A 71244-nucleotide genomic window follows, 5' to 3' on the forward strand; every position below is an offset into this window, starting at 1 on the left:
TGTTAGGGCATGTTAGTGTTTTGTTTGTTAGGGCATGTTAGAGTGTTTTGTTTGTTAGGGCATGTTAGTGTTTTGTTTGTTAGGGCATGTTAGTGTTTTGTTTGTTAGGGTATGTTAGTGTTTTGTTTGTTAGGGCATGTTAGAGTGTTTTGTTTGTTAGGGCATGTTAGAGTGTTTTGTTTGTTAGGGCATGTTAGTGTTTTGTTTGTTAGGGCATGTTAGTGTTTTGTTTGTTAGGGCATGTTTGAGTGTTTCGTTTGTTAGGGCATGTTAGTGTTTTGTTTGTTAGGGCATGTTAGTGTTTTGTTTGTTAGGGCATGTTAGAGTGTTTTGTTTGTTAGGGCATGTTAGTGTTTTGTTTGTTAGGGCATGTTAGAGTGTTTTGTTTGTTAGGGCATGTTAGAGTGTTTTGTTTGTTAGGGCATGTTAGAGTGTTTTGTTTGTTAGGGCATGTTAGAGTGTTTTGTTTGTTAGGGCATGTTAGTGTTTTGTTTGTTAGGGCATGTTAGAGTGTTTTGTTTGTTAGGGCATGTTAGAGTGTTTTGTTTGTTAGGGCATGTTAGAGTGTTTTGTTTGTTAGGGCATGTTAGAGTGTTTTGTTTGTTAGGGCATGTTAGTGTTTTGTTTGTTAGGGCATGTTAGAGTGTTTTGTTTGTTAGGGCATGTTAGTGTTTTGTTTGTTAGGGCATGTTAGTGTTTTGTTTGTTAGGGCATGTTAGTGTTTTGTTTGTTAGGGCATGTTAGAGTGTTTTGTTTGTTAGGGCATGTTAGAGTGTTTTGTTTGTTAGGGCATGTTAGTGTTTTGTTTGTTAGGGCATGTTAGTGTTTTGTTTGTTAGGGTATGTTAGAGTGTTTTGTACAGATATCATGCTTGCAAACAAATTCTAGAGTTCAAAAACCATATTAATACTAGATTGCTTTTTATGAATATTGTTTTGTTATATTTAACTGCCGAAAATGCTGTTATCAAGGTTATTTCCTTAGTAGGTGATGTCAGAGGTCAGCATGTGGGGGAAGTGGGGGCTCAGGATGATAGACGAGTTTCCCACTAGTAATTACCAGGATTTCCCCTCCAGTCCTATGTGGTAAATTCCCACTTCCCAAACGGAAGCAAACAGGACGGAACGGGGAGTGACCTCTGTGATTTTGTCCAATAGAAACTAATTGTCGTTGCAAGACGTGCACTAATGGATACACCCCAGGTTAGTCCCTCCCCATTTAGTTCGTAGTGAATACCACCCACTTGTAGCCCACAGGGCAACAGTTTGTCCATTCCTCTAATGGTATTTCTATGGTTGTAGCCCACAGGGCAACAGTTTGTCCAGTCCTCTAATGGTATTTCTATGGTTGTAGCCCACAGGGCAACAGTTTGTCCAGTCCTCTAATGGTATTTCTATGGTTGTAGCCCACAGGGCAACAGTTTGTCCATTCCCCTAATGGTAGGTTAAAGCAGGGTTTCCCAAAGTCAGTTCTGGGGCCCTCCCTGGGTGCACGTTTTGGTTTTTGCCCTAGCACTTCACAGCTGATTCAAATAATCAACTCATCATCCAGCTTTGATTATTTGAATCAGCTGTGTAGTGCTAGGGCAAAAACCAGAACGTGCACCCAGGACTGAGTTTAGGTGCATTCAGGCATCAGATTGCTATATCATATGATGTGATTTGCTGATATAAATACCTAACCAGACATTGTAAGATCTGGCATGCAATATAGTGAGGCAGGAACTCGACCAATGGCCTGGTAATCTGAGCCTAGATCTGTGGTTAAGGTCAACCCTTTACTGTAGGCTCATGTTGCGTAAGGTAAAAGGTGCACTGGGTGGTTGACGTTTGAACTTGGGGACTATTTTTTGGCGTCCTAACCCGCCCGCATGGAGAGAGCTGGACGATCAATATCGAGTGCCACTGAAAACATGGAGCTCCGTGGTGGGGGTTTAGAATCAGCTCTCTTAGGGGTGTTACGGTAATGACAACTCCGTGACTATGTCATCGTTAGATGAGAGCCAGTTGGTCACGCACATCGAGACTCGCACTGAAACGAAGCGAGAAACGAACCCACCTTCACTGCTGTCGTGTACTTTACATTTCCTATCTATTCCAAAAAAAGCATTTAGTTGTGAGAAAAGGTTACGAATTGATTGATTCCTATCTCACACTGTGGGGAGTTAGTTTCATCCATTGCCTGCTGCTCGACCTCAAAAGGAAAGTGTTTTTTTCTCCCCAGAAAAGTTCGGAAAAGGTGAGTGGTGACGCAATTCACTTCAAAGCTTTTCACGATTCATATAATGCTTACACCATTCATATCATACGCCTCTTATAAACATTTACACTGTTAGCCTACATTATTGACACAGTTGAATGAAAATCAGTGCAGTCGCTCCATACAATCAAAATAACTGTGTAGTTGGTAATTTTACTATAGATTTGTCATAATTAAGACTAAATCATACGCATTCATGATTGATTAACTGATGGGGATTCAAAACGAAGTGAAGCATATTTTTAATTTAAATATTTGTAGTTTGACGTTGGGGCGGGAGTGGGTTGCGTGGGGCGGGGTAGTTTAGGGGGGCGAATGGGTGGGTTTGTTAAGAGTCAAAGACTGTTGTAAATCCACGTTTTATTCTGTTGAGTGTTGTCAATATGAATGGTTGTAGAAGGCTAGTGTTCTGTTGTCAATAGGGATGGTTGTAGAAGGCTAGTGTTCTGTTGTCAAAAGGGATGGTTGTAGAAGGCTAGTGTTCTGTTGTCAATAGGGATGGTTGTAGAAGGCTAGTGTTCTGTTGTCAATAGGGATGGTTGTAGAAGGCTAGTGTTCTGTTGTCAAAAGGGATGGTTGTAGAAGGCTAGTGTTCTGTTGTCAATAGGGATGGTTGTAGAAGGCTAGTGTTCTGTTGTCAAAAGGGATGGTTGTAGAAGGCTAGTGTTCTGTTGTCAATAGGGATGGTTGTAGAAGGCTAGTGTTCTGTTGTCAAAAGGGATGGTTGTAGAAGGCTAGTGTTCTGTTGTCAAAAGGGATGGTTGTAGAAGGCTAGTGTTCTGTTGTCAATAGGGATGGTTGTAGAAGGCTAGTGTTCTGTTGTCAATAGGGATGGTTGTAGAAGGCTAGTGTTCTGTTGTCAATAGGGATGGTTGTAGAAGGCTAGTGTTCTGTTGTTGTACAACATGATCTGTGCTAATGGTCCCTAGTGGGCAATAATACGATAATAGGAGGGGAGAGAGATGGGGGAGGGAGGTATGGGAGAAGATAACATGAGAGAGAGAGAGAGAGAGGACCTGTAGAAAAGGGAGATGAGAAAAGATAGAGAGGGGTGGGAGTGAGGGGGAAGTTACAGTGAGGTAGGGTGAAGGAGGTAGGGGTGGGAGTGAGGGAGAAGTTACAGTGAGGTAGGGGTGGGAGTGAGGGAGAAGTTACAGTGAGGTAGGGTGAGGGAGAAGTTAGTGAGGTAGGGGTGGGAGTGAGGGAGAAGTTACAGTGAGGTAGGGGTGGGAGTGAGGGAGAAGTTACAGTGAGGTAGGGGTGGGAGTGAGGGAGAAGTTACAGTGAGGTAGGGGTGGGAGTGAGGGAGAAGTTACAGTGAGGTAGGGGTGGGAGTGAGGGAGAAGTATGAAAAAAATGTATGCACTCACTAACTGTAAGTCGCTCTGGATAAGAGCGTCTGCTAAATGACGTAAATGTAAAAAATAAATAATAAGTTACAGTGAGGTAGGGGTGGGAGTCAGGGAGGGAGTAAAAGGTGAAGGAGGTAGGGGTGGGAGGGAGACAGAGAAGAGGGGAAGAGAGTAAGGTTGAATGGGGAAGTAGCTGTGTGTCTCTACCACTCCAAGGTCTGGGAATGGGGAAGTAGCTGTGTCATCATAGAAATTGCTTAACTAGATCCGTACAGTAAATCCTGTGTGTTTCTCAGTGTCCGGGTAAACGTGTACAGTCCTGTTGTTTTGGGCCGCGTCCCAAATAGCACCCTATTCCCTACATAGTGTCCTACTTTAGACCAGATCCCATAGACCTCTGGTCAAAAGTTGTGCACTATGTAGGGAATAGGGTGCCATTTGGGATGTAATCCTGGGAACCTTGCCTTTGTCCTGTAAGTATTATGACCGCTCACTCACACTAAGCGTATGTGTTTATAAAACTGCTGTATTATCATATCATTTCTGCTGTTGGTGAATATGATGTCAGGACCCATAATGTTTAGAAGGATCTTGACAGACAGAGCTGTTTGAATATGATGTCAGGACCCATAATGTTTAGAAGGATCTTGACAGACAGAGCTGTTTGAATATGATGTCAGGACCCATAATGTTTAGAAGGATCTTGACAGACAGAGCTGTTTGAATATGATGTCATGACCCATAATGTTTAGAAGGATCTTGACAGACAGAGCTGTTTGAATATGATGTCATGACCCATAATGTTTAGAAGGATCTTGACAGACAGAGCTGTTTGAATATGATGTCAGGACCCATAATGTTTAGAAGGATCTTGACAGACAGAGCTGTTTGAATATGATGTCAGGACCCATAATTTTTAGAAGGATCTTGACAGACAGAGTATAAGTTTTGTGTTACAATGTGGATGGATGGAAGGGCAGGCAGTCAGACAGAGAGACAGGCGGTCTGGGTGTTGGTGTGTCTGTGATTCCTTAGAGAACACCGTGAGTTGGCTACTTCCTTCCAGACTCCCCTCTGTGTGTTGTTGAACAGGCACAAAGACATGGACACACACCTGCTCCTAGCTATTAGCCGCTAGCCATTAGCTGTTAGCCTCTCGCTCCTGTTAGCCTGACAGTGGTGTTATGAAGCTGTTAGCCGCTAGCTCAGATCAGTCTGACCCACAGCATTGTAACCCACAATATTTCTGAGTCTGTGTCCCTCCATGCTTTTAAATCAAATGTAATTTTTCACATGCTTCGTAAACAACAGGTGTAGACTAACAGTGAAATGCTTAAGGTCCCTTCCCAACAATACAGAGATAAAGACAATAGAGAAATAATAGAAAAGTAAAACATGTAATAATACAAGTCATTATAAATACAATGAGTAACGATAACTTGGCTATATACACGGGGTACCAGTACTGAGTCTATGTGCTGGGGTACGAGGTAATTGAAGTACATATGACCATCTACAGTGCCTTCAAAAAGTATTCATACCCTTTGATTTATTCCACATTTAGTTGTGTTACAGCCTGAATTCAAAATGGATTAAATATATATTTTTCTCACCCATCTACGCACAATACCCCATAATGACAAAGTGAAAACATGTTTTTAGAAATGTTAGCAAATGTATTGAAAATGAAATACATAAATATCTAATTTACATAAGTATTCACACCCCTGAGTCAATACATGTTAGAATCCCCTTTGGCAGCGATTACAGCTGTGAGTCTTTCTGGGTAAGACTCTAAGAGCTTTGCACACCTGGATTGTACAATATTTGCACGTTATTCTTAAAAAAAATCTTTAAGCTCTGTCAAGTTGGTTGTTGATCATTGCTAGACAGACATTTAAGTCTTGCCGAGATTTGAAGTGGTACTCAGTGATGTGTTGTGTTGGATTTTACCCAAACATAATGCTTTGTATTCAGGACAAAAAGTTAATTTCTTTGCCACATTATTTTCAGTTTTACTTTAGTGCCTTATTGCAAACAGGATGCATGTTTTGGAATAGTTTTATGTACAGGCTTCCTTCTTTTCACTCTGTAATTTAGGTTAGTATTGTGGAGTAACTGCAATATTGTTGATCCATCCGCCGTTTTCTCCTATCACAGCTATTAAACTTGAACTGTTTTAAAGTCACCATTGGCTTCATGGAAACCATTGGAAATCCCTGAGCGGTTTCCTTCCTCCCTGGCAACTGAGTTAGGAAGGACGCCTGTATCTTTGTAGTGACTGGGTATATTGATACACCATCCAAAGTTTAATTAATAACTTCACCATGCTCAAAGGGATATTCAATGTCTGCTTAAAAAAAACAAAAAAAAAACAACATCTACCATTAGGTGCCCTTCTTTGCGAGGCATTGGAAAACCTCCCTGGTCTTTGTGGTTGAATCTGTGTTTTGAAATTCACTGCTCGACTGAGGGATAATTGTATGTGTGGGGTACAGAGATGAGGTAGTCATTGAAAAATCATGTTATCCACTATTATTGCACACAGTGAGTCCATGCAACTTATTATGTGACTTGTTAAGCAAATGTTTACTTCTGAATTTATTTAAGCTTGCCATAACAAAGGGGTTGAATACTTATTGAACTCAAGACATTTCAGCTTTTCCCTTTTCATGTCAATCCACGGAGGCAAAAAGGACAATGTCGATGTTTAACTCAATAAGAGAAAAACTGTGAAAGGAGAGTTGAAGATAAAAGAGGAGGGAGGACCAGAAAAGTCATGTTTGGGAAAGATTTGGTGAAGTGGTAAAAGAGGATGATATCAGTGCTATGTTATGTGTGATGATGGTGAGACATCATTCCATTTTGTCATTATGGGGTATTGTGTGTGTGTGTGTGTGTGTGTGTAGGCCAGTGACACACAATCTCAATTTAATCCATTTTGAATTCAGGCTGTAACACAACAAAATGTGAGGAAAGTCAAGGGGTGTGAATACTTTCTGAAGGCACTGTATGGACTGTTCTGAATATATATTGACTGTTCTGTGTGTATGTGTATATATATATATATATATATATATATATATATATATATTTATTTTTATTTTATTTCACCTTTATTTAACCAGGTAAGCCAGTTGAGAACAGGTTCTCATTTACAACTGCGACCTGGCCAAGATAAAGCAAAGTAGTGCAATAAAAACAACACAGAGTTACATATGGGGTAAAAAACATAAAGTCAAAAGATAAGATAAGGCGGGGATTTGCCTAGCAGTGATTTATAAATGGCCTGGAGCCAGTGGGTTTGACGACGAACATGTAGTGAGGACCAGCCAACAAGAGCGTACAGGTCACAGTGGTGGGTAGTGTATGGGGCTTTGGAGACAAAACGGATGGCACTGTGATAGACTACATCCAATTTGCTGAGTAGAGTGTTGGAGGCTATTTTGTAAATGACATCGCCGAAGTCAAGGATCGGTAGGATAGTCAGTTTTACGAGGGCATGTTTGGCAGCATGAGTGAAGGAGGCTTTGTTGCGAAATAGGAAGCCGATTCTAGATTTAACTTTGGATTGGAGATTCTTTATGTGAGTCTGGAAGGAGAGTTTACAGTCTAACCAGACACCTAGGTATTTGTAGTTGTCCACATACTCTAGGTCAGACCCTTCGAGAGTGGTGATTCTAGTCGGGTGGGCGGGTGCCAGCAGCGTTCGATTGAAAAGCATGCATTTAGTTTTACTAGTGTTTAAGAGCAGTTGGAGGCTACTGAAGGATTGTTGTATGGCATTGAAGCTCGTTTGGAGGTTTGTTAACACAGTGTCCAATGAAGGGCCAGATGTATACAAAATGGTGTCGTCTGCGTAGAGGTGGATCTGAGAGTCATCAGCAGCAAGAGCGACATCATTGATATACACGGAGAAAAGTGTCGGCCCAAGAATTGAACCCTGTGGCACCCCCATAGAGACTGCCATAGGTCCAGACAACAGGCCCTCCGATTTGACACACTGAACTCTATCTGAGAAGTAGTTGGTGAACCAGGCGAGGCAGTCATTTTAGAAACCAAGGCTATTTAGTCTGCCAATAAGAATGCGGTGGTTGACAGAGTCGAAAGCCTTGGCCAGGTCGATGAAGACGGCTGCACAGTACTGTCTATTATCAATCGCGGTTATAATATCGTTTAGGACCTTGAGCGTGGCTGAAGTGCACCCGTGACCAGCTCGGAAACCGGATTGCATAGCGGAGAAGGTACGGTGGGATTCGAAATGGTCGGTGATCTGTTTGTTAACTTGGCTTTCAAATACTTTCAAAAGGCAGGGCAGGATGGATATAGGTCTGTAGCAGTTTGGATCTAGAGTGTCACCCCCTTTGAAGAGGGGGATGACCGCGGCAGCTTTCCAATCTCTGGGGATCTCAGACATTATGAAAGAGAGGTTGAACAGACTAGTAATAGGGGTTGCGACAATTTCGGCGGCTAGTTTTAGAAAGAAAGGGTCCAGATTGTCTAGCCCAGCTGATTTGTAGGGGTCCAGATTTTGCAGCGCTTTCAAAACATCAGCTGTCTGAATTTGTGTGAAGGAGAAGCGGGGGGGGCATGGGCAAGTTGCAGCAGAGGGTGCAGAGTTGGTGGCCGGGTTAGTGGTAGCCAGATGGAAAGCATGGCCAGCTGTAGCAAAATGCTTGTTGAAATTCTCGATTATTGTAGATTTATCGGTGGTGATAGTGTTTCCTAGCCTCAGTGCAGTGCAGTGGGCAGCTGGGAGGAAGTGCTCTTATTCTCCATGGACTTTCTGAAGACACTGTAACTAAGAATAAAGTAGCTCGTCAACAGGATTGATAATAAACCGTAACAGCAGCATATGTGATGAGTTAGTGCAAAAAGGATCAATGCACATTAGTCCGGGTAGCTATTGGTTAACTATTTCACTAACTATTTAGCAATCTAATGGCTTGGGGGGTAGAAGCCGTTCAGGGTCCTGTTTGTTCCAGACTTGGTGCATCGGTACCGCTTGCCGTGCAGTAGCAGAGAGAACAATCTAGGACTTTGGTTGCTGGAGTCTTTGACAGGGGTGGAGGGAAGGGAGGGGGGGGGGGGGGAGGGGCGGGAGGGGGGGAATGGGAGGGGCGGGAGGGGCTGAATTGGTGGGGGGGGGGATTGGAGGGGCGGGAGGGGCTGAATTGGGCGGGAGGGGGGGGATGGGAGGGGCGGGAGGGGAGGGGCTGAAGTGGGGGGAGGGGTGGAAGAGAAGGGGGAATGGGAGGGGTGGAAGAGGAGGGGTGGAGAGAGTATATGAAAATACAACATATATTCAAATAAGTGTTTTATATACCCTAAAAAACATGTTTGAATCCAGCGATAGAAAGATGTTTTTGATATTTTTGTTTTAAGCCTATCCCAAACCTTAACCATTTCAGAGTTAATGCCTAAACTTAACCATAAACACAAAATGTGATATTTGGAACAACTTTTAAATGTTACGTTTGAGAAACATGGATGGATGTGTAATTCTGACCTGAGACTGAGAGAGCTGGTAGGACAAACACAGACCAGAAAGAAAGGGAAGGCTTCAGTGTTTCGTGTCACTACTAGAACCAACTGGATCTTCTCCATTATGTCAACCTGTTGTTGTTGTTGTGTGTTGTGTTGCCAGAGCCAGTTATTGTGAAGAAAAGAGGAACATTCTCTCGCTTTGAAGTTCACCAACGTTTCGGCTGCAAGCTTCATCAGGCTTTTAAAAAAACTGAGCTGTAGTGTTTTCTGCAGGTTAGCGGCTACCAGTGGAGCGCAGGTCAGCTGATTGTTCACCCGCCCGACTACTGTATATGTGATGAAGTGTAAATCTGAGGCCTGTACCCAAACCGAACACGCAAATATAGAAAAATGCGCTGCAGGCTACAGTCAAAGATGGCAGAATGATTTTTTGACGGGGTTCAGGATTATTTTCTATTTATAATTTCTGACATTTTGGTAGACTATTTGTTAGTCAACTTGTCTATAATTAGATACATGCAGCTTCTCTTCTGTCATTATATGTTGCCCTGGAAGACTAAATAAACCCTTGCTCAACAGAATGATGTCATAGATCGATAGAATGAATGCTTCAATCTAGTTGACATCAGTAAAGTTTTCTCTGTCATCTTTCACTGAGCGAAGACGTTGGGGGACTGGGGAGACAATACAATAAAAATTAAAAAAATTAAAAATGTGCAAAATGTCCAAATGACATCAATTTGACCGGTTGTAAGGAAAAAGAAAGCTGTGAAAACGACCCAACGTGTTTCTGATAAGATTTCAGTTCTGCTTCGATGCATATTTTATATGTTTGAAATACTATCAGCTTTTATGATGAAGACAGCACCTCTACAGATGGTATCTAACTGAGCATTCCATTCTCTCAGAAAGAATGCAGAAATAAATAAATCATATTTCTCCACCTCTGTTCCCAAGTATACATTTAGCCTGCATTTGGTATATAATTCTGCAGGAGTTTATTATTAAGGCTATGTGAGAGGTTATAGACCTACGCCTCGATCACACCGACAGCTTTATTGGGCAAAATGGTACCCAGCATCATCTAGATAGGTGTGCAACAAAAGTTCAACATTCACCTTCTGCTACCATTTCTGTCAAGCCGTCTACACATACAGTTTGACGCATACGTTCGATAAATCCAACATACGCACCACACAGAACGCACTGCAACTGTCTCTTCAACACGATGCTGCAGGGCAAACGCAGCGTTCCATTGGAAATGAATGTACTTCTGGTGTACCAAAACGCAATGACGCGGTCGGTGTGATCGAGGCGTAGTCCGTGTCCAGATTTCAGTTTCCATTTAACCAATCTCAACAGTAGGCTACAGTTCCCTTGACGTGCCGTAGACCTATTTGAAGTCCCGTGTTGTGACTGTGGAATTTTGTATAGAGCCTCACCATCATCACACATAACATAGCCGGATATCATCCTCTTTTACCACTTCACCAAATCTTTCCCAAACATGACTTTTCTGGTCCTCCCTCCTCTTTTATCTTCAACTCTCCTTTCACAGTTTTTCTCTTATTGAATTAAACATCAACATTGTCCTTTTTGCCTCGTGAACTTTTTCTGCCTGTTCCCAAAAGCATTATTTGGTGATTGGCTGTGCAGGCTATTTGGCGCGTGTCCAGTTAAGTCTTAAAGTTTAGGCTTATGTAGTAATACCAGATAGCCTCAAATAATGAGAGAACAACCTCCATGCAGCCTGTAGATAGAAAATTCATAAATGTATAATTATTGTGCAATTTCTAAGGTATTGTTTTCTCTTTATTCAAACCGCCCGTCTCCCACCTGCCCTTCGTTCTCACAATATTTAATGGCCCCTAAACCCGCCCGCACCGTGGATATAACCGTGGATATAACCGTGGCGACTGCGGGTTATGAGTCAACCCGCGCATCACTAGTGGCTACACGCTATTAAACAGTGATTGACTGGTACTGGACCGTAATTCAGCCACTCAAGTGGATACACTGCATTTAGAATCATGGAGGATAACTTAAAAAAAACGTGTTTCAACTTATTTCCATTGTAGTGTATAAAAAAAAAATATATATATTTATTAGGGGACACACACACACACACACACACACACACACACAATGAAGTCAATGAGGCTGGGGGGTGTGTGGGGGGGGCGGGGGTTAGAGACCTTTTGTATAGAGATCAGCGTTGGTCTCTGGTGGAATATTCCATGGGTCTGATCACTACTGAAACCAGCCAGTGTCAGCAGGTGTGTGTGTGTGTGTGTTGTGTGTAATATCCACACACATGACAACCAGATGAACTCAATGGAACCATCTCCATTGCAGCCAGAGGAAGAGTGTCAGTTTATACAGGGAATGTATCCCAAATGGTACCCTAGTCCCTATATAGAGAGCCCTGTGGCACCCTATTCCCTATGTAGGGAACCATATAGTACCCTATTCCCTATGTAGGGAACCATCTAGTACCCTATTCCCTATGTAGGGAACCATATAGTACCCTATTCCCTATGTAGGGAACCATATAGTACCCTATTCTTATGTAGGGAACCATATAGTACCCTATTCCCTATGTAGGGAACCATATAGTACCCTATTCCCTATGTAGGGAACCATATAGTACCCTATTCACTATGTAGGGAACCATATAGTACCCTATTGGCCCTGGTCAAAAGTAGTGCACTATATGAGTGATTCCTCACGAAAGGCAAAAATAGTTTGGGGATTTTCAGGAAACCCAGACCCCAAAAATAGGGCAGGGTTTTGTTATTCTTTGCAGTCAAATACAGGCCATCTGGTGTGTAGAGGAAGTCCCCTCACTGTTGTGTGAGGTGAGTGTCAACAAAGTTAGTGCTGGTAGGAAAAGACAAGTGCCCGTTTGTTTTGAAGAATAATAATAATATAAGACTGACTGAGATGTCTGATTTAAGATACTCTTTGAAGTGGTTGAAGTTTAACATGTTTTCGGAAGACGGTCAGGGACTCTACATCAGGGGGAAAGTATCACAGAATTCCATCCAGGTCACCAGGAGCAGTATTGGGGGGTGTAACGCGTAACGTAACGAGTAATATATCAGAGTACTGTTCCAATTTGAGTAATAACATTACAGTTACTGATCAAAGATGGTCGTCGCAGCAATGTTCCAACATCTGGGGGATTAGGCCTGGCTCGCAGTCGGCGTTCCAGTTCATCCAAAAGGTGTTCGATGGGGTTGAGATCAGGGCTCTGTGCAGGCCAGTCAAGTTCTTCCACACCGATCTCAACAAACCATTTCTGTATGGACCTCTCTTTGTGCACAGGGCATTGTCATGCTGAAAGAGGAAAGAGCCTTCCCCAAACTGTTGCCACAAAATTGGATGCACAAAATCGTCTAGAATGTAATTGTATGCTGTAGCGTTAAGATTTCCCTTCACTGGAACTAAGGAGCCTGAACCATGAAAAACAGCCCCAGACCATTATTCCTCCTCCACCAAACTTTACAGTTGGCACTATGCATTGGGGCAGGTAGCGTTCTCCTGGTATCCGCCAAACCCAGATTTGTCCATTGGACTGCCAGATGGTGAAGCGTGATTCATCACTCCAGAGAACGCGTTTCCACTACTCCAGAGTTGGCGAGCTTTACACCACTCCAGCCGACACTTGGCATTAAGCATGGTGATCTTAGGCTTGTGTGCGGCTGCTCGGCCATGGAAACTCATTTCATGAAGCTCCCGACGAACAGTTCTTGTGCTGACGTTGCTTCCAGAGGCCAGTTTGGAACTCGGTAGTGAGTGTTGCAACCGAGGACAGATGATTTTTACTCACTTCAGCGGTTCCGTTCTGTGAGCTTGTGTGGCCTACAACTTCACGGCTGAGCCCTTGTTGCTCCTAAACATTTCCACTTCACAATAACAGCACTTACAGTTGACCGGGGCAGCTCTAGCAGGGCAGAAATTTGACTAACTGATTTGTTGGAAAGGTGGCATTACATTTTACATTTACATTTTAGTCATTTAGCAGACGCTCTTATCCAGAGCGACTTACAGTTAGTGAATACATATATTTTTTTATACTGGCCCCCCGTGGGAATCGAACCCACAACCCTGGCGTTGCAAACGCCATGCTCTATCAACTGAGCTACATCCCTGCTGGCCATTCCCTCCCCTACCCTGGACAACGCTGGGCCAATTGTGCGCCGCCCATGAGTCTCCCGGTCGCGGCCAGCTGCGACAGAGCCTGGATTCGAACCAGGATCTAGTGGCACAGTTAGCACTGCGATGCAGCGCCTTAGACCACTGCGCCACTCAGGAGCCATCCTATGACGGTGCCACGTTGAAAGTCACTGAGCTCTTCAGTAAGGCCATTCTACTGCCAATGTTTGTCTATGGAGATTGCATGGCTGTGTGCTCGATTTTATACACCTGTCAGCAACGGGTGTGGCTGAAATAGCCGAATCCACTCATTTGAAAGGGGTGTACATCAATACATTAAAATATACAATAATACTAAATGTAATACAACAATAAAATAAATACTAAATGTGATCCTCTGGAGCTCGGTTGGTAGAGCATAGCGCTTGCAACGCCAGGATATTGGGTTCGATTCCCGGGACCACCCATACGTGAAATGTAGGCACGCATGGCTAAGTTGCTTTGGATAAAAGCGTCTGCTGAATGGCAGATATAAAATGTGTTCTACACGTTGCATTTATATCTGAACGTTCTGTAACGTTAAACCCTCCTGAACAGGCCCCATGGGCTAGAACCTGGCAGCTCTCTGATTGGTGTTGCCATGGTGAAGAGGGTTCTTAGAATGTCCTAGGGAGGGCACTGATTGGACAGCCAGGGTTTGGAGTGGGTGTATGCAGTCAGGCTAGTGCCTACGTAGCTGAGTGACAGTTTTCAGTTTGAGTCTAGGGAAGAAATAGCCTGGTCCCAGATCTACTGATCTATCACAGGAGAGTGGAAATAGCCTGGTCCCAGATCTACTGATCTATCATAGGAGAGTGGAAATAGCCTGGTCCCAGATCTACTGATCTATCATAGGAGAGTGGAAATAGCCTGGTCCCAGATCTACTGATCTATCATAGGAGAGTGGAAATAGCCTGGTCCCAGATCTACTGATCTATCATAGGAGAGTGGAAATAGCCTGGTCCCAGATCTACTGATCTATCATAGGAGAGTGGAAATAGCCTGGTCCCAGATCTACTGATCTATCATAGGAGAGTGGAAATAGCCTGGTCCCAGATCTACTGATCTATCACAGGAGAGTGGAAATAGCCTGGTCCCAGATCTACTGATCTATCATAGGAGAGTGGAAATAGCCTGGTCCCAGATCTACTGATCTATCATAGGAGAGTGGAAATAGCCTGGTCCCAGATCTACTGATCTATCATAGGAGAGTGGAAATAGCCTGGTCACGTCCCAGATCTGTTTGTGTATCATGCTAATACTTCTTGTCATATCAAACAGTGGCATGATGGCACAAACAGACTGGTACCCAGGCTAGAGAAGAAACAGACTGGTACCCAGGCTAGAGAAGAAACAGACTGGTACCCAGGCTAGAGAAGAAACAGACTGGTACCCAGGCTAGAGAAGAAACAGACTGGTACCCAGGCTAGAGAAGAAACAGACTGGTACCCAGGCTAGAGAAGAAACAGACTGGTACCCAGGCTAGAGAAGAAATGACAGACAAAATAAATCTCCTAGACAGTGGAACAGGAAATGAAAGAGATGGATGGGCTAAGAGAGAGAGTTAGGAGGGAAAGACAAAAATGATACAACCCTCCCTCCCTATCTCTTATTATTCTCTGTAGTCACGACATCCACCTCTCCTCTCTCCTGTCTATTGTAAACTGTTTAGAGGGTCCTCTTCTCTCTCCTGTCTATTGTAAACTGTTTAGAGGGTCCTCTTCTCTCTCCTGTCTATTGTAAACTGTTTAGAGGGTCCTCTCCTCTCTCCTGTCTATTGTAAACTGTTTAGAGGGTCCTCTCCTCTCTCCTGTCTATTGTAAACTGTTTAGAGGGTCCTCTCCTCTCTCCTGTCTATTGTAAACTGTTTAGAGGGTCCTCTTCTCTCTCTCCTCTCTCCTGTCTATTGTAAACTGTTTAGAGGGTCCTCTCCTCTCTCCTGTCTATTGTAAACTGTTTAGAGGGTCATCTTCTCTCTCTCCTCTCTCCTGTCTATTGTAAACTGTTTAGAGGGTCCTCTTCTCTCTCTCCTCTCTCCTGTCTATTGTAAGCTGTTTAGAGGGTCATCTTCTCTCTCTCCTCTCTCCTGTCTATTGTAAACTGTTTAGAGGGTCCTCTTCTCTCTCCTGTCTATTGTAAACTGTTTAGAGGGTCCTCCCCTCTCTCCTGTCTATTGTAAACTGTTTAGAGGGTCCTCTCCTCTCTCCTGTCTATTGTAAACTGTTTAGAGGGTCCTCTCCTCTCTCCTGTCTATTGTAAACTGTTTAGAGGGTCCTCTCCTCTCTCCTGTCTATTGTAAACTGTTTAGAGGGTCCTCCCCTCTCTCCTGTCTATTGTAAACTGTTTAGAGGGTCCTCTCCTCTCTCCTGTCTATTGTAAACTGTTTAGAGGGTCCTCTTCTCTCTCCTGTCTATTGTAAACTGTTTAGAGGGTCCTCTTCTCTCTCCTGTCTATTGTAAACTGTTTAGAGGGTCCTCTCCTCTCTCTCCTCTCTCCTGTCTATTGTAAACTGTTTAGAGGGTCCTCTCCTCTCTCCTGTCTATTGTAAACTGTTTAGAGGGTCCTCCCCTCTCTCCTGTCTATTGTAAACTGTTTAGAGGGTCCTCTTCTCTCTCCTGTCTATTGTAAACTGTTTAGAGGGTCCTCCCCTCTCTCCTGTCTATTGTAAACTGTTTAGAGGGTCCTCTCCTCTCTCCTGTCTATTGTAAACTGTTTAGAGGGTCCTCTCCTCTCTCCTGTCTATTGTAAACTGTTTAGAGGGTCCTCTTCTCTCTCTCCTCTCTCCTGTCTATTGTAAACTGTTTAGAGGGTCCTCTCCTCTCTCCTGTCTATTGTAAACTGTTTAGAGGGTCCTCTTCTCTCTCTCCTCTCTATTGTAAACTGTTTAGAGGGTCCTCTCCTCTCTCCTGTCTATTGTAAACTGTTTAGAGGGTCCTCTTCTCTCTCTCCTCTCTCCTGTCTATTGTAAACTGTTTAGAGGGTCCTCTCCTCTCTCCTGTCTATTGTAAACTGTTTAGAGGGTCCTCTCCTCTCTCTCCTCTCTCCTGTCTATTGTAAACTGTTTAGAGGGTCCTCTTCTCTCTCTCCTCTCTCCTGTCTATTGTAAACTGTTTAGAGGGTCCTCTCTCCTCTCTCTTCTCTCTCCTGTCTATTGTAAACTGTTTAGAGGGTCCTCTTCTCTCTCTCCTCTCTCCTGTCTATTGTAAACTGTTTAGAGGGTCCTCTCCTCTCTCCTGTCTATTGTAAACTGTTTAGAGGGTCCTCTCCCCTCTCTCCTGTCTATTGTAAACTGTTTAGAGGGTCCTCTCCTCTCTCCCCTCTCTCCTGTCTATTGTAAACTGTTTAGAGGGTCCTCTCCTCTCTCCTGTCTATTGTAAACTGTTTAGAGGGTCCTCTTCTCTCTCCTGTCTATTGTAAACTGTTTAGAGGGTCCTCTTCTCTCTCCTGTCTATTGTAAACTGTTTAGAGGGTCCTCTCCTCTCTCTCCTCTCTCCTGTCTATTGTAAACTGTTTAGAGGGTCCTCTCCTCTCTCCTGTCTATTGTAAACTGTTTAGAGGGTCCTCCCCTCTCTCCTGTCTATTGTAAACTGTTTAGAGGGTCCTCTTCTCTCTCCTGTCTATTGTAAACTGTTTAGAGGGTCCTCCCCTCTCTCCTGTCTATTGTAAACTGTTTAGAGGGTCCTCTCCTCTCTCCTGTCTATTGTAAACTGTTTAGAGGGTCCTCTCCTCTCTCCTGTCTATTGTAAACTGTTTAGAGGGTCCTCTTCTCTCTCTCCTCTCTCCTGTCTATTGTAAACTGTTTAGAGGGTCCTCTCCTCTCTCCTGTCTATTGTAAACTGTTTAGAGGGTCCTCTTCTCTCTCTCCTCTCTCCTGTCTATTGTAAACTGTTTAGAGGGTCCTCTCCTCTCTCCTGTCTATTGTAAACTGTTTAGAGGGTCCTCTCCTCTCTCTCCTCTCTCCTGTCTATTGTAAACTGTTTAGAGGGTCCTCTTCTCTCTCTCCTCTCTCCTGTCTATTGTAAACTGTTTAGAGGGTCCTCTCTCCTCTCTCTTCTCTCTCCTGTCTATTGTAAACTGTTTAGAGGGTCCTCTTCTCTCTCTCCTCTCTCCTGTCTATTGTAAACTGTTTAGAGGGTCCTCTCCTCTCTCCTGTCTATTGTAAACTGTTTAGAGGGTCCTCTCCCCTCTCTCCTGTCTATTGTAAACTGTTTAGAGGGTCCTCTCCTCTCTCCCCTCTCTCCTGTCTATTGTAAACTGTTTAGAGGGTCCTCTCCTCTCTCCTGTCTATTGTAAGCTGTTTAGAGGGTCCTCTCCTCTCTCCTGTCTATTGTAAACTGTTTAGAGGGTCCTCTCCTCTCTCCTGTCTATTGTAAACTGTTTAGAGGGTCCTCTCCTCTCTCCTGTCTATTGTAAACTGTTTAGAGGGTCCTCTCCTCTCTCCTGTCTATTGTAAGCTGTTTAGAGGGTCCTCTTCTCTCTCTCCTCTCTCCTGTCTATTGTAAACTGTTTAGAGGGTCCTCTCCTCTCTCCTGTCTATTGTAAACTGTTTAGAGGGTCCTCCTCTCTCTCCTGTCTATTGTAAACTGTTTAGAGGGTCCTCTCCTCTCTCTCCTGTCTATTGTAAACTGTTTAGAGGGTCCTCTCCTCTCTCTCCTGTCTATTGTAAACTGTTTAGAGGGTCCTCTCCTCTCTCCTGTCTATTGTAAACTGTTTAGAGGGTCCTCTTCTCTCTCTCCTCTCTCCTGTCTATTGTAAACTGTTTAGAGGGTCATCTTCTCTCTCTCCTCTCTCCTGTCTATTGTAAACTGTTTAGAGGGTCCTCTCCTCTCTCCTGTCTATTGTAAACTGTTTAGAGGGTCCTCTCCTCTCTCCTGTCTATTGTAAACTGTTTAGAGGGTCCTCTTCTCTCTCTCCTCTCTCCTGTCTATTGTAAGCTGTTTAGAGGGTCCTCTTCTCTCTCTCCTCTCTCCTGTCTATTGTAAACTGTTTAGAGGGTCCTCTCCTCTCTCCTGTCTATTGTAAACTGTTTAGAGGGTCCTCTCCTCTCTCCTGTCTATTGTAAACTGTTTAGAGGGTCCTCTCCCCTCTCTCCTGTCTATTGTAAACTGTTTAGAGGGTCCTCTCCTCTCTCCTGTCTATTGTAAACTGTTTAGAGGGTCCTCTCCTCTCTCCTGTCTATTGTAAACTGTTTAGAGGGTCCTCCCCTCTCTCCTGTCTATTGTAAACTGTTTAGAGGGTCCTCCCCTCTCTCCTGTCTATTGTAAACTGTTTAGAGGGTCCTCTCCTCTCTCTCCTCTCTCCTGTCTATTGTAAACTGTTTAGAGGGTCCTCTCCTCTCTCCTGTCTATTGTAAGCTGTTTAGAGGGTCCTCTTCTCTCTCTCCTCTCTCCTGTCTATTGTAAACTGTTTAGAGGGTCCTCTCCTCTCTCTCCTCTCTCCTGTCTATTGTAAACTGTTTAGAGGGTCCTCTCCCCTCTCTCCTGTCTATTGTAAACTGTTTAGAGGGTCCTCTCCTCTCTCCTGTCTATTGTAAACTGTTTAGAGGGTCCTCTCCCCTCTCTCCTGTCTATTGTAAACTGTTTAGAGGGTCCTCTCCTCTCTCCTGTCTATTGTAAGCTGTTTAGAGGGTCCTCTCCTCTCTCCTGTCTATTGTAAACTGTTTAGAGGGTCCTCTCCTCTCTCCTGTCTATTGTAAACTGTTTAGAGGGTCCTCTCCCCTCTCTCCTGTCTATTGTAAACTGTTTAGAGGGTCCTCTCCTCTCTCCTGTCTATTGTAAGCTGTTTAGAGGGTCCTCTCCTCTCTCCCCTCTCTCCTGTCTATTGTAAGCTGTTTAGAGGGTCCTCTCCTCTCTCCTGTCTATTGTAAACTGTTTAGAGGGTCCTCTCCTCTCTCTCCTCTCTCCTGTCTATTGTAAACTGTTTAGAGGGTCCTCTCCTCTCTCCTGTCTATTGTAAACTGTTTAGAGGGTCCTCTCTCCTCTCTCCTGTCTATTGTAAACTGTTTAGAGGGTCCTCTCCTCTCTCCTGTCTATTGTAAACTGTTTAGAGGGTCCTCTCCTCTCTCCTGTCTATTGTAAACTGTTTAGAGGGTCCTCTTCTCTCTCTCCTCTCTCCTGTCTATTGTAAACTGTTTAGAGGGTCCTCTCCTCTCTCCTGTCTATTGTAAACTGTTTAGAGGGTCCTCTTCTCTCTCTCCTCTCTCCTGTCTATTGTAAACTGTTTAGAGGGTCCTCTCCTCTCTCCTGTCTATTGTAAACTGTTTAGAGGGTCCTCTCCTCTCTCCTGTCTATTGTAAACTGTTTAGAGGGTCCTCTCCTCTCTCCTGTCTATTGTAAACTGTTTAGAGGGTCCTCTCCTCTCTCCTGTCTATTGTAAACTGTTTAGAGGGTCCTCTCCTCTCTCCTGTCTATTGTAAACTGTTTAGAGGGTCCTCTCCTCTCTCTCCTCTCTCCTGTCTATTGTAAACTGTTTAGAGGGTCCTCTCCTCTCTCCTGTCTATTGTAAACTGTTTAGAGGGTCCTCTCCTCTCTCCTGTCTATTGTAAACTGTTTAGAGGGTCCTCTTCTCTCTCTCCTCTCTCCTGTCTATTGTAAGCTGTTTAGAGGGTCCTCTCCTCTCTCCCCTCTCTCCTGTCTATTGTAAGCTGTTTAGAGGGTCCTCTTCTCTCTCTCCTCTCTCCTGTCTATTGTAAACTGTTTAGAGGGTCCTCTCCTCTCTCCTGTCTATTGTAAACTGTTTAGAGGGTCCTCTCCTCTCTCCTGTCTATTGTAAACAGTTTAGAGGGTCCTCTTCTCTCTCTCCTCTCTCCTGTCTATTGTAAACTGTTTAGAGGGTCCTCTCCTCTCTCTCCTGTCTATTGTAAACTGTTTAGAGGGTCCTCTCCCCTCTCTCCTGTCTATTGTAAACTGTTTAGAGGGTCCTTTCCTCTCTCCTGTCTATTGTAAACTGTTTAGAGGGTCATCTTCTCTCTCTCCTCTCTCCTGTCTATTGTAAACTGTTTAGAGGGTCCTCTCCTCTCTCCTGTCTATTGTAAACTGTTTAGAGGGTCCTCTCCTCTCTCCTGTCTATTGTAAACTGTTTAGAGGGTCCTCTCCTCTCTCCTCTCTCCTGTCTATTGTAAACTGTTTAGAGGGTCCTCTTCTCTCTCTCCTCTCTCCTGTCTATTGTAAACTGTTTAGAGGGTCCTCTCCTCTCTCCTCTCTCCTGTCTATTGAAACTGTTTAGAGGGTCCTCTCCTCTCTCCTGTCTATTGTAAACTGTTGAGGGTCCTCTCCTCTCTCCTGTCTATTGTAAACTGTTGAGGGTCCTCTCCTCTCTCCTGTCTATTGTAAACTGTTTAGAGGGTCCTCTCCTCTCTCTCCTCTCTCCTGTCTATTGTAAACTGTTTAGAGGGTCCTCTCCTCTCTCCTGTCTATTGTAAACTGTTTAGAGGGTCCTCTTCTCTCTCTCCTCTCTCCTGTCTATTGTAAACTGTTTAGAGGGCCCTCTCCTCTCTCCTGTCTATTGTAAACTGTTTAGAGGGTCCTCTTCTCTCTCCCCTCTCTCCTGTCTATTGTAAACTGTTTAGAGGGTCCTCTCCTCTCTCTCCTGTCTATTGTAAACTGTTTAGAGGGTCCTCTCCTCTCTCCTGTCTATTGTAAACTGTTTAGAGGGTCCTCTTCTCTCTCCCCTCTCTCCTGTCTATTGTAAACTGTTTAGAGGGTCCTCTCCTCTCTCTCCTGTCTATTGTAAACTGTTTAGAGGGTCCTCTCCTCTCTCCCCTCTCTCCTGTCTATTGTAAACTGTTTAGAGGGTCCTCTCCTCTCTCCTGTCTATTGTAAACTGTTTAGAGGGTCCTCTCCTCTCTCTCCTCTCTCCTGTCTATTGTAAACTGTTTAGAGGGTCCCCTCCTCTCTCCTGTCTATTGTAAACTGTTTAGAGGGTCCTCTTCTCTCTCCCCTCTCTCCTGTCTATTGTAAACTGTTTAGAGGGTCCTCTCCTCTCTCCTGTCTATTGTAAACTGTTTAGAGGGTCCTCTTCTCTCTCTCCTGTCTATTGTAAACTGTTTAGAGGGTCCTCTTCTCTCTCTCCTCTCTCCTGTCTATTGTAAACTGTTTAGAGGGTCCTCTCCTCTCTCCTGTCTATTGTAAGCTGTTTAGAGGGTCCTCTCCTCTCTCCTGTCTATTGTAAACTGTTTAGAGGGTCCTCTCCTCTCTCCTGTCTATTGTAAACTGTTTAGAGGGTCCTCTCCTCTCTCCTGTCTATTGTAAACTGTTTAGAGGGTCCTCTCCTCTCTCTCCTCTCTCCTGTCTATTGTAAACTGTTTAGAGGGTCCTCTCCTCTCTCCTGTCTATTGTAAACTGTTTAGAGGGTCCTCTCCTCTCTCCTGTCTATTGTAAACTGTTTAGAGGGTCCTCTTCTCTCTCTCCTCTCTCCTGTCTATTGTAAACTGTTTAGAGGGTCCTCTCCTCTCTCTCCTGTCTATTGTAAACTGTTTAGAGGGTCCTCTCCTCTCTCCCCTCTCTCCTGTCTATTGTAAACTGTTTAGAGGGTCCTCTTCTCTCTCTTCTCTCTCCTGTCTATTGTAAACTGTTTAGAGGGTCCTCTCCTCTCTCTCCTCTCTCCTGTCTATTGTAAACTGTTTAGAGGGTCCTCTCCTCTCTCTCCTGTCTATTGTAAACTGTTTAGAGGGTCCTCTCCTCTCTCCCCTCTCTCCTGTCTATTGTAAACTGTTTAGAGGGTCCTCTTCTCTCTCCTATCTCCTGTCTATTGTAAACTGTTGAGGGTCCTCTTCTCTCTCTCCTCTCTCCTGTCTATTGTAAACTGTTTAGAGGGTCCTCTTCTCTCTCTCCTCTCTCCTGTCTATTGTAAACTGTTTAGAGGGTCCTCTCCTCTCTCTCCTCTCTCCTGTCTATTGTAAACTGTTTAGAGGGTCCTCTTCTCTCTCCCCTCTCCTGTCTATTGTAAACTGTTGAGGGTCCTCTCCTCTCTCCTGTCTATTGTAAACTGTTTAGAGGGTCCTCTCCTCTCTCTCCTCTCTCCTGTCTATTGTAAACTGTTTAGAGGGTCCTCTCCTCTCTCCTGTCTATTGTAAACTGTTTAGAGGGTCCTCTTCTCTCTCTCCTCTCTCCTGTCTATTGTAAACTGTTTAGAGGGTCCTCTCTCCTCTCTCCTGTCTATTGTAAACTGTTTAGAGGGTCCTCTCCTCTCTCCTGTCTATTGTAAGCTGTTTAGAGGGTCCTCTTCTCTCTCTCCTCTCTCCTGTCTATTGTAAGCTGTTTAGAGGGTCCTCTCCTCTCTCCTGTCTATTGTAAACTGTTTAGAGGGTCCTCTCCTCTCTCCTGTCTATTGTAAACTGTTTAGAGGGTCCTCTCCTCTCTCTCCTCTCTCCTGTCTATTGTAAACTGTTTAGAGGGTCATCTTCTCTCTCTCCTCTCTCCTGTCTATTGTAAACTGTTTAGAGGGTCCTCTCCTCTCTCCTGTCTATTGTAAACTGTTTAGAGGGTCCTCTCCTCTCTCTCCTCTCTCCTGTCTATTGTAAACTGTTTAGAGGGTCCTCTCCTCTCTCCTGTCTATTGTAAACTGTTTAGAGGGTCCTCTCCTCTCTCTCCTCTCTCCTGTCTATTGTAAACTGTTTAGAGGGTCCTCTCCTCTCTCCTGTCTATTGTAAACTGTTTAGAGGGTCCTCTTCTCTCTCTCCTCTCTCCTGTCTATTGTAAACTGTTTAGAGGGTCATTTGGAGCTGTGATGCTGATGCCATTATCAGGTGTATTAGTTTAACGACTAAACTGGGTTTCTCCTCTTCTCTTCTGTCTGTCTCTCTTTCTATCCGTCCGTCTGTCTACTCTAGGTGTTTGTCACGACTACCCTTCCTCCCCCAATGTCTTCCGAAGCCACGCCCATCCAGGGGTCAGTATCCCCATGCTCTACGACCCCTCCCCTGACCTCTAGGTCCCCTGGCTCCCCGGTCTCTCCGGTGTCCCCTGGGTCCCTGCGCCCGCCAGGCTCCCAGCACCCAGACCGCCCCCCCTCCCCCATGAGAGGTTACCTCATACCCAGCCCCCTGCCCACCAGACGTACTAGGACCTGCTCAGCGTGAGTACTGCACACACACACACACGTAAATACATTCAGCCTGTACACACAGATGTTCATACACACACGCATAGGCTGTACACACACACACACACACACACACACACACACCTAGTTAAACTTGTTTTAATGCAACAGTTATGAAACCGCTTAACTAGCCTGCTGATATTGTTGCACGCGTTATGTCTAGGGGGTCTTAGTCCTGGTTACATGGTCTGTAACCTGACTCATTATGTCTAGGGGGTCTTAGTCCTGGTTACATGGTCTGTAACCTGACTCATTATGTCTAGGGGGTCTTAGTCCTGGTTACATGGTCTGTAACCTGACTCATTATGTCTAGGGGTCTTAGTCCTGGTTACATGGTCTGTAACCTGACTCATTATGACTAGGGGTCTTAGTCCTGGTTACATGGTCTGTAACCTGACTCATTATGTATAGGGGTCTTAGTCCTGGTTACCTGGTCTGTAACCTGACTCATTACGTCTAGGGGTCTTAGTCCTGGTTACATGGTCTGTAACCTGACTCATTATGTCTAGGGGTCTTAGTCCTGGTTACATGGTCTGTAACCTGACTCATTATGTCTAGGGGTCTTAGTCCTGGTTACCTGGTCTGTAACCTGACTCATTATGTCTAGGGGTCTTAGGCCTAGCTATGCCGTGACCGTTTGTGGTAGATGGTGGCAGATTGTGGTAAATTGCGTCATTCTGTCATTGCACCACACTATCACAAGGGGGAGTTAGAACTCTGATCTATCGGTAGTCTAAACTGTGGCACAAATTGGGGGATTTTCACACCTAGCCGAGCTATTAGACCAGGGTTCCCCAACTGGCGGCCCGCGGGCAGAATTTGGCCCACGGGTGGTTTTATTTGCACCACCCCCTGCAAGTACTAAGCAAAAAAAAAAAAAAAATAAAAAAAAAAAAAAAAGTGTTGTTGAATTTTCATTGTTGGACATAAAAGACTATAAAAGAACACCAGGAAATCAGCTCCAAATGATTTGAATTTAAGATACCATATTTCGGCTTCTTGCGGTCAATTTGCAGTCTACAAATTATATGTAATTATGTTCCGGCCCCGCTGACCATCCACTCAAGAAATAATCGGCCCGCGGCTGAATCTATTTGATGATCCTCGTATTAGACTATCCTTGTGTAAGTTAATGGAAGTGTGAATGTTTCAGTCCGAGTCTCTCTTCAATGGCACTAGAGTCCTGCATCAGGCAACAACAACAAAATACCTGGCGGGTGGTCCCGGAGTTGAGAGAGAACTTGGGTAAATACAATGGCGCAATTACACTTGTCATGTGGACCGACGAATTTGGAAAAATAAGCACAGAGGGCTTTTGGTTCCTCTCCCTCTAAAAACAGAAATAAATCATTCTAAATAACAAACTGGCTTTATTTACCACAGTGTGAAAGAGTGATAAGCCCCTCTATATAAAGTGAGTTTGTGAAACACGGAGTCCTTCTTTGCTGATGTGAAGAAGAAACTGAATGAAAGAGTCCAGCGAGGAGAGGGAAGGGTGAAAGGTTGCCCATATTTTCAAGACCTGAGCTACTTCCTGTATTTATGAAATGTACTAGTTTATTTAGGCATTTTAATATATTCCTTTAGGCTTGGCCTATTTAATAGGCTATTTAATATATTCCTTTAGGCTTGGCCTATTTAATAGGCTATTTAATATATTCCTTTAGGCTTGGCCTATTTAATAGGCTATTTAATATATTCCTTTAGGCTTGGCCTATTTAATAGGCTATTTAATATATTCCTTTAGGCTTGGCCTATTTAATAGGCTATTTAATATATTCCTTTAGGCTTGGCCTATTTAATAGGCTATTTAATATATTCCTTTAGGCTTGGCCTATTTAATAGGCTATTTAATATATTCCTTTAGGCTTGGCCTATTTAATAGGCTATTTAATATATTCCTTTAGGCTTGGCCTATTTAATAGGCTATTTAATATATTCCTTTAGGCTTGGCCTATTTAATAGGCTATTTAATATATTCCTTTAGGCTTGGCCTATTTAATAGGCTATTTAATATATTCCTTTAGGCTTGGCCTATTTAATAGGCTATTTAATATATTCCTTTAGGCTTGGCCTATTTAATAGGCTATTTAATATATTCCTTTAGGCTTGGCCTATTTAATAGGCTATTTAATATATTCCTTTAGGCTTGGCCTATTTAATAGGCTATTTAATATATTAGCATAAAGCTGAGTGACTCACTCATTCCTGGCTTTGGATCAAAATAAATAAGTACCAACATTCTTTCTGATCGTCTTTAATAAATAAATGTTTTGACCAAGTTAATCTGCTCATGTTGTGTGTGTTCAATTATTTGTGATGTGGTTACAATGGAGAATGGAAAAAACGAAATAAATCAAATAAATCCTGTTTATAATGAATAATCTGATGCGTGTTGCAGTCATCTTTCCTTTTTAACATGTTGCCTGCCTTTATTGTGTGTGTGCCTGTTTTATGTGTGTGTGTGCCTGTTTTATGTGTGTGTGTGCCTGTTTTGTGTGTGTGTGTGTGTGTGTGTGTGTGTGTGTGTGTGTGTGTGTTTAGGGCGGCACGTGCAGCGGAGGGTCCATCGTTCAGCGGCGTATGTAAGTGTTTCTCTCGCACTAAAGGACACGGCTTCATCACACCAGCCGACGGAGGCAGCGACATCTTTGTCCACATCTCAGAGTAAGTGTGTGTGTGTCACAGCCTCAACACACATTAAAATAATGCCAGTCACCCAGTCGCACAAGCCAAGTTTCACTATGGGTGATGAGGGCGGTGACGAGGGGGTACGGTCTGCAGTTCGCTGTGCGTCCTCCTCCTTTTCGTGGCGTCATTAGTCCCTGAGGTCCTAGTGCCTGTCTTTAGAGAGGAGATTTCCTCTCTCCTTCAAAAGCAGGCTATTCAAGTGGTCCCCGTATCAGAAGTACAGAGAGTATTGTCCTATCGGGATGATTGGCAGGTTGTTAGTGGAGTTGAGGGAACAGGTGGCGCTCTACCCTGCCACGCTGGTTTCCCATATTCAGTCTCTGGGGTTCATAGTGAATCACAAGAAAAGTTGTTTGACTCTGGCTCAGTGCGTTCAGTTTCTGGGTCTCGTTTTGGACTCGGTTCTGAATCATGCGTTTTTGTCCCAACAGAGCATTGCAGCTCTCTCTGGCACGGGTTCAGCTGGGGCACTCGGTGCCTTTTTTCACGTGTGCCTGCTGTTATTGTGTCTGACGGTCTCTATGATAGCTGTGGTGCCTCTGGGACTTCTGTTAATGCATCTGTTTCAGCTCTGGGTGATTGCTACGCGTCTTGACGCATCTCGCAACTGCCATCGGTTGCTCACGGTATCCCCGTTGTGCCCGAGGGCGTTGACTCCTTGAAGAGACCTGCTGTTGCAGGAGGTTGTCATGGGCCGGGTAGTGTCCTGCAGGGTGGTCACGACAGACTCATCCTTACTGGGATGGGAGTGCTGTGTGTGGGCTACTCGGAAAGAGGGATTTGGTCAACAGCGCAACGGGTGCTGCATGTCAATTACCTAGAGCTACAGACTGTTTTGCTGAGGCGTTTCCTTCCGATGCTGGAGGGCCAGCATGTGTTGGTAAGGTCCGACAACAGGACAGTGTTGGCTACTTCAACAGGCAAGGAGGTACTCGGTCTCTCTCTCTCCTAAACCTGTTCCGTTTATATGCTCGTATGGAGCAGTGCACATTTCTTGTCGCTCAGGGCGACGTATCTTCCCAGATGTCTCAAAGTGGGTTCTGATCTACTTTCCAGGTGGGTTTCTATCTCTATGGAGTGGAGACTGACTGCACCCCTCGGTGGTGGCCCAGATATGGGACCGGTTCGGCAGGGCAGGCGTAGATCTTACGCATCGCAAGAAAACGCGCATTGTCATCAATTCTTCTCAATGAGGGATCTGTGCGCTCCGTTGGGAACGGATGCTTTGGCGTATCAGTGGCCACGGACCCTGCTTTATGCATTTCCTCCGGTGGACATGATTTAGGCCACCATGGAGATGGTCCGTCAGGAGGTTACGTACTAATGCAGTTGCTCCCAAGGTTATGCCTATGTCTTACATGGTTAGGGTTAGGTTATGTCTGTCTTACAGGTCTCTGGCTTTCAAGCTTTCCCTTTCTCACCTCCTCCGTTTGCTTCCAGTGAACACGGAGGTTGAATGGCCTGTGTTACGCACGTATATGGACAGGAACAAGGATGTCCACGTTGTGACCGTTTTTTTGTCTGTTTCGCTAATCCAGCTCGGGGTTTCTAAGCAGAGTCTTTCCCATTGGATTGTGGAGGCCATCTCCCAGGCATATGACAGCAGAGGACAAGGGTAGCCTAGCGGTGGGTTTAGATTAAACTGAGGACATCCCTCTTTCTCTGTCTGCTGGGTTCTATAAGAAAATAAAGGGAAGCCTGGTGGTTGAGGTCAGAAGACTGGTAAAAGGTGGGATGGATGTTGAGGTCAGAAGACTGGTAAAAGGTGGGATGGATGTTGAGGTCAGAAGACTGGTAAAAGGTGGGATGGATGTTGAGGTCAGAAGACTGGTAAAAGGTGGGATGGATGTTGAGGTCAGAAGACTGGTAAAAGGTGGGATGGATGTTGAGGTCAGAAGACTGGTAAAAGGTGGGATGGATGTTGAGGTCAGAAGACTGGTAAAAGGTGGGATGGATGTTGAGGTCAGAAGACTGGTAAAAGGTGGGATGGATGTTGAGGTCAGAAGACTGGTAAAAGGTGGGATGGATGTTGAGGTCAGAAGACTGGTAAAAGGTGGGATGGATGTTGAGGTCAGAACTCTGGTAAAAGGTGGGATGGATGTTGAGGTCAGAAGACTGGTAAAAGGTGGGATGGATGTTGAGGTCAGAAGACTGGTAAAAGGTGGGATGGATGTTGAGGTCAGAAGACTGGTAAAAGGTGGGATGGATGTTGAGGTCAGAAGACTGGTAAAAGGTGGGATGGATGTTGAGGTCACGGTACTGTAGATGGAGAACACTCATGTTTCAAGTTGTAGTAGTCGTATGTACAGGAGTCACATGGTATACACCGTCCAACTAAATTCTTACTTGCAGGTTCCCTCTTGATAATGCAACAACAATAAGAAATAACACAACATTAGAATTAAAAATGTAAATGTCTCCGTATAATAGAATAAAACATTTAGCATCAGTATAAATACAGGAGACGCAGCAATTTATATTCCAATATTGACACGTGTCGGGCTGGACACGAGAGCAAGTGTTTAAATTGTGTAGTATTTAGTAGTGATGACGGGAAAAATCGATACAGTTTCAAATCGCAATATTATTTTGGATGATATTATGTTGATACTTTCACTCCAAGTATCGATTAAAAAAATCGCTAGGTATCGTTCATTAGCGCTAATCGTCTTTACCTGCGCCAACACGCCAGTATTTTTTATCCTATAGCTTGTTTTCCATTTCTTTTTAAATAGTGAGCCAACATGTTTTCAACACTTATGTCCATGACTAATTTTCTAAAGCTCTCTCTTGTCTCTCTGCAGCAGACATAGTGAGCAATATGTTTGGATCATCGAATGGTAAAACAATCACAGTATTGAATCGCAATAAATATAAACTCAGCAAAAAAAGAAATGTCCTCTCACTGTCAACTGCGTTTATTTTCAGCAAACTTAACATGTGTACATATTTGTATGAACATAACAAGATTCAACAACTGAGACATAAACTGAACAAGTTCCACAGACATGTGACTAACAGAAATTGAATAATGTGTCCCTGAACAAAGGGGGGGGGGGGGGTCAAAATCAAAAGTAACAGTCAGTATCTGGTGTGGCCACCAGCTGCGTTAAGTACTGCAGTGCATCTCCTCCTCATGGACTGCACCAGATTTGCCAGTTCTTGCTGTGAGATGTTACCCCACTCTTCCACCAAGGCACCTGCAAGTTCCCGGACATTTCTGGGGGGAATGGCCCTAGCCCTCACCCTCCGATCCAACAGGTCCCAGACGTGCTCAATGGATTGAGATCCGGGCTCTTCGCTGGCCATGGCAGAACACTGACAATCCTGTCTTGCAGGAAATCACGTACAGAACGAGCAGTATGGCTGGTGGCATTGTCATGCTGGAGGGTCATGTCAGGATGAGCCTGCAGGAAGGGTACCACATGAGGGAGGAGGATGTCTTCCCTGTAACGCACAGCGTTGAGATTGCCTGCAATGACAACAAGCTCAGTCCGATGATGCTGTGACACACCGCCCCAGACCATGACGGACACTCCACCTCCAAATCAATCACGCTCCAGAGTACAGGCCTCGGTGTAACGCTCATTCCTTTGACGATAAACGCAAATCCGGCATCATCCCTGGTGAGAGAAAACCGCGACTCGTCAGTGAAGAGCACTTTTTGCCAGTCCTGTCTGGTCCAGCGACGGTGGGTTTGTGCCCATAGGCGACGTTGTTGTCGGTGATGTCTGGTGAGGATCTGCCTTACAACAGGCCTACAAGACCTCAGTCCAGCCTCTCTCAGCCTATTGCGGACAGTCTGAGCACTGATGGAGGGATTGTGCGTTCCTGGTGTAACTCGGGCAGTTGTTGTTGCCATCCTGTACCTGTCCTGTAGGTGTGATGTTCGGATGTACCGATCCTGTGCAGGTGTTGTTACACGTGGTCTGCCACTGCGAGGACGATCAGCTGTCCGTCCTGTCTCCCCGTAGCGCTGTCTTAGGCGTCTCACAGTACGGACATTGCAATTTATTGCCCTGGCCACATCTGCAGTCCTCACGCCTCCTTGCAGCATGCCTAAGGCACGTTCACGCAGATGAGCAGGGAACCTGGGCATCTTTCTTTTGGTGTTTTTCAGAGTCAATAGAAAGGCCTCTTTAGTGTCCTAAGTTTTCATAACTGTGACCTTAATTGCCTACCGTCTGTAAGCTGTTAGTGTCTTAACGACCGTTCCACAGGTGAATGTTCATTAATTGTTTATGTTTAATTGAACAAGCATGGGACACAGTGTTTAAACCCTTTACAATGAAGATCTGTGAAGTTATTTGGGTTTTTACGAATTATCTTTGAAAGACAGGGTCCTGAAAAAGGGACGTTTCTTTTTTTGCTGAGTTTAGAATCATGAGAATCACAATACATAACAAATCGGCACCTAGGTATCGTGATAATATCGTATAGTGAGGTCCCTGGCAATTCCTAGCCCTAGTGTTTAGCAATTAAAAATAAAAGTCTAGTAGCAGCAGTCGTTGGGTGTGAGTGTGTGCTAAGGTACAGAGATTCAGTGCAGGTGGTGATTATTATGATTATTTATTCCAGTTGAAGTGTTCAGCAGTTTGATGGATAGAAACTGTCTCTGAGCATGTTGGTCCGAGACCCGATGCACCGATACAGTCTGCCCGACGGTAAGGGAGTGAACAATCAGTGTGTGTGGGGTCCTTGATGATGCTGCGGGACTTCATCAGGCACCGTTTCATTTCGATGTCCTTTAAGGGTGGGAGCACGGTCCCAGTGATGTCCTGGATGGGTGGGAGCACGGTCCCAGTGATGTCCTGGATGGGTGGGAGCACGGTCCCAGTGATGTCCTGGATGGGTGGGAGCACGGTCCCAGGGATGTCCTGGATGGGTGGGAGCACGGTCCCAGGGATGTCCTGGATGGGTGGGAGCACGGTCCCAGTGATGTCCTGGATGGGTGGGAGCACGGTCCCAGTGATGTCCTGGATGGGTGGGAGCACGGTCCCAGTGATGTCCTGGGCCGTCTTCACCACCCACTGGAGGGCCTTGCGGTCGTGAGCGGAGCAATTCCCTTACCAGGCCGTGATGCAGCTGGTCAGGATGCTCTCGATGGTGCAGCTTTAGCATTTGGAGAGGACCTGGAGTGGCATGTCGAATTTCTTCAGCCGCTTTAGGAAGTAGAGGCGCTGTTGCGCCCTCTTGACAAGAGTGGCACCTTGGTTTTCCTGGGCACTGGGACGATGGTGGTCTCCTTGAAACAAGTGGGGACTACAGCCTGGGACAGGTTGAAGATGTCAGAGAAGACGCCCGCCAGCTGGTCAGCGCACACTTTGAGGACGCTGCCAGGGATGACATCTGGGTCTTTCTCACGTCAGCCTCTGAGAGCGAAAACACCTGGTCGTCCTGCTCAGCGAGAGCTCTCCTGGATGGCTCAGTGTTGTTTGCCTCGACGCGAACATAGAATATGTTAAGCTCGTCTGGGAGGGAGGCTTCGGTGGGGCACCACGCAGCTGGATTTGCCTTTGTGGTCCGTGATGGCCTGTGGTCTGTGATGGCCTGTGGTCCGTGATGGCCTGTGGTCCGTGATGGCCTGTGGTCCGTGATGGCCTGTGGTCCGTGATGGCCTGTAGTCCGTGATGGCCTGTAGTCCTTGCCACATGGGTCACCAGTGATTGATTCAAGTTTGAGTCTGTATTTTATTTTTTTTCCGTAATGGATTTGCGGAGCTCATACCTGCTGGCCTTGTACAGCTCGTACCTGTTGGCCTTGTACAGCTCGTACCTGCTGGCCTTGTACAGCTCGTACCTGCTGGCCTTGTACAGCTCGTACCTGTTGGCCTTGTACAGCTCGTACCTGCTGGCCTTGTACAGCTCGTACCTGTTGGCCTTGTACAGCTCGTACCTGCTGGCCTTGTACAGCTCGTACCTGTTGGCCTTGTACAGCTCGTACCTGCTGGCCTTGTACAGCTCGTACCTGTTGGCCTTGTACAGCTCGTACCTGTTGGCCTTGTACAGCTCGTACCTGCTGGCCTTGTACAGCTCGTACCTGCTGGCCTTGTACGCGCCACATTGGGGTAGGTCATCGGCGCTCGTTCTGCTGACATTGAATGCTGCGGTACGGGCTCTCAGCATGTTACGAATTTCTCATCCAGGGTTTTTGGTTGGGGTTTGTCCGGATTGTTATTGTGGGGTACAACATCAACACATTTCCTAATGAAGCCTGTGACTGTTGATGTATATTGCTCAATGTCGATGGATGAGTCCTGGGTGGATGAGTATTTAAACATATTGCAATCAGTATTCTGAAAACAGCCCTGCAGCATTGAGTCTGCCTCCTCTGTCCAGCGCCTCACTATTCCCTGTGTTGGAGGCTCCCTCTTGAATTGCTGCTTGTAGGCGGGGAGTAGGAACAGAGAGACGTGATCTGATTGGACGAAGTGAGGGTGGGAGATGGTTATTTACTTGTTCACTCACCCCTCCTCACTCTACAGTATCTCACTCACCCCTCCTCCCTCTACAGTATCTCTCTCTCTCACTCCTCCTCCCTGTACAGTATCTCTCTCTCTCACCCCTCCTCCCTCTACAGTATCTCTCTCTCTCACTCCTCCTCCCTCTACAGTATCTCTCTCTCTCACTCCTCCTCCCTGTACAGTATCTCTCTCTCTCACCCCTCCTCCCTCTACAGTATCTCTCTCTCTCACCCCTCCTCCCTCTACAGTATCTCTCTCTCTCACTCCTCCTCCCTCTACAGTATCTCTCTCTCACTCACTCCTCCTCCCTCTACAGCATCTCTCTCACTCCTCCTCCCTCTACAGTATCACTCTCTCACTCACTCCTCCTCCCTCTACAGTATCTCTCTCTCTCACTCCTCCTCCCTGTACAGTATCTCTCTCTCTCACTCCTCCTCCCTGTACAGTATCTCTCTCTCTCACCCCTCCTCCCTCTACAGTATCTCTCTCTCTCACCCCTCCTCCCTCTACAGTATCTCTCTCTCTCACCCCTCCTCCCTCTACAGTATCTCACTCACCCCTCCTCCCTCTACAGTATCTCTCTCTCACTCACCCCTCCTCCCTCTACAGCATATCTCTCTCACTCACCCCTCCTCCCTCTACAGTATCTCACTCACCCCTCCTCCCTCTACAGCATCTCACTCACCCCTCCTCCCTCTACAGTATCTCACTCACCCCTCCTCCCTCTACAGTATCTCTCTCTCACTCACCCCTCCTCCCTCTACAGCATCTCTCTCTCACTCACCCCTCCTCCCTCTACAGCATCTCTCTCACCCCTCCTCCCTCTACAGTATCTCTCTCTCTCACCCCTCCTCCCTCTACAGTATCTCTCTCTCTCACCCCTCCTCCCTCTACAGTATCTCTCTCTCACTCACCCCTCCTCCCTCTACAGCATCTCTCTCTCACTCACCCCTCCTCCCTCTACAGCATCTCACTCACCCCTCCTCCCTCTACAGCATCTCACTCACCCCTCCTCCCTCTACAGCATCTCTCTCTCACTCACCCCTCCTCCCTCTACAGCATCTCACTCACCCCTCCTCCCTCTACAGTATCTCTCTCTCCCCTCCTCCCTCTACAGTATCTCTCTCACCCCTCCTCCCTCTACAGTATCTCTCACTCTCCCCTCCTCCCTCTACAGTATCTCACTCACCCCTCCTCCCTCTACAGTATCTCACTCACCCCTCCTCCCTCTACAGTATCTCTCTCTCACTCACCCCTCCTCCCTCTACAGTATCTCTCACTCACTCACCCCTCCTCCATCTACAGCATCTCTCACTCACTCACCCCTCCTCCCTCTACAGCATCTCTCACTCACTCACCCCTCCTCCCTCTACAGCATCTCTCACTCACTCACCCCTCCTCCCTCTACAGTATCTCTCACTCACTCACCCCTCCTCCCTCTACAGCATCTCTCACTCACTCACCCCTCCTCCCTCTACAGCATCTCACTCACCCCTCCTCCCTCTACAGCATCTCTCACTCACTCACCCCTCCTCCCTCTACAGCATCTCTCACTCACTCACCCCTCCTCCCTCTACAGCATCTCACTCACCCCTCCTCCCTCTACAGTATCTCACTCACTCACCCCTCCTCCCTCTACAGTATCTCACTCTCTCCCCTCCTCCCTCTACAGTATCAAGGGGGAATAGGTACCAATGGAAGGAGATGAGTACGGTTTATCATTCATCTCTCCCCTCCCTCCCCTCTACAGTATCGAGGGGGAATACGTGCCAATGGAAGGAGATGAGGTGAGCTATAAGGTGTGCTCCATCCCTCCCAAGTACCAGAAGATCCAGGCGGTGGATGTCACCATCACCCACCTCAACCCAGGATCGAAGCACGAGACCTGGGGTGGGGCGCTGCTCAGCTCCTCCTGAATCCTGGAGGTCACTAGAGGGGAGAAATGTCAACAGGGAGAAAAGTTGTGGTTTTTGTCCCTTTTTTTTTTTTGAAGGGACATATGGCTTCATGCTTGTTGTGGGAGGAAATGGAAAGGTTGGTATTTGAATGGGAAGACGTATTATTAGACAGGAAGGTTTATCAAATAAATCTGTATTACTGCAACAATATATGGTTCTCTAGTTTTTATTAATGGTTTGAACTAATATCACTGAGATCTGGTGTTCAATTGGATTAAATTCCATAGCGCCTGTCGACAATGTGACATTTCAAGCATCTGCAGCGTTAATGCAATCTCCGCGGACATGGTAACATTGCCTTTAAAAGCCACATCGTCGACAACGGCTGATCAGATTGAATCTCGGCCTACATGTCAGTGTGACTGTTGAGTAAAACAACGGCTGATCAGATTCATTTATTTTGCCTGGATTTTATTTCTAGATGAGCAATATAAATAAATATGTAATTCTCAACATGTTGTTGTTGTGTGTCGTCTTATCACCTGAAAGACAATCAGTAGGGGACGTTTTGGCTCCACCTGCTAACTGTTGTTAGTGGGTTTCAATTTCAAGTCTCATAGCAAAGGGTCTGAATACTTATGTAAATAAGGTATTTCAGTTTTTTATTTTTAATAAATTTGCAAACATTAAAAAAAAAAAACGTTTTTGCTTTGTCATTTTGGGTTATTGTGTGTAGATTGATGAGTAAAGCAGTAACGTAACAATGTGGAAAAAGTCAAGGGGTCTGAATACTTTCAGAATGCACTGTAGGCCTAAAGGCCGAGACAATAAGAAGACACAGTGGCAGAATAAATTCAACCACACATTTTGTTTCATCACAAAACCGGAGAGCAACCTCTATCCGGTAAAGTCCACAAAGCATATTGCATGTAACAAACAGTTACATGACCTACAGCATGGTCAAGCAAGTTAATGTTTTCAGACATGTTCAGACTACTAAACAACTATTGGGTTACTGATGGTCGCTAAGAAAACAGGAGCTGCCTCCACTATTCCAGCACCATTTCAACTTCAACATTTCAACATCATCAAATCACCTATGCTTAGTCTCATGCAGTGAAAACTAAAAGATCCTAAAAACAATTTAGTCCAATCAACGTAAGCTAAATAGGATGTGGCTGGCCATGGGTCTGATTTCTGTGTGCCTAAGTAGAAAAAACATGTTGACTCACCCTACTTGTAGATAAAGGCCAACGCCACCTCCTCTCATATATGTTGTCTAAACAGACTTTCACTCTGGCATACAGTACATACTTTTAGTTTTTGTTGTCCTAGGCTACCTGGCTAAAATGCTTGCTCCCTACTACATCTATCTACATATTGAACTTCCATCCTCTCAGGCCAGGAGCACAATGTATGAATTTATGGTGGGATCAGAATCGCAGTTATAATGATTGGCCAGTACGGAGAATTACGTAAAACAAACGTCCAAATCCCCATCTCCGTACATGGCTAGTTTAGGAAAGGGACAATTTTAGCTATCTAGCTAGCCACCGGAGGACAACAACACAATGAGATGCAACAATTCAAGTTATTCTTTCTGTCAGTGACGTTAGGCTTTTGATGCGTTGTGATTGGTGTGAAGCCAAAATCCCTTGACACTTATTTTTTTGGTGCACCAGGACCAGTCACACAGTTCAGCTTAACGCTGATTGGCTATTAAATAATGATATCATTTTTGTTTATCAAGGGAGGGCGAATGCTCGCTGACTTCCCTTGCATTCAATGCTATGGGCGGCAACAATATCATACTATTTTTGACCAGACAGCATCAGATACAGTTGGGGAAAAAAGTATTTAGTCAGCCACCAATTGTGCAAGTTCTTCCACTTAAAAAGATGAGAGAGGCCTTTGATATTTCATATAACATTTAGTAGTCATTATTTGTGTCAGGGCGGCAGGTAGCTTAGTGGTTAAGAGCGTTGTGCCAGTAACCGAAAGGTCGCTGGTTCTAATCCCCGAGCCGACTAGGTGAAAAATCTGTCGATGTGCCCTTGAGCAAGGCACTTAACCCTAATTGCTCATGTAAGTCGCTCTGGATAAGAGCGTCTGCTAAATGACGTAAATGTAAAATGTAGTTAATACATCACTACTATACCATGTCTTCTGACAGGGACGTAGAGCCTAGTTAATACATCACTACTATACCATGTCTTCTGACAGGGACGTAGAGCCTAGTTAATACATCACTACTATACCATGTCTTCTGACAGGGACACAGAGCCTAGCTAATACATCACTACTATACCATGTCTTCTGACAGGGACGTAGAGCCTAGTTAATACATCACTACTATACCATGTCTTCTGACAGGGACGTAGAGCCTAGTTAATACATCACTACTATACCATGTCTTCTGACAGGGACACAGAGCCTAGTTAATACATCACTACTATACCATGTCTTCTGACAGGGACACAGAGCCTAGTTAATACATCACTACTATACCATGTCTTCTGACAGGGACACAGAGCCTAGTTAATACATCACTACTACTATACCATGTCTTCTGACAGGGTCATAGAGCCTAGTTAATACATCACTACTATACCATGTCTTCTGACAGGGACACAGAGCCTAGTTAATACATCACTACTACTATACCATGTCTTCTGACAGGGACACAGAGCCTAGTTAATACATCACTACTATACCATGTCTTCTGACAGGGACATAGAGCCTAGTTAATACATCACTACTATACCATGTCTTCTGACAGGGACACAGAGCCTAGTTAATACATCACTACTATACCATGTCTTCTGACAGGGACACAGAGCCTAGTTAATACATCACTACTACTATACCATGTCTTCTGACAGGGACACAGAGCCTAGTTAATACATCACTACTACTATACCATGTCTTCTGACAGGGACACAGAGCCTAGTTAATACATCACTACTATACCATGTCTTCTGACAGGGACATAGAGCCTAGTTAATACATCACTACTATACCATGTCTTCTGACAGGGACACAGAGCCTAGTTAATACATCACTACTATACCATGTCTTCTGACAGGGACACAGAGCCTAGTTAATACATCACTACTATACCATGTCTTCTGACAGGGACGTAGAGCCTAGTTAATACATCACTACTACTATACCATGTCTTCTGACAGGGACGTAGAGCGGGACTACATAACACTTCCCATAACAAAACGCTCATTGTCATTTTCCTGGGGGAAAAATGTTTTTCATTTCTCAAATGAACACAACCCGGAGGCAGACAGGTCAGAAAGTAGTGTGAACAGCTCTGATGGTGTGACAATACGTTGCTGTAGTGTTGGGGGCGTTCCCTGAGCGTAGCTCCTGTATCTCTGCATCACTCAGCAGCAGAGCCCTGCTCACGTAGAGCTGCTGCTCCAGACGGGGGTTGTCCCTGGGGTTGGCCCAGCGACCGCAGGAGGAGAAGTGATGGGCCAGCACCTCAAACACTGACCCTGCAGAACGAGACAATTACACTGAACAAAAATATAAACGCAACATGCAACAATTTCAGAGATTTTACTGAGTTACAGTTCATATATGGAAATCATTCAATTGAAATAAATTCATTAGGCCCTAATCTATGGATTTCACATGACTGGGAATACAGATATCTTCAGAATTCACTGATAAATTGGCCCACATGAAAAAGGCATAGGAACCGAGCTGAAATAAAACATCCCAGAAATGTTCCATACACATAAAAAGCTTTTTTCTCTCAAATGTTTTGCACAGATTTGTTTACATCCCTGTTAGTGAGCATTTCTCATTTTGCCAAGGTAATCCATCCACCTGACAGGTGTGGCATATCAAGAAGCTGATTAAACAGCATGATCATTACACAGGTACACCTTGTGCGGGGGACAATAAAAGGCCACTTTAAAATGTGCAGTTTTGTCACACAACACAATGCCACAGATGTCTCAAGTTTTGAGGGAGCATGCAATTTGCATACTGACTGCAGGAATGTCCAACAGAACTGTTGCCAGATAATGTAATGTAACTTCTATTCTATCAAATAAGCCTCATGTAGCAAATAAGCCATTACATTTTGTTGTTGACAAAATTCGTCACAGATTTGGGGCTGAGTTTCCCCTCTCGCTTCTCTTCCTCCCTGATCCTACCGCAGAATTATTTTGATATCTGCCACACCCCCTTTGAAGCTCTGTTGTACCCCTTTCTGTGTTTACAAAGTTGGTGGCAGAACAAGGGGGAGTTCTTATAGAACGCCAGGAACACTGGGGAGTTCTTATAGAACGCCAGGAACACTGGGGAGTTCTTATAGAACGCCAGGAACACTGGGGAGTTCTTATAGAACGCCAGGAACACTGGGGAGTTCTTATAGAACGCCAGGAACACTGGGGAGTTCTTATAGAACGCCAGGAACACTGGGGAGTTCTTATAGAACGCCAGGAACACTGGGGAGTTCTTATAGAACGCCAGGAACACTGGGGAGTTCTTATAGAACGCCAGGAACACTGGGGAGTTCTTATAGAACGCCAGGAACACTGGGGAGTTCTTATAGAACGCCAGGAACACTGGGGAGTTCTTATAGAACGCCAGCAAAAAAGCCTCTATTTACATGTTGCTTATGAGTGCATTCACACTACTTTCGGATTATAATGGGATTTTAAGGCTCATATGAATGTCCTGCTTAATATAAAGTTTGTGTCATCATCACAAATCAACTGCATTATACTTAAACACTTCAACTTCAACCAGTAAAATGGCTCTTTGGCTTGCTTTTGCTACAGGCTGTATCAATGAGCGTTAGCGTTCTAGTTAACAACTGCTGCATCCAAAATAGTTATTTTGCAAAGATCACAACCAAATATAATCTTAGCGACTGTTCAAGCAAGAATCAAAACATAATTGTAAGCGTATGAGAACCCCCAAAAAATTATTTTGCTTAGAAGTAATACAAATGTAAATCTATGCTGTGTTGAATGGTCGCAGATGGATATGGCTTTCTTACTGCCGCGCGTGACATCAGCGTGTCGTGACCCAAGTTAAACAATTTAAAGGCAATGCTACCAAATACTAATTGAGTGTATGTAAACTTCTGACCCACTGGGAATGTGATGAAAGATATAAAAGCTGAAATAAATCATTCTCTCTACTATTATTCTGACATTTCACATTCTTAAAATAAAGTGGTGATCCTAACTGACCTAAGACAGGGCATTTTTACTAAGATTAAATGTCAGGAATTGTGAGAAAAACAGTTAAAATTTCTTACGCGTGTATCTGTGCATGACATCAGCGTATCTGTGTGTGACATCAGCGTGTCGTGTACAGGAAGGAGGAGAAAAGCATGCAGACACAAAACAATATGCTACTTATACTTTTATCTATAAAATGTCTTGCGCATTTAACTTAATTTGTTTTTTATCACTTTACACATATATTTGGGGATCCAACCCTGTAAACGTAATTCGCTTGATGACGCGCGAGTGGAGAAGGAGCTTCTCATTTCATTCAAGGGTATTTTCGTCCACGTTCACGCTCCTCGCCGCCTCTCCTCGATTAACTTTGAACTTTATCAAAAAGAGGAGAAAGGATGCAGGAGTTGAGCAAACCTAATTGAGAGGTGATTGAAAAAAGAAAGGGATGATGCGATGCAGGAAGCAAATGTTTTCTTGAAGTCCCAGGTGGAAGCTGATTCCCAGTCCTTCTCCTCCATGCTGGACCCTCGTCCTCCACCTTTCCTTCCTCTGAGGTAAAAGTCCCAGGTGGAAGCTGATTCCCAGTCCTTCTCCTCCATGCTGGACCCTCGTCCTCCACCTTTCCTTCCTCTGAGGTAAAAGTCCCAGGTGGAAGCTGATTCCCAGTCCTTCTCCTCCATGCTGGACCCTCGTCCTCCACCTTTCCTTCCTCTGAGGTAAAAGTCCCAGGTGGAAGCTGATTCCCAGTCCTTCTCCTCCATGCTGGACCCTCATCCTTCCACCTTCCTTTCCTTCTGTTTAGAGAGAGGAGACTGGAGAGTTGATATACGCCTGTTCTTTAACATCTCCTAATAAGGTCACTTTGAATACTGTAAGCTCAACTTCCTGATCATAGTGATTTCTTCTCAGGGTTTCAAAGTTAAAGATGCTGTAACGCAACCAATGGCTAAAGTTATGCAATGTCTGCACATCTAGTCAGGCAGGAACTTAACCAGTGGTTTCCTGTCAGGGTGTTACAACTCAACGTGACGCCTCCATGACACCGACAGCTTCATTGTGCAAAATTGTACCCAGCATCATCTGGATATGTGTGCTACAAAAGTTCAACATTCACCTTCTGCTACCAGTTCTGTCAAGCCGTCTACACATACATTTTGATGCGATGAATCCAACATATGCACCACACAGAAATGAACTGCAACTGCCTCTGCAACACGATGCTGCAGGACAAACGCAGCAAGACAAACGCAGTGTTCTAATGGAAATGAGTGTACTTCTGGTGTACCAAAACGCAATGACTCTGTCGGTGTGATCTAGGCGTGACACCTCGATCAGACCGACAGTGATATTGCATCAATACTGTGTAATAAATTCTGCGGTCAAACTTTTTTTTCATCATGCAATCCAACATTTTAGTGGATATGTGTGCAACAAAAGTTCAACATTCACCTTCTGCTACAATTTCTGTCAAGTCTACACATACAGTCTGATGCATTCAGCCTATGGACAACACAGAACAAGAACACACTGCAGCTGCCTCTGCAATGCATTGCGGCAAGGCAAATGCAGCATTTCATTGGAAATGAATCATGACTCAATGACGCTGTCGGTCTGATGGAGGCGGGAGATGCTGTGATGCAGGAAGTTAACTGAGAAAACAGAGTGAATATGCAGCTGCTTTGAAGAGAACAGAGAATGAAGTAAGTTCAATAATATACATTACTAAGAACAGAGGAAGAGGAGATTACTAAATATGATTCATATAATGTTGTGATTTTTGTGGAATACTGTTCATGTGACTCAGTTTAGTCAAATATGGAAATATTTTCTGAATAGAAAGTGAACCAATATAGTCTGCCAAATATTATTCAATTCTAAACTTGATTGATTCAGTTAATTGACCTAATCAAAGCTATGTGTGTTATTAGTTAATCAGTTAAACTGGTGTTATTATAGATTTGTTCAGTATAATTACATCGTGTCCAAATCTAGCACGCCCCTATCGTGATGACATGCTTCAGAGTAATGAAAACTCTATTTTAAATGCAACATGCAACAATTTCAAAGATTTTACCGAGTTCCAGTTCATTTAAGGAAATCAGTCAATTGAAATAAATTCACTAGGCCCTAATCTATGGATTTCAGATGACTGGGAATACAGATATGCATCTGTTGGTTACAGATACCTTAAGAAAAAAAGGTAGGGGTGTGGATCAGAAAACCAGTCAGTATCTGGTGTGACCACCATTTGCCTCACGCAGCGCAACACATCTCCTTCGCATAGAGTTGATCAGGCTGTTCATTGTGGCCTGTGGAATGTTGTCCCACTCCTCTTCAATGGCTGTGCGAAGTTGCTGTATATTGGCGGGAACTGGAACACGCTGTCGTACACGTTGATCCAGAGCATCCCAAACATGCTGGTGAGTATGCAGGCCATGGAACTGGGACATGTTCAGCTTCTGAATTGTGTACAGTTCCTTGTGACATGGGGCCGTGCATGATCATGCTAAAATATGAGGTGATGGCAGCAGATGAACGGCACGACAATGGGCCTCAGGATCTCGTCACGGTATCTCTGTCCATTCAAATTGCCATCGATTAAATGCAATTGTGTTTGTTGTCCGTAGCTTATACCTGCCTAACCCATTACCCCACCGCCACCATGGGTCACTCTGTTCTCAACGTTGACATTAGCAAACCGCTCACCCACACAACAGGGCGGCAGGTAGCCTAGCGGTTAAGAGCAATGGGCCAGTAATCAAAAGGTCACTGGTTCGAATCCCAGAGACCACTAGGGTAACAATCTGTTGATGTGCCATTGAGCAAGGCACTTACAGATGAAGTCGGAAGTTTACATACACTTAGGTTGGAGTCATTAAAACTCGTTTTTCAACCACTCCACAAATTTCTTGTTAACAAACTATAGTTTTGGCAAGTCGGTTAGGACATCTACTTTGCGCATGACACAAGTAATTTTTCCAACAATTGTTTACAGACAGATTATTTCACTTATAATTCACTGTATCACAATTCCAGTGGGTCAGAAGTTTACATACACTAAGTTGACTGTGCCTTTAAACAGTTTGGAAAATTCCAGAAAATGATGTCATGGCTTTAGAAGCTTCTGATAGGCTAATTGACATCATTTGAGTCAATTGGAGGTGTACCTGTGGATGTATTTCAAGGCCTTACATCAAACTCAGTGCCTCTTTGCTTGACATCATGGGAAAATCAAAAGAAATCAGCCAAGACCTCAGAAAAAAAATTGTAGACCTCCACAAGTCTGGTTCATCCTTGGGAGTAATTTCCAAACACCTGAAGGTACCACGTTCATCTGTATAAGCAATAGTACGCAAGTATAAACACCATGGGACCACGCAGCCGTCATACTGCTCAGGAAGGAGACGCGTTCTGTCTCCTAGAGATTAACGTACTTTGGTGCAAATCAATCCCAGAACAACAGCAAAGGACCTTGTGAAGATGCTGGAGGAAACAGGTACAAAAGTATCTATATCCACAGTGAAACAAGTCCTATATTGACATAATCTGAAAGGCCGCTCAGCAAGGAAGAAGCCACTGCTCCAAAACCGCCATAAAAAAGCCAGACTACGGTTTGCAACTGCACATGGGGACAAAGATCGTACTTTTTGGAGAAATGTCCTCTGGTCTGATGAAACAAAAATATAACTATTTGGCCATAATGACCATCGTTATGTTTGGAGGAAAAAGGGGAAGGCTTGCAAGCCGAAGAACACCATCCCAACCGTGAAGCACTGGGGTGGCAGCTTCATGCTGTGGGGGTGCTTTGCTGCAGGAGGGACTGGTGCACTTCACAAAATAGATGGCATCACAAGGAAGGAAAATTATGTGGATATATTGAAGCAACATCTCAAGACATCAGTCAGGAAGTTAAAACTTGGTCGCAAATGGGTCTTCCAAATGGTCAATGACCCCAAGCATACTTCCAAAGTTGTGGCAAAATGGCTTAAGGACAACAAAGTCAAGGTATTGGAGTGGCCATCACAAAGCCCTGACCTCAATCTAATAGAACATTTGTGGGCAGAACTGAAAAAGCGTCTGCGAGCAAGGAGGCCTACAAACCTGACTCAGTTACACCAGCTCTGTCATTAGGAATGGGCCAAAATTCACCCAACTTATTGTGGGAAGCATGTGGAAGGCTACCCGAAACGTTTGACCCAAGTTAAATAATTTAAAGGCAATGCTACCAAATACTAATTGAGTGTATGTAAACTTCTGACCCACTGGGAATGTGATGAAAGAAATAAAAGCTTAAATAAATCCTTCTCTCTACTATTATTCTGACATTTCACATTCTTAAAATAAAGTGGTGATCCTAACTGACCTAAGACAGGGATCTTTTGCTAGGATTAAATGTCAGGAATGATAAAAAACTGAGTTTAAATGTATTTGTCTAAGGTGTATGTAAACTTCCGACTTCAACTGTAACTCTAATTGCTCCTGTAAGTCGCTCTGGATAAGAGCGTCTGCTAAATGGCTAAAATGTAAAACGACGCCATACACGCTGTCTGCCTTCTGCCCGGTACAGTTGAAACCGGGATTCATCTGTGAAGAGCACACTTCTCCAGTGTGCCAGTGGCCATTGAAGGTGAGTATTTGCCCTCTGAAGTCGGTTACGACGGCGAACTGCAGTCAGGTCAAGACCCTGGTGAGGACGCAGATTAGCTTTAGCTTCCCCAATACGGTTTCTGACAGTTTGTGCAGAAGTTCTTCGGTTGTCGCTCCCTCAAAACTTGAGACATCTGTGGCATTGTGTTGTGTGACAAAACTCCACATTTTAGAGTGGCCTTTTGTGGTCCCCAGCACAAGGTGAACCTGTGTAATGATCATGCTGTTTAATCAGCTTCTTGATATGCCACACCTGTCAGGTGGATGGATTATCTTGGCAAAGGAGAAATGCTCACTAACAGGGATTTGATAGAAATAAGCTTTTTGTGTGCATGGAACATTTCTGGGATCTTTTATTTCAGCTCATGAAACATGGGACCACCACTTTACATATTGCGTTTATATTTTTGTTCAGTGTATATTTATTCACCGATATTTATTGATATTTCAAAGCCCCAGGTGAGAGAAGACAGGTGGGCGGCTATAGTAGGACATGAGAAGACATTCATGAGGAAAGGTTAAGACGATGCCATTGTCATTAGTGGGGCTTGGAGTTACTGCACCAAAATCGACATTGTAGAATAATATATATATTTTTTTTTTATAACTCCCACATACACGATTTTACCTTTGAACATTTATTGTCATCAAGGTTATTGTCATTGAACTGTCCACACACTATTTAAAGATGAGGAAGTAATATGTTGCAATACTGATCATTACATAAAAAATAAGAAGAAATCGTTTTATCTGCAGTTATTGTCATCTTGCAGTTTAGGGCAAGACTAGAAAAGAAAGTATTGTACCGAAACGTTGACAATAAATGTGCAGAGGTAAAATCGTGTGTGCTCGATTTTTGTTGTTGTTGCAATGATCAGTTTTGCAACATATTACTTCATCTTTAAACAGTGTGTGAACATTTAATCAACATATTACTTCATCTTTAAACAGTGTGTGAACATTTAATCAACATATTACTTCATCTTTAAACAGTGTGTGAACATTTAATCAACATATTACTTCATCTTTAAACAGTGTGTGAACATTTAATCAACATATTACTTCATCTTTAAACAGTGTGTGAACATTTAATCAACATATTACTTAATATTTAAACAGTGTGGACAGTTAATCAATATATTACTTCATCTTTAAACAGTGTGGACAGTTAATCAACATATTACTTCATCTTTAAACAGTGTGGACAGTTAATCAACATATTACTTCATCTTTAAACAGTGTGGACAGTTAATCAACATATTCCTTCATCATCTTTAAACAGTGTGGACAGTTAATCAACATATTCCTTCATCATCTTTAAACAGTGTGGACAGTCAATCAGCTAAACCGATTCAAATAACTAGTTTAAGTGTTCATTCTGAGACTTATTAGACAGTGAAGGACTAAAGTAAAGTTTCTTGTTGTAAAGCTCCATTTCCAGATAACTGTTGTTCTCTTTCAGGCTGAGCAGCAGTGTATCTTTAAAGGGCAATTCCACCACTTTTCAACCTCATATTGTCTACATACCGTAAAACTTCAATTCAACTCCCAGTCTCAAATAGCCACCTGTCCCTTTTAATCAATGACTGTAGCTTTTAATAGCTGGGCAAAGGCACACATTTCAGCAAATAAACGCCTGTTTCAAATAAACGCCCGGTCTAAATGAATTGTTTACAACGTTACCATGAATTACCATGACTTGTTTACAAGGTTTAATGTTTGATTTGTTAAATTAAATAATTCAGTAATGACTCAAAATTATGGCAATCATCCATTTTTATCGCCAGTAAGAACCTGCTAGCCATTGGCTGCTAACAGCTGACAACTGCTAGCTAAATGGCAAGCACAAAAACAGTCAACAACTTCGGGAGTACAGACCCCAAGAAATCGGCCCTCTAGTGGCGGAAGTAAGAACTGCCGAAAATACACAGTCAAAGAGGAGATTATTATTTTTATTGTATTTTTTCGAGGCATACTAAAGAAACGTGAAACAGTGTGTAAATGATAACACATTAGTGCCGGAAATCAAGAAATGTATTAAAATGTTGGAAGTGAATGCTGGAATTAAACAATTAACTATGCAAATGAGCAAAAGCTGTGTGCATTAAGGAAATAGATGCCTGGCTCAAATAGAAGCCTGTCTCTAATAACTGCCTGTTGTGTCCAGTGCAAATAAAAGCCTGGGCTATTAATTGAAGTTTTACGGTATGTGAAAACGGCTCATTTCTATGATCTGTGGTTAGAAAGATAAGAAGAAAGGTCCTAAAAAATGCTTCTCTCTGACATCACAGGGTAGGATAAAATAATAATATATATATGAATAATAATCTAAACCTGCAAGGATTTTTTTTTTTTTACAACTATTTAAACTTTTGAAGATGTCATCAGATATAACTTTTTTAACTTTATATTTTTTTCCTACAAAACGTTTTCACTTATGTAGACACTGGTATTGTGTTGGAGATAGTGAAAATGAGGTTGAAAAGTGATGGAGTTGCCCTTTAAGTGAGAGCTGGGTCATACACATTAGTGCCTACATAGAAAAACATTTTGCAACGGAAAACTAAAACAAGTGCAGGCTGTCCCTCCCCGCTTTGGCCTGTTTGAAAAGAGGAAGAATGGGGAATTGTAGAGTTAATGTGCTGGTCCTTGTTGTTACATAACATGTTTATTTTTCCACAGTTTGCAACAACAACAAAAACATTCCTGTCCTTGTTCTTTATTTAGGTGTGGAAGCAGTGCAGATAGTTCAACTGCAGAATAGATTTTAAGATTCAGAGAGGTCTGTTGTATCCAATAGTCTGAATCAGTGCTAGTGCAAAGTCTTGGCTCCACCTCCTCCTGCTAACAGTTGTAAATTGTTTTTTTTCTCAGCTGTACATAAAAGAAGAAAGGGATCCATTTTGAGACAACACAGCTGTGTGCTGTTGAAGGGTGACCTGTAGGACGTTTGGTTCCTCCTATTGAATACCACCCTGGTTGGATCTAAGAAATGTACATCTTGAGACAATGAAACAGAATACACTGATTTATAGACAAGGAAATAAGGGAAGTTAGAGAATTCACGTGTTGGTCCTTGTGTTTGTTCACCGCGTGTTTTTCCCTCGAAGAAAAAAACGTACAGTTCCTCTTATTCTTCCTTATTTGGGTGTGGAAGCAGTGCAGAAAGTTGAACTGTTTCTGTGCACAATCTATTTTAAGATTGAGATCTGTTGTAGCTAATAAGATGGTGACTGAAGTGTGACACCAGACAGGCAGACACGTCGCTAGGACAACACGATTAAGCAGAAGACATAGCGTTCACATCATGCTACAGAACTGGATCCCGGTTCCCGGTGTTTATCCCTATTTTACACATACACTACCTGCCTCACTTGAAAAAACAACCTCCCCAACATTTTAACAGGTGATTGAAGACAGGAGAGATCTCTTGAGAGATCTCAATCTCCCTAGACGACTTTGTTTTGGGGGTCTTGTCAACATGTTATCTGCTATTTTGTTTCGTAGTGTCTGATGATCTACAATGGCCTCATCTGTACCAGAGCTGCTTCTGGCTACTCTGAATCAGCTGGCTGATGATGAGTTGAAGACATTTAAATGGTACCTGAAGCAACATGACGGATTTATATCTCAGATGGGCTTATATCCCATTTCAAAGAGTCAGTTAGAGAAAACTGACAGAGAGGACACAGTGGATAAGATGACAGAGACCTACGGTTATGTGGACACACTGAAGATCTCACTGGAGATACTGAGGAGGATTAACCACAACAATCTTGCAGAGAAGTTAAAGACTGACTATGAAATAGGTAATTCACAATTGATATGTGCATGATGTGTAAAAAAAATTGTGCACAGGAAGTTCATCATTATAAATGTGAAATGTTTTATTGTTGAAAGTCCTATCAAGCTGTTTCTGGGAGGAATATGTATTTTATCACCCTAACACCACCCCCTTCTTTTGAGGACAACTTAGTTCTGTATTTCCATGACTACCTCATTAGACTGATGTGTGTTGCTGTGCCTAGGTCCGCAGTCTGGGACGGGTCCTGATCAGCCCCAAGCGTCAGCAGCAGTATCAGCAGACACACCACCCACACACAGCCTGAACACAAGCACCTCAACACCAAGGGTCTACCCTGACACCAACCAACCATACCACCAGACTACACAGGAGTGGAAACCTCCAGGCTCAACAACAGGTAATATACTGTAGGGAAACCTCCTAGCTCAACAACAGGTAATATACTGCAGGGAAACTTCCTAGCTCAACAACAGGTAATATACTGCAGGGAAACTTCCTAGCTCAACAATAGGTAATATACTGCAGGGAAACTTCCTAGCTCAACAATAGGTAATATACTGCAGGGAAACTTCCTAGCTCAACAACAGGTAATATACTGCAGGGAAACTTCCTAGCTCAACAATAGGTAATATACTGCAGGGAAACCTCCTAGCTCAACAATAGGTAATATACTGCAGGGAAACTTCCTAGCTCAACAACAGGTAATATACTGTAGGGAAACTTCCTAGCTCAACAACAGGTAATATACTGTAGGGAAACTTCCTAGTAGGGAAACTTCCTAGCTCAACAACAGGTAATATACTGTAGGGAAACTTCCAGGCTCAACAACAGGTAATATACGGTAGGGAAACCTCCTATTTCAACAACAGGTAATATACTGCAGGGAAACTTCCTAGCTCAACAACAGGTAATATACTGTAGGGAAACTTCCTAGTAGGGAAACTTCCTAGCTCAACAACAGGTAATATACTGTAGGGAAACTTCCTAGCTCAACAACAGGTAATATACTGTAGGGAAACTTCCTAGCTCAACAACAGGTAATATACTGTAGGGAAACTTCCTAGCTCAACAACAGGTAATATACTGTAGGGAAACTTCCTAGCTCAACAACAGGTAATATACTGTAGATAGTTCCTCTATTGTTTATTGATGTTGAGTAGCCAGAGAACACATGCTTGCCAACTTGATATCCAACAGAACAGCTGGTAGAGAGGACATGGGAGGATGGTAATATTAGTGTTGCATACTGTACATACCCCCCCCCCCCCCACCCCATCTATGTACATACATACCCCTTCTCTTAGCAGAGGTTGATGTTGAGAAAGAAGCTGCTGAGGAAACATCTACTTCCTCTGTTCTAGTTCAGAGTCCCTCTGCAGATCCCTCCAACAACATTGAGACTGAAGACCCTGGTGTTGCCCCTACACTTCCTGTTTTAAAGTCTACAAAAGATGGTAATGCTTAATCAACATTTTAATATTCACTAAACCATTCACAAAAAAGAATGATTCTATACAGTGCCAAATAAGGGTTATTTGGTTCGTGGCCATAGCGGATCCCTTTTTGGTGCTATTTAGAACCTTTTTTTGAAGGTTCTATAAAGAACCATGCTCATAAGGTTCCAAATGGAACCTTTAGGGTGCTATAAAGAGCCCTTTCCTAAGATTCTATAAATAACCATTAATAAAGGTTTCTATGGTTAGAACCCTTTTTGGGGCTCTATAAAACCCTTTTATGTTTTTTTTATAGAACCTTTATGGAGAACGGTACTATAAAGAACCTTCCTCAATCTCAAAGGTTCTTTGTAAACCCCTTTGAAGAACCATACAGGGCTTTTTATTCTGGGTAGCCATATTACATCTGGTTAATTCCATAGATGTAATTATTGTGTTAATTGGTTAAATCAGGTGTGGTACCTCTGGAACAGCTGGGGGTCCCTGAGGAGAACATTGAGAACCACCGACTTAATCAACCGTTGTCAGTTGACACAAGGCCATATGTGACAAAAAAAACTAACAAAACTAATAAGTCTGGAAATGTATGACCTCACTAACTGTAAGTCGCTCTGGATGAGAGTGTCTGCTAAATGACTTCATTGTAAATGTGAGGTTTTCACAAGACACCGTCACTGGCCATAGTCATATTTAACATGGAATGGCATAACACAACTGATTAGATCAACTGGAATTACACTCTCACGGTTGCACAAAAAGAGCTGTGCGCAAACCACGCCACAAAAATATTCTAATGAGCCACCGCCCCTACATTTTTATTATCACTAAAAAAAAGGGAAGAACCCTTTTCTGAACTGCAATGGGTTCTTTGCGTCATTATGGTTCCACATTGAACCAAGGTTTAGTGAATATTAAAATGTTGATTAAACATGACCATTTTTTACAGTCTTTAAAAACCAGGAAGTGTAGGGGTAACACCAGGATCTCCAGTCTAAATGTTGTTGGAGGGATCTGCAGAGGGACTCTGAACTGGAACAGAAGAATTAGATGTTTCCTCAACAGCTTCTTTCTCAACACCAACCTCTGCTTAGAGAAAGAGGAAGGGGTATGTCCCAGAGAACCCTTGAGGAACCCTCTTTTCTTAATGTGTATGAACATTTACTAAATTAACTGTTGTTTGGATATATAGATGGGTCTGCATACCATTGGAAACTCAAGTCTTACCTGAAAGATGCCTACACAAATATATTTGAGGGGATACCTGAGGCAGGAAATTCAGTACATCTAAATGAGATCTACACAGAGCTCTACATCACAGAGGGTGGAAGAGGAGAGGTCATAACTGGACATGAGGTGAGGCATATTGAGACAACAACCAGGAGACCAGCAAGACCAGAGACATCAATCAAATGCAATGACATCTTTAAACCCTCAACTGGACGAGGCAAACGTATCAGAACTGTGCTGACAAAGGGAGTCGCTGGCATTGGAAAAACAGTCTCTGTGCAGAAGTTCATTCTGGACTGGGCTAGAGGAAACGCAAATCAAGATATTCATTTCATTTTCCCACTCCCTTTTCCAGAGCTGAATTTAATGAAAAAGGAACAGCATAGCTTCGTTGGCATTGTAGATCATTTTTTTGTAGGCGTGAAAGAATCAGGAATTTTCAAGAATGACAATTTCAAATTTCTGTTTGTCTTTGATGGTCTGGATGAGTGCCGACTGCCCCTAGACTTTGAAAATAACAAGAGTTGCCGTGATGTAACAAAGTCAACCTCAGTGGACGTGCTGCTGACAAACCTCATCCACAGGAAGCTGCTTCCCTCTGCTCTCCTCTGGATAACCTCCCGACCTGCAGCAGCCAATCAGATCCCTCCTGAATGTGTTGACCAGGTGACAGAGGTACGAGGGTTTAACGATCCACAGAAGGAGGAGTATTTCAGGAAGAGATTCAGTGATGATGAGGACGTGGCCAGCAAAATAATCACTCACATAAAGACGTCAAGGAGCCTCCACATCATGTGCCACATTCCAGTCTTCTGTTGGATTTCTGCCACAATTCTTGAAGACCTGTTGTCTGGAAAGAAGACAGGAGAGATACCCAAGAACCTGACTGAGATGTACTCACAATTCTTTGTATTTCAGTCCAAACAGAAGAATAGGAAGTATCATGGAAATGCAGCGTCACACTGGAATAAAAAGATTATCATGAAAATGGGTAAGCTGGCTTTTCAACAGCTTCAAAATGGCAACCTGATCTTCTACGAGTCAGACCTGAAAGAGTGTAGCATTGATGTCACTGAAGCCTCAGTGTACTCAGGAGTGTGCACACAGATCTTTAGACAGGAGACTAGGATTTCCAAGGAGAAGGTGTACTGCTTTGTGCATCTCAGCATACAGGAGTTTCTTGCTGCTGTATACGTCTTTCTCTCATTCAACAACAGAAATCTAAATCTATTGTCTAAGACACTGTCAACCCCCCGAAGGCTTCTCACGCAGTTCAGGACAATATCTACAATTGAAGTCCACAAGCGTGCAGTGGACAAGGCCTTACAGAGTAAGAATGGACACCTGGACTTGTTCCTCCGTTTCCTTCTGGGCCTCTCACTGGAGTCCAATCAGATTCTCTTACGAGGCCTACTGAACGAAAGAACAAGAAGATTAGAGGACAATGAGGAAACAGTCAAGTACATCAAGGAGAAGATCAGGAAGAATCCCTCTCCAGAGAGGTGCATCAATCTGTTCCACTGTCTGAATGAACTGAATGATAATTCTCTAGTGGAGGAGATCCAAAGATACCTGAATTCAGGAAATCTGTCCAAAACCAACCTGTCACCTGCACAGTGGTCAGCTCTGGTCTTTGTGTTGCTGACTTCAGAAAAGGAGCTGGATGTGTTTGACCTGAAGAAATACTCCAGATCAGAGGAAGGTCTTCTGAGGCTGCTGCCAGTGGTCAAAGCCTCCAAAACCGCTCTGTAAATATGGGTTTTTAATATAATCATCAGTCAGAATACACAGATACACATGAGCATATTACTTACTCATTGGTGATTCTCAAATGTTCTGTACATGTACACAGTACACACAGTTGTCTAAATTCATGTTCATTGTGTTTTACTTTTCAAAGGCTTAGTGGGTGTAACCTCACTGTGAAATGCTGTGAAGCCTTGGCCTCAGCTCTTTACACAACCTTTAAACAACACCTGAGAGAGCTGGACCTGAGTAACAATGACCTGCAGGATTCAGGAGTAAAGCTGCTCTCTGCTGGACTGGAGAATCCACAGTGTAAACTGGAGACTCTGAGGTCAGTAAATCTTATTGTTTTGTCATTAATCCAAAGTTCAGAGTTAATAATATGCCATTTAGCAGACACTTTTATCCAAAGCGACTTACAGTCATGCGTGCATACATTTGGGTGGTCCCGGGGATCGAACCCACTACCTTGGCGTTACAAGCGCCGTGCTCTACCAGCTGAGCTACAGAGGTCCTGTTCTCCTGATGTTCTTAGTTTCCATTAAACTGAACTTTCACTGTTCCCAAGCTAACCAATTAAAATCCTGTTTGTAAATGAAAATCGAACTCACCATACAATACAGTACAGTATGTGATTAAACTGACCGTATACAGTTGACATGATGGTTGGGTTTTAAACTTGATGTTCTGTCAGTTGGAATGAGACTTGTTAGAAGTGTGATCATCCAATCGGCTCCCTTGAACCCTTCAAATCTAATCTCTCTGCAGGCTGTCAGGCTGTCAGGTCACAGAGGAAGGCTGTGCTTCTCTGGTCTCAGCAATGAGGTTAAACCCCTCCCACCTGAGAGAGTTGGACCTGAGTGACAATGACCTGCAGGATTCAGGAGTGAAGCTGCTCTCTGCTGGACTGGGGAATCCACACTATGAACTGAAGACACTGAGGTCAGTATTCCTGTACTTGTGATAGTTCATTAGAACCATATGTTTATAGTAGACAATATCAGCCTGATGTGTTTGGTATCAGCTGATTTGAAATGAAATGTCATGGGTCCCATACTTCTAATGGTACAGCATCTTTATGCGACACGCTGATCATTTCGTCTTTTTACTTTTCAAATAGGCTTCTTAGATGCAACATCACAGAGAAAAGTTGTGAATTTTTTGCTTCAAATCTCAACTCCTCAAACCTGAAAGAGCTGGATGTGAGTGAAAACAACCTGCAGGATTCAGGAGTGAAGCTGCTCTCTGCTGGACTGGGGAATCCCCACTGTAAACTGGAGACACTGAGGTCAGTATTCCTGTACTTGTGATAGTTCATTAGAACCATATGTTTATAGCGGACAGTATCAAACTAATGTGTTTGGTGTCAGCTGAAATTCAATGTCATTGTTCCCAAACTTCAACTTGTATATGTATAGTATATTTATGTGACATGCTGATCATTTAGTCTTTTTGGTGTTCATGTAGAGTTAGAGGATGTAACCTCACAGAGAAAAGCTGTGAATTTCTGGCCTCAAATCCCAACCCCTCCCACCTGAGAGAGTTGGACCTGAGTGACAACAACCTGAAGGATTCAGGCGTGAAGCTGCTCTCTGCTGGACTGGGGAATCCACACTGTAAACTGGAGACTCTGAGGTCAGTAAATCTTTGTGTTTTGTCTTCAATCCACATGTCTACAGAGATCAATGTTCTCCTAATCTTCTTAGTTTCCATTTAACTTAACTTTCACTGTTTCCAAGCTACCCAATTAAAATCCGGCTGGTAATCTTTCATTTTACTCACCATACCGTATGTGATTAGACTGACCATATACAGTATACATTGTGGTTGGGTTTTAAACTTGAGGTTCTGTGAACTGGAATGAGACTTCTAATAATATAATATGCCATTTAGCAGACGCTTTTATCCAATGCGACTTACAGTCATGTGTGCATACATTTTTACGTGTGGATGGTCCCGGGGATGGAACCCACTACCTTGGCGTTACAAGCGCCATTCTCTACCAATTGAGCTACAGAGGACTTGTTAGAAGCGTGATCATCAAGGAGGCCCCACTTGAACCCTTCAAATGTAATCTCTATGCAGGCTGTCAGGCTGTCTGGTCACAGAGGAAGGCTGTGCTTCTCTGGTAGCAGCAATGAGGTTAAACCCCTCCCACCTGAGAGAGTTGGACCTGAGTGACAATGACCTGAAGGATTCAGGAGTGGAGCTGCTCTCTGCTGGACTGGGGAATCCACACTGTAAACTGGAGACACTGAGGTTAGTAGTCTGTATTAGTTCAACAAGTGATAGTTTATTAGAACCACATGTTTTATAATGGACAGTCTCAACCTATGTGTTTGGTACAATACAGCAATACAGGTGTACAGCAATCTTTAAGTCATACCACAGATTCTCAATTGGAATGAGGTCTGGGCTTTGACTAGACCATTCCAAGACATTTAAATGTTTCCCCTTAAACCACTCGAGTGTTGCTTTAGCAGTATGCTTAGGGTCATTGTCCTGCTGGAAGGTGAACCTCCGTCCCAGTCTCAAATCTCTGGAACACTGAAACAGGTTTCCCTCAAGAATTTCCCTGTATTTAGCGCCATCCATCATTCCTTCAATTCTGACCAGTTTCCCAGTCCATGCCGATGAAAAACATCCCCACAGCAGGATGGCGTTCTCGGGGTGATGAGAGGTGTTGGGTTTGCGCCAGACATAACGTTTTCCTTGATGACCAAAAAGCTCAATTTTTGTCTCATCTGACCAGAGTACCTTCTTCCATATGTTTGGGGAGTCTCCCACATGCCTTTCGACGAACACCAAACGTGTTTGCTTATTTTTTTCTTTAAGCAATGGCTTTTTTCTGGCCACTCTTCCGTAAAGCCCAGCTCTGTGGAGTGTACGGCTTAAAGTGGTCCTATGGACAGATACTCCAATCTCTACTGTGAAGCTTTGCAGCTCCTTCAGGGTTATCTTTGGTCTCTTTGTTGCCTCTCTGATTAATGCCCTCCTTGCCTGGTCCATGAGTTTTTGTGGGCAGCCCTCTCTTGGCAGGTTTGTTGTGGTGCCATATTCTTTCCATTTTTTAATAATGGAATATGGTGATATTTTTTTATAACCCAACCCTGATCTGTACTTCTCCACAACTTTGTCCCTGATCTGTTTGGAGAGCTCCTTGGTCTTCATGGTGCCGCTTGCTTGGTGGTGCCCGTTGCTTAGTGGTGTTGCAGACTCTGGGGCCTTTTAGAACAGGTGTATATATACTGAGATCATGTGACAGATCATGTGACACTTAGATTGCACACAGGGGGACTTTATTTAACTAATTACAGTGGGGGAAAAAAGTATTTAGTCAGCCACCAATTGTGCAAGCTCTCCCACTTAAAAAGATGAGAGAGGCCTGTAATTTTCATCATAGGTACACCTCAACTATGACAGAAAAAAATGAGGGGAAAAAATCCAGAAAATCACATTGTAGGATTTTTTATGAATTTATTTGCAAATGATGGTGGAAAATAAGTATTTGGTCAATAACAAAAGTTTCTCAATACTTTATTTTGTCCAAATCCAAAATGCTGGAGTATAGAGCCACATTTAAAATGTTAGCTTCACTGTCAAACTAGATATGGTGTGGACTGTATACTCAATACAATCTAAATCTGATACCTCACTGTCTGTCTTTTGACTGATACTGCTTTTTAAACTACTCTGGTCAGTCTACTCAAATATGTGTACTGTACATTTTTCTATCTGCAGGCAATACTTTGATAATGTCATTTCTAATAATGATACATTCATTTATGAATAGATATGTCAGGTTTCAGGACACTGATATATCTGAATATGTTGAAAAATATATTGCCACTATTTTCCCCACCAAAGAATAGCAGTGTGGTTTTAATATGATTTGACTCTTTGCAGGCTGTCAGGCTGTCTAGTCACAGAGGAAGGCTGTGCTTCTCTGGTCTCAGCTCTGAAGTCAAACCCCTCACACCTGAGAGAGCTGGACCTGAGCTACAATCACCCAGGAGACTCAGGAGTCAGACTGCTCTCTGCTGGACTGGAAGATCCACACTGGAGACTGGGGAACCTTGAGTAAATTGATAACTTATGTCAATCACTAATGTGTGTTATGTAACATAGACCATTTTGTTGTGTAAAATGATATGATTTATTGTGGGCCAAAACGTCCATTTAACTGATAACCAGTAAGATAACAGTTAAGTTAGGACAGTTAAGTTAGGACAGTTAAGTTAGGACAGTTAAGTTAGGACAGTTAAGTTAGGACATGTACCAGTCTGGAGCGCTTTCTTTGTCACACAGAATCTGAATGTCCGTAATGTACATACACTATCAGTCAAAAGTTTGGACACATCTACTCATTCAAGGGTTTTTCTTAATTTTTTACTATTTTCTACATTGTAGAACAATAGTGAAGACATCAAACTATGAAATAACACATATGGAATCATGTAGTAACCAAATAAGTGTTAAACAAATCAAAATATATTTTATATTTGAGATTATTCATGATGACAGCTTTTCACACTCTTGGCGTTCTCTCAACCAGGTTCACCTGGAATGCTTTTCCAACAGTCTTACAGGAATTCCCAGTGCTGAGCACTTGTTGGCTACTTTTCCTTCAGTCTGCCGTCCGATTCATCCCAAACCATCTCAATTGGGTTGAGGTCGGGGGATTGTGGAGGCCAGGTCATCTGATGCAGCACTCCATTACTCTTCTTCTTGGTCAAATAGCCCTTACACAGCCTGGAGGTGTGTTGGGTCATTGTCCTGTTAAAAAAACCAATTATAGTCCCACTAAGCCCAAACCAGATGGGATGGCATATCACTGCAGAATGCTGTGGTAGCCATGCTGGTTAAGTGTGCCTTGAATTCTAAATAAATCACAGACAGTGTCACCAGCAAAGCACCATAACACCTCCTCCTCCATGCTTTACGGTGGGAACTACACATGCGGAGATCATCCGTTCACCCACACCGCGTCTCACAAAGACACGGCGGTTGGAACCAAAAATCTCAAATTTGGACTCCAGACCAAAGGACAAATTTCCACCGGTCTAATGTCCATTGCTCTTGTTTCTTGGCCCAAGCAAGTCTCTTCTTCTTATTGGTGTCCTTTAGTAGTGGTTTCTTTCCAGGAATTCGACCATGAAGGCCTGATTCACACAGTCCCCTCTGAACAGTTGATGTTGAGATGTGTCTGTGACTTGAACTCTGTGAAGCATTTATTTGGGCTGCAATTTCTGAGGCTGGTAACTCTAATGAACTTATCCTCTGCAGCAGAGGTAACTCTGGGTCTTCCATTCCTGTGGCGGTCCTCATGAGAGCCAGTTTCATCATAGCGCTTGATGGTTTTTGCGACTGCACTTGAAGAAACTTTCAAAGTTCTTGAAATGTTCCTTATTGACTGACCTTCATGTCTTAAAGTAATGATGGACTGTCGTTTCTCTTTGCTTATTTGAGCTGTTCTTGCTATAATATGGACTTGGTCTTTTACCAAATAGGGCTATCTTCTGTATACCCCCCCTACCTTGTCACAACACAACTGATTGGCTCAAACACATTAAGAAAGAAATTCCACAAATTAACTTTTAAGAAGGCACACCTGTTAATTAAAATGCATTCCAGGTGACTACCTCATGAAATTGGTTGAGAGGGTGGCTATTTGAAGAATCTGAAATATAAAATATATTTAAAAAAAATTTGGTTACTACATGATTCCATATGTGTAATTTCATAGTTTTGATGTCTTCACTATTATTCTACTATGTAAAAATAAAGAAAAACCCTTGAATGAGTAGGTGTGTCCAAACTTTTGACTGGTAGTGTATTTATTTGTGTGTGTCTATTACGTGTGTGTGTGTGTGTGTGTGTGTATTACGTGTGTGTGTGTGTGTGTGTATGTATGTGTGTGTCTGTGTTTTACTGTCTATTTGATTCTCCTTCAGCATTGAAAATGGTGAAAAGTGCAGAATCATACCAGGGCTGAAAAAATGTGAGTATTGGCTGCTGGGAAGAATAACCTATACTTCATATATCTTCAAAGTTGATATTGAATTGATTTTAGTTCAGGACGGTCTGATTTATAGTGGGAGGGGAGCTAGTAGACAGTGGGAGGGGAGATAGTAGACAGTGGGAGGGGAGATAGTAGACAGTGGGAGGGGAGCTAGTAGACAGTGGGAGGGGAGCTAGTAGACAGTGGGAGGGGAGATAGTAGACAGTGGGAGGGGAGCTAGTAGACAGTGGGAGGGGAGCTAGTAGACAGTGGGAGGGGAGATAGTAGACAGTGGGAGGGGGGAGATAGTAGACAGTGGGAGGGGAGATAGTAGACAGTGGGAGGGGAGATAGTAGACAGTGGGAGGGGAGATAGTAGACAGTGGGAGGGGAGATAGTAGACAGTGGGAGGGGGGAGCTAGTAGACAGTGGGAGGGGAGATAGTAGACAGTGGGAGGGGAGATAGTAGACAGTGGGAGGGGAGATAGTAGACAGTGGGAGGGGAGATAGTAGACAGTGGGAGGGGAGATAGTAGACAGTGGGAGGGGAGATAGTAGACAGGGAGGGGAGCTAGTAGACAGTGGGAGGGGAGATAGTAGACAGTGGGAGGGGAGCTAGTAGACAGTGGGAGGGGAGCTAGTAGACAGTGGGAGGGGAGATAGTAGACAGTGGGAGGGGAGATAGTAGACAGTGGGAGGGGAGATAGTAGACAGGGAGGGGAGCTAGTAGACAGTGGGAGGGGAGATAGTAGACAGGGAGGGGAGATAGTAGACAGGGAGGGGAGATAGTAGACAGGGAGGGGAGCTAGTAGACAGTGGGAGGGGAGCTAGTAGACAGTGGGAGGGGAGCTAGTAGACAGTGGGAGGGGAGCTAGTAGACAGTGGGAGGGGAGTTAGTAGACAGTGGGAGGGGAGATAGTAGACAGTGGGAGGGGAGATAGTAGACAGTGGGAGGGGGGAGATAGTAGACAGTGGGAGGGGGGAGATAGTAGACAGTGGGAGGGGAGATAGTAGACAGTGGGAGGGGGGAGCTAGTAGACAGTGGGAGGGGAGATAGTAGACAGGGAGGGGAGCTAGTAAACAGTGGGAGGGGAGCTAGTAGACAGTGGGAGGGGAGATAGTAGACAGTGGGAGGGGAGCTAGTAGACAGTGGGAGGGGGAGATAGTAGACAGTGGGAGGGGGGAGATAGTAGACAGTGGGAGGGGAGATAGTAGACAGTGGGAGGGGGGAGCTAGTAGACAGTGGGAGGGGGGAGCTAGTAGACAGTGGGAGGGGAGATAGTAGACAGTGGGAGGGGAGATAGTAGACAGGGAGGGGAGCTAGTAGACAGTGGGAGGGGAGATAGTAGACAGGGAGGGGAGCTAGTAGACAGTGGGAGGGGAGCTAGTAAACAGTGGGAGGGGAGCTAGTAAACAGTGGGAGGGGAGATAGTAGACAGTGGGAGGGGAGATAGTAGACAGTGGGAGGGGAGCTAGTAGACAGTGGGAGCTAGTAGACAGTGGGAGGGGAGCTAGTAGACAGTGGGAGGGGAGATAGTAGACAGTGGGAGGGGAGATAGTAGACAGTGGGAGGGGAGATAGTAGACAGGGAGGGGAGCTAGTAGACAGTGGGAGGGGAGCTAGTAAACAGTGGGAGGGGAGCTAGTAAACAGTGGGAGGGGAGATAGTAGACAGTGGGAGGGGAGATAGTAGACAGTGGGAGGGGAGCTAGTAAACAGTGGGAGGGGAGCTAGTAGACAGTGGGAGGGGAGCTAGTAGACAGTGGGAGGGGAGCTAGTAGACAGTGGGAGGGGAGATAGTAGACAGGGAGGGGAGATAGTAGACAGTGGGAGGGGAGATAGTAGACAGGGAGGGGAGCTAGTAGACAGTGGGAGGGGAGCTAGTAAACAGTGGGAGGGGAGATAGTAGACAGTGGGAGGGGAGATAGTAGACAGTGGGAGGGGAGCTAGTAGACAGTGGGAGGGGAGCTAGTAGACAGTGGGAGGGGAGATAGTAGACAGTGGGAGGGGAGATAGTAGACAGTGGGAGGGGAGATAGTAGACAGTGGGAGGGGAGATAGTAGACAGTGGGATGGGGGAGATAGTAGACAGTGGGATGGGGGAGATAGTAGACAGTGGGATGGGGGAGATAGTAGACAGTGGGATGGGGAGCTAGTAGACAGTGGGAGGGGAGCTAGTAGACAGTGGGAGGGGAGATAGTAGACAGGGAGGGGAGATAGTAGACAGTGGGAGGGGAGCTAGTAGACAGTGGGAGGGGAGCTAGTAGACAGTGGGAGGGGAGCTAGTAGACAGTGGGAGGGGAGTTAGTAGACAGTGGGAGGGGAGATAGTAGACAGTGGGAGGGGAGATAGTAGACAGTGGGAGGGGAGATAGTAGACAGGGAGGGGAGCTAGTAGACAGTGGGAGGGGAGCTAGTAGACAGTGGGAGGGGAGCTAGTAGACAGTGGGAGGGGAGTTAGTAGACAGTGGGAGGGGAGATAGTAGACAGTGGGAGGGGAGATAGTAGACAGGGAGGGGAGATAGTAGACAGGGAGGGGAGATAGTAGACAGGGAGGGGAGATAGTAGACAGTGGGAGGGGAGATAGTAGACAGTGGGAGGGGAGCTAGTAGACAGTGGGAGGGGAGATAGTAGACAGTGGGAGGGGAGATAGTAGACAGTGGGAGGGGAGATAGTAGACAGTGGGAGGGGAGATAGTAGACAGTGGGAGGGGAGATATTAGACAGTGGGAGGGGGGAGATAGTAGACAGTGGGAGGGGGGAGATAGTAGACAGTGGGAGGGGAGATAGTAGACAGTGGGAGGGGAGATAGTAGACAGTGGGAGGGGAGATAGTAGACAGTGGGAGGGGAGATAGTAGACAGTGGGATGGGAGATAGTAGACAGTGGGAGGGGGAGATAGTAGACAGTGGGAGGGGAGATAGTAGACAGTGGGAGGGGAGATAGTAGACAGGGAGGGGAGCTAGTAGACAGTGGGAGGGGAGCTAGTAAACAGTGGGAGGGGAGATAGTAGACAGTGGGAGGGGAGCTAGTAGACAGTGGGAGGGGAGATAGTAGACAGTGGGAGGGGAGATAGTAGACAGGGAGGGGAGCTAGTAGACAGTGGGAGGGGAGATAGTAGACAGGGAGGGGAGATAGTAGACAGGGAGGGGAGCTAGTAGACAGGGAGGGGAGCTAGTAGACAGTGGGAGGGGAGCTAGTAAACAGTGGGAGGGGGGAGATAGTAGACAGTGGGAGGGGAGATAGTAGACAGTGGGAGGGGGAGATAGTAGACAGTGGGAGGGGGAGATAGTAGACGGTGGGAGGGGGGAGATAGTAGACGGTGGGAGGGGGAGCTAGTAGACGGTGGGAGGGGGAGATAGTAGACGGTGGGAGGGGGGAGCTAGTAGACGGTGGGAGGGGGGAGCTAGTAGACAGTGGGAGGGGGGAGATAGTAGACAGTGGGAGGGGAGCTAGTAGACAGTGGGAGGGGGGAGATAGTAGACAGTGGGAGGGGGAGATAGTAGACGGTGGGAGGGGGGAGATAGTAGACAGTGGGAGGGGGAGATAGTAGACGGTGGGAGGGGGGAGATAGTAGACGGTGGGAGGGGGAGCTAGTAGACGGTGGGAGGGGGAGATAGTAGACGGTGGGAGGGGGGAGCTAGTAGACGGTGGGAGGGGGGAGCTAGTAGACAGTGGGAGGGGGGAGATAGTAGACAGTGGGAGGGGAGCTAGTAGACAGTGGGAGGGGGGAGATAGTAGACAGTGGGAGGGGGAGATAGTAGACGGTGGGAGGGGGGAGATAGTAGACGGTGGGAGGGGGAGATAGTAGACGGTGGGAGGGGGGAGATAGTAGACGGTGGGAGGGGGAGCTAGTAGACGGTGGGAGGGGGAGATAGTAGACGGTGGGAGGGGGGAGCTAGTAGACGGTGGGAGGGGGGAGCTAGTAGACAGTGGGAGGGGGGAGATAGTAGACAGTGGGAGGGGAGCTAGTAGACAGTGGGAGGGGGGAGATAGTAGACAGTGGGAGGGGGAGATAGTAGACGGTGGGAGGGGGGAGATAGTAGACAGTGGGAGGGGGAGATAGTAGACGGTGGGAGGGGGAGCTAGTAGACGGTGGGAGGGGGAGATAGTAGACGGTGGGAGGGGGGAGCTAGTAGACGGTGGGAGGGGGGAGCTAGTAGACGGTGGGGGGGGGTTGGTAGACAGTGGGGGGGGGGGATAGTAGACGGTGGGGGGGGTTGGTAGACAGTGGGGGGGAGATAGTAGACGGTGGGGGGGAGATAGTAGACGGTGGGAGGGGGGAGATAGTAGACGGTGGGAGGGGAGATAGTAGATGGTGGGAGGGGAGATAATAGGCTCCCCCTCCCACTGTCTACTATCTCCCCTCCCATTGGATGAATAAATTAGGGCGTCCACCCACACAGCCAGTGCCGTCAGTAAATGAGGGATATTGGCCAAATGAGCCACATTTACATGCCCTTAAAGACAGCTTATAGCAAATTACAAAAACACTATTCCTTGTGTTTTCAATTGATGTGTAGCATATTCTAAACGTTATAGTCAATAGTTTTATTGGTTTTTACTTTCCTAAAACAATAATTGTTCACCTCACGGTTCAGCTGTTGGAGATTTGAGCACTAAATGCATCAGGGCGTTGCATGCATAGGCCTATAGGTTTAGGAGTCCACTGTATGATATGAATATAAAAAAATATAAAGGAAGAGAAGCTTAGGTATAGCCCCAGAGAGAGAGATATGCTGGCGGCATGCTACAACACCGACATTCTTCATGTCAGATGGCTGCTGCGTCTACAGATAAAGGCGTACAGAAGGAGGCTAATTCGTTCATTTTCTATCCAGATTTTTGTATATAAAGATAAGCATTATATTGTTAGATTATAGGAGTAACTCTGTTAGGCCTAAAACACTTCCTCACCTCAAGTTCAACTGTCAGAGTCAGTTGGAGCGCCGGTGCCCACTGCCTTCATACCATAGTCCTGTTGAACAGTCAGAGTCAGTTGGAGCGCCGGTGCCCACTGCCTTCATATCATAGTCCTGTTGAACAGTCAGAGTCAGTTGGAGCGCCGGTGCCCACTGCCTTCATATCATAGTCCTGTTGAACAGTCAGAGTCAGTTGGAGCGCCGGTGCCCACTGCCTTCATATCATAGTCCTGTTGAACAGTCAGAGTCAGTTGGAGCGCCGGGGCCCACTGCCTTCATATCATAGTCCTGTTGAACAGTCAGAGTCAGTTGGAGCGCCGGTGCCCACTGCCTTCATATCATAGTCCTGTTGAACAGTCAGAGTCAGTTGGAGCGCCGGTGCCCACTGCCTTCATATCATAGTCCTGTTGAACAGTCAGAGTCAGTTGGAGCGCCGGTGCCCACTGCCTTCATATCATAGTCCTGTTGAACAGTCAGAGTCAGTTGGAGCGCCGGTGCCCACTGCCTTCATATCATAGTCCTGTTGAACAGTCAGAGTCAGTTGGAGCGCCGGGGCCCACTGCCTTCATATCATAGTCCTGTTGAACAGTCAGAGTCAGTTGGAGCGCCGGGGCCCACTGCCTTCATATCATAGTCCTGTTGAACAGTCAGAGTCAGTTGGAGCGCCGGGGCCCACTGCCTTCATATCATAGTCCTGTTGAACAGTCAGAGTCAGTTGGAGCGCCGGGGCCCACTGCCTTCATATCATAGTCCTGTTGAACAGTCAGAGTCAGTTGGAGCGCCGGTGCCCACTGCCTTCATATCATAGTCCTGTTGAACAGTCAGAGTCAGTTGGAGCGCCGGTGCCCACTGCCTTCATATCATAGTCCTGTTGAACAGTCAGAGTCAGTTGGAGCGCCGGTGCCCACTGCCTTCATATCATAGTCCTGTTGAACAGTCAGAGTCAGTTGGAGCGCCGGTGCCCACTGCCTTCATATCATAGTCCTGTTGAACAGTCAGAGTCAGTTGGAGCGCCGGGGCCCACTGCCTTCATATCATAGTCCTGTTGAACAGTCAGAGTCAGTTGGAGCGCCGGTGCCCACTGCCTTCATATCATAGTCCTGTTGAACAGTCAGAGTCAGTTGGAGCGCCGGTGCCCACTGCCTTCATATCATAGTCCTGTTGAACAGTCAGAGTCAGTTGGAGCGCCGGTGCCCACTGCCTTCATATCATAGTCCTGTTGAACAGTCAGAGTCAGTTGGAGCGCCGGTGCCCACTGCCTTCATATCATAGTCCTGTTGAACAGTCAGAGTCAGTTGGAGCGCCGGTGCCCACTGCCTTCATATCATAGTCCTGTTGAACAGTCAGAGTCAGTTGGAGCGCCGGTGCCCACTGCCTTCATATCATAGTCCTGTTGAACAGTCAGAGTCAGTTGGAGCGCCGGGGCCCACTGCCTTCATATCATAGTCCTGTTGAACAGTCAGAGTCAGTTGGAGCGCCGGGGCCCACTGCCTTCATATCATAGTCCTGTTGAACAGTCAGAGTCAGTTGGAGCGCCGGTGCCCACTGCCTTCATATCATAGTCCTGTTGAACTGTCAGAGTCAGTTGGAGCGCCGGTGCCCACTGCCTTCATATCATAGTCCTGTTGAACAGTCAGAGTCAGTTGGAGCGCCGGGGCCCACTGCCTTCATATCATAGTCCTGTTGAACAGTCAGAGTCAGTTGGAGCGCCGGGGCCCACTGCCTTCATATCATAGTCCTGTTGAACAGTCAGAGTCAGTTGGAGCGCCGGGGCCCACTGCCTTCATATCATAGTCCTGTTGAACAGTCAGAGTCAGTTGGAGCGCCGGTGCCCACTGCCTTCATATCATAGTCCTGTTGAACAGTCAGAGTCAGTTGGAGCGCCGGTGCCCACTGCCTTCATATCATAGTCCTGTTGAACAGTCAGAGTCAGTTGGAGCGCCGGGGCCCACTGCCTTCATATCATAGTCCTGTTGAACAGTCAGAGTCAGTTGGAGCGCCGGTGCCCACTGCCTTCATATCATAGTCCTGTTGAACAGTCAGAGTCAGTTGGAGCGCCGGTGCCCACTGCCTTCATATCATAGTCCTGTTGAACTGTCAGAGTCAGTTGGAGCGCCGGTGCCCACTGCCTTCATATCATAGTCCTGTTGAACAGTCAGAGTCAGTTGGAGCGCCGGTGCCCACTGCCTTCATATCATAGTCCTGTTGAACAGTCAGAGTCAGTTGGAGCGCCGGTGCCCACTGCCTTCATATCATAGTCCTGTTGAACAGTCAGAGTCAGTTGGAGCGCCGGGGCCCACTGCCTTCATATCATAGTCCTGTTGAACAGTCAGAGTCAGTTGGAGCGCCGGGGCCCACTGCCTTCATATCATAGTCCTGTTGAACAGTCAGAGTCAGTTGGAGCGCCGGGGCCCACTGCCTTCATATCATAGTCCTGTTGAACAGTCAGAGTCAGTTGGAGCGCCGGGGCCCACTGCCTTCATATCATAGTCCTGTTGAACAGTCAGAGTCAGTTGGAGCGCCGGTGCCCACTGCCTTCATATCATAGTCCTGTTGAACAGTCAGAGTCAGTTGGAGCGCCGGTGCCCACTGCCTTCATATCATAGTCCTGTTGAACAGTCAGAGTCAGTTGGAGCGCCGGGGCCCACTGCCTTCATATCATAGTCCTGTTGAACAGTCAGAGTCAGTTGGAGCGCCGGGGCCCACTGCCTTCATATCATAGTCCTGTTGAACAGTCAGAGTCAGTTGGAGCGCCGGGGCCCACTGCCTTCATATCATAGTCCTGTTGAACAGTCAGAGTCAGTTGGAGCGCCGGGGCCCACTGCCTTCATATCATAGTCCTGTTGAACAGTCAGAGTCAGTTGGAGCGCCGGTGCCCACTGCCTTCATATCATAGTCCTGTTGAACAGTCAGAGTCAGTTGGAGCGCCGGTGCCCACTGCCTTCATATCATAGTCCTGTTGAACAGTCAGAGTCAGTTGGAGCGCCGGTGCCCACTGCCTTCATATCATAGTCCTGTTGAACAGTCAGAGTCAGTTGGAGCGCCGGTGCCCACTGCCTTCATATCATAGTCCTGTTGAACAGTCAGAGTCAGTTGGAGCGCCGGTGCCCACTGCCTTCATATCATAGTCCTGTTGAACAGTCAGAGTCAGTTGGAGCGCCGGGGCCCACTGCCTTCATATCATAGTCCTGTTGAACTGTCAGAGTCAGTTGGAGCGCCGGTGCCCACTGCCTTCATATCATAGTCCTGTTGAACAGTCAGAGTCAGTTGGAGCGCCGGGGCCCACTGCCTTCATATCATAGTCCTGTTGAACAGTCAGAGTCAGTTGGAGCGCCGGGGCCCACTGCCTTCATATCACATATCATAGTCCTGTTGAACTGTCAGAGTCAGTTGGAGCGCCGGGGCCCACTGCCTTCATATCATAGTCCTGTTGAACAGTCAGAGTCAGTTGGAGCGCCGGGGCCCACTGCCTTCATATCACATATCATAGTCCTGTTGAACTGTCAGAGTCAGTTGGAGCGCCGGGGCCCACTGCCTTCATATCATAGTCCTGTTGAACTGTCAGAGTCAGTTGGAGCGCCGGGGCCCACTGCCTTCATATCATAGTCCTGTTGAACAGTCAGAGTCAGTTGGAGCGCCGGGGCCCACTGCCTTCATATCACATATCATAGTCCTGTTGAACTGTCAGAGTCAGTTGGAGCGCCGGTGCCCACTGCCTTCATATCATAGTCCTGTTGAACAGTCAGAGTCAGTTGGAGCGCCGGTGCCCACTGCCTTCATATCATAGTCCTGTTGAACTGTCAGAGTCAGTTGGAGCGCCGGTGCCCACTGCCTTCATATCATAGTCCTGTTGAACAGTCAGAGTCAGTTGGAGCGCCGGTGCCCACTGCCTTCATATCATAGTCCTGTTGAACAGTCAGAGTCAGTTGGAGCGCCGGTGCCCACTGCCTTCATATCATAGTCCTGTTGAACAGTCAGAGTCAGTTGGAGCGCCGGTGCCCACTGCCTTCATATCATAGTCCTGTTGAACAGTCAGAGTCAGTTGGAGCGCCGGTGCCCACTGCCTTCATATCATAGTCCTGTTGAACAGTCAGAGTCAGTTGGAGCGCCGGTGCCCACTGCCTTCATATCATAGTCCTGTTGAACAGTCAGAGTCAGTTGGAGCGCCGGGGCCCACTGCCTTCATATCATAGTCCTGTTGAACTGTCAGAGTCAGTTGGAGCGCCGGGGCCCACTGCCTTCATATCATAGTCCTGTTGAACTGTCAGAGTCAGTTGGAGCGCCGGTGCCCACTGCCTTCATATCATAGTCCTGTTGAACAGTCAGAGTCAGTTGGAGCGCCGGTGCCCACTGCCTTCATATCATAGTCCTGTTGAACAGTCAGAGTCAGTTGGAGCGCCGGTGCCCACTGCCTTCATATCATAGTCCTGTTGAACAGTCAGAGTCAGTTGGAGCGCCGGTGCCCACTGCCTTCATATCATAGTCCTGCAGTATAATAGACCAATAGCCACACCACAACTTCACAAAAGTTTCTAAACTTTATTAACGTAATATCAAAAGAAATCAAGCCATTGTTTACAGGGAAAATACGATCAGGAACTCATAAAATAGGACTATAATAATAACAATGATATATCATTATTATAATAATGATAAAACAAACGATTATAAATACGATTTTTGTTAATACATTAAGTTCCAAAATTGCATCCTACCTGAATAGCGAGTTGCACAGTCGCTTGCATTTGGCCATTTGTGTGGTATTAAAACATATTCTGCTAAATATACCCCCCCCTCCCCCTCCCCCTCCCCCCACCGTTCAGCACCCTCAACTCAAAACATCTTCCCGCGGCTATGAACCTGTATGGTGCTATAAAGAACCCTTTCATAAGGTTCTATAAAGAACCATTCAAAAAAGGTTATATAAAAAAAAGGCTACCACTATGGTTAATTTGTAAGTCGCTCTGGATAAGAGCGTCTGCTAAATGACTTAAATGTAATGACCCTTTTTGGTGCTATATAGAACCCTTTTTATGGTTCTTTTTAGAACCTTGATCAATCTCAAAGAAGAAGAACCATACCAGGTTTTTTTATTCTGGTTAGCCATATTACTGTTAAAATTCCATAGATATTATATATTGTGTTCATTGGCAAGTTAAATCAGTTATGGGATGCGCAAATCTGATATGGGTCACATGTAAAACTGTGTGTGGACAGTCGTAAAAAAAAGAGAATCAGATTTGGGTTCTTAGGGTGTCTGTGTAAACACAGCCAATGTATCAATCCAGTTTATAAAAGGTCTGGATAATCATCCGGGATGTGAATTGTGATCAATACCATCTCCATCTCCCCAGTCATACCACAGGAGGTTGGTGACACCTAAATTGGGGAGGACGGCTGGAGCGGGAAAAGTGGTATGGTATCAAAGACATCAAACACAACACATGGTTTCCATGGTTTCCATGTGTTTGATGCCATTCCATTCGCTCCGTTCCAGCCATTATTATGAGCCGTCCTCCCCTCACCAGCCTCCCCTGGTCACAAAATCATCAGACTTGAGATTAAAAGACAATAACAGAACATATTGATGGCAGTCTGATAACTGTATTAAAGAGGAACTATCGCCAAAAACCTACTTTTCTGGTTGACAACGGCCTATGTGGCATCGGTACTAGAGATCCTGGTTCGAATCCAGGCTCTGTCGCAGCCGGCCGCGACCGGGAGACTCATGGGCGGCGCACAATTGGCCCAGCGTCGTCCAGGGTAGGGGAGGGAATGGCCGGCAGGGATGTAGCTCAGTTGATAGAGCATGGTGTTTGCAACGCCAGGGTTGTGGGTTCGTTTCCCACGGGGGGCCAGTATGAAAAAAAAAAAAAAAAAAAAATATTTTTTGTTAAAAATAAATAAATAAAATGTATTAAAATATATATATAAATAATAAATAAATAAATAATAATGAAAAATAAATATATAAAAAAGTCAAAAATATATATTTTTTATTTATAAATATATATATGTATTCACTAACTGTAAATGACTAAATGTAAATGTAAAATGTACATAAATTATAATCCCAAAAATACAAGAGACTAGAAAAAGCAGTTTGTCTGTAAGATTGTAATAATTACATTACATCATTCGGTCTTCATAAAAGGCCTTGATGATTAACATTCTGATGTGAATGATGATGATTTCTAATATTGGTCTTCCCTATCAGATGCCTGTGATGTCACACTGGACCCAAACACAGCATACAGATACCTCTCTCTGTCTGAGGAGAACAGGAAGGTGACTGGGGGGAAAGAGGATCAGATGTATCCTGATCACCCAGAGAGATTTAACTACTGGGACCAGATTCTGTGTAGAGAGGGTCTGACTGGGCGCTGTTACTGGGAGGTAGAGTGGAGTGGGAGGGGTCGTATAGGAGTGGCATATAAAGGAATCAGCAGGAGAGGATACAGTAATGACTGTGTGCTGGGAGCCAATAACATGTCTTGGACTCTATGGACCTCTAATAACAGTTACTCTGCCTGGCACAATAACAAGGAAACTAACATACCTGTTCCATCCCCCCACTCCAACAGAGTAGGAGTGTATCTGGACTGGCCAGCCGGCACTCTGTCCTTCTACAGAGTCTCCTCTGACACACTGACCCACCTGTACACATTCCACACCACATTCACTGAGCCCCTCTACCCAGGGTTTTGGGTTTGGACAGACTCCTCAGTGTCCCTGTGTCAGGTAAAACCTTTTCATTAGGAAAGCTGGGATCTTGTTGTTATTGACTGATGTTTGTAAATAATGATGTTTTGTAGAATGTTTATTTTGTCAAATTGTTGATGTGACAACCTAGCTTCTGTTTGAATTCGGTTCCACTGAATGGGACGTTCCTGGTTCAGATTGAGTCACATAAAGACAAATAAAGCTGTTGTTTTAAAACACATTAAAGATGTTTGCTTTTTTTATCCTATGAAAGAAGAATGGGCTGTTAATTAAATGTAGTGTTTTGGTGGAAAACCTCTCTGTCAGAAACCTACACAGCCCTCTCCATTGTTGTAGACAGGGCAAACAGGACCATGTGATAAGGAACACCAAAAACTCCAGAGGAATTAATTAAAATGTGATCCTGGTTTATTTTAGGATACATAAAGAGGATGCTTCATAGACAACAATAATTAGAGATCATCTGCAATAAACCTTTAACCTCACAGAACAATGTAAACCAACATAGCAATGCTTCTACTATTGTTAATGGTTAACAGGAAATCAACGATACACAGTTCTCTATACAATACTGACTGGGCTGGTTAACAAGACAGGTATCATCCTCACTGTAATCCTCATCCCCTTCATCATGGCCATATTATAGAGCCTCTACAGTGCTAATGGTGGAGCCTAAGCTACTCCTTCCTGTTACTGCTGCTATAAAAAAAAAAAAAAAAACAGGCATTCAGAACAACGTAGATACCTTGTGCTGTACATCAATAATGAGTTCAGTCGTTTCATGAGGAAACCGGAGGAATATGGCAAGATGCAGAACTCTAATACGACTGTGGGTTCAAGGCCAAACAAGTCAACAAATATAATACATCTTTTTATTAGGAGTCCTGACTGCAAAAAAACTGCCTTTAATGTAGACATGTCAATGTTTACATATTTATATTTGTAGATAAGTATGGTTATGTGTTAATAAGTATGGGTTTAAAATAGATTGTTAGCCCTAATGTATAGTGAGTCTGGAACCCAGGTCTCAATTCCTTGAATCCAAAGGAAGTTTAGGTA

General features: G+C 44.9%; 3 protein-coding genes across 3 annotated transcripts in view; 2 read left to right on the top strand and 1 right to left on the bottom strand.

Moving 5' to 3' along the window:
• The first annotated feature begins 2017 nt into the window (after positions 1–2017).
• LOC311103672 (calcium-regulated heat stable protein 1-like) lies at positions 2018–35136 on the top strand. Its single transcript, XM_084145289.1, has 4 exons — positions 2018–2238; positions 23125–23369; positions 25941–26063; positions 34301–35136. Exons 2-4 carry the CDS (start codon positions 23155–23157, stop codon positions 34464–34466), a joined length of 504 nt encoding a protein of 167 aa, XP_084001415.1. The 5' UTR covers positions 2018–2238; positions 23125–23154; the 3' UTR covers positions 34467–35136.
• A 12141-nt stretch (positions 35137–47277) lies between these two features.
• LOC311103659 (NACHT, LRR and PYD domains-containing protein 3-like) lies at positions 47278–70472 on the top strand. Its single transcript, XM_084145272.1, has 11 exons — positions 47278–48123; positions 48343–48516; positions 50763–52548; positions 52701–52877; positions 53315–53488; positions 53667–53834; positions 54014–54181; positions 54632–54805; positions 56453–56626; positions 58501–58547; positions 69680–70472. Exons 1-11 carry the CDS (start codon positions 47838–47840, stop codon positions 70219–70221), a joined length of 3870 nt encoding a protein of 1289 aa, XP_084001398.1. The 5' UTR covers positions 47278–47837; the 3' UTR covers positions 70222–70472.
• Positions 70473–70571: 99 nt separating this feature from the next.
• The window catches only part of LOC311103293 (uncharacterized protein), a gene marked incomplete at its 5' end in the record, with an annotated part of 8616 nt that continues 7943 nt past the window's right edge, over positions 70572–71244 (bottom strand). Inside the window, one exon of the mRNA XM_084144826.1 lies at positions 70572–71244. This exon is cut by the window's right edge and continues 930 nt beyond it.

The sequence above is a fragment of the Coregonus lavaretus genome (genome assembly GCF_964263955.1).
Source record: "Coregonus lavaretus genome assembly, chromosome: 28".
In the NCBI taxonomy this organism is placed as follows: Eukaryota; Metazoa; Chordata; class Actinopteri; order Salmoniformes; family Salmonidae; genus Coregonus; species Coregonus lavaretus.

Excerpts from the sequence above, each read along its gene's own strand:
- LOC311103659 (XM_084145272.1), top strand. The coding sequence starts at position 47,838 with ATGGCCTCATCTGTACCAGAGCTGCTTCTGGCTACTCTGAATCAGCTG. Across the intron at positions 53,489-53,666 it reads TATGAACTGAAGACACTGAG|GCTTCTTAGATGCAACATCA; the intron begins GTCAGTATTCCT and ends CTTTTCAAATAG. Across the intron at positions 56,627-58,500 it reads TGGAGACTGGGGAACCTTGA|CATTGAAAATGGTGAAAAGT; the intron begins GTAAATTGATAA and ends ATTCTCCTTCAG.
- LOC311103672 (XM_084145289.1), top strand. The coding sequence starts at position 23,155 with ATGTCTTCCGAAGCCACGCCCATCCAGGGGTCAGTATCCCCATGCTCT. Across the intron at positions 23,370-25,940 it reads CGTACTAGGACCTGCTCAGC|GGCGGCACGTGCAGCGGAGG; the intron begins GTGAGTACTGCA and ends GTGTGTGTTTAG. Across the intron at positions 26,064-34,300 it reads ATCTTTGTCCACATCTCAGA|TATCGAGGGGGAATACGTGC; the intron begins GTAAGTGTGTGT and ends TCCCCTCTACAG.